At 26.6% G+C, this 72089-nt stretch overlaps 6 protein-coding genes across 7 annotated transcripts in view; 1 reads left to right on the forward strand and 5 right to left on the reverse strand.

Annotated features, from left to right (window-relative positions):
• Nucleotides 1-399: 399 nt before the first annotated feature.
• LOC145845189 (uncharacterized) lies at nucleotides 400-825 on the reverse strand. The gene has a single exon (XM_082952611.1). The coding sequence runs from the start codon at nucleotides 823-825 to the stop codon at nucleotides 400-402; it is 426 nt and encodes a 141-aa protein (XP_082808737.1).
• A 3940-nt stretch (nucleotides 826-4765) lies between these two features.
• Nucleotides 4766-5206, reverse strand: LOC145845190 (lipopolysaccharide-induced tumor necrosis factor-alpha factor homolog). The gene has a single exon (XM_082952612.1). It carries the CDS (start codon nucleotides 5204-5206, stop codon nucleotides 4766-4768), a length of 441 nt encoding a protein of 146 aa, XP_082808738.1.
• Nucleotides 5207-14584: 9378 nt separating this feature from the next.
• LOC145845191 (uncharacterized) lies at nucleotides 14585-15058 on the reverse strand. The gene has a single exon (XM_082952613.1). The coding sequence runs from the start codon at nucleotides 15056-15058 to the stop codon at nucleotides 14585-14587; it is 474 nt and encodes a 157-aa protein (XP_082808739.1).
• A 4873-nt stretch (nucleotides 15059-19931) lies between these two features.
• LOC145845192 (lipopolysaccharide-induced tumor necrosis factor-alpha factor homolog) lies at nucleotides 19932-20525 on the reverse strand. The gene is made up of 2 exons (XM_082952615.1): nucleotides 20364-20525; nucleotides 19932-20099 (listed from the first exon to the last, which is right to left on the reverse strand). Exons 1-2 carry the CDS (start codon nucleotides 20523-20525, stop codon nucleotides 19932-19934), a joined length of 330 nt encoding a protein of 109 aa, XP_082808741.1.
• A 10399-nt stretch (nucleotides 20526-30924) lies between these two features.
• LOC145844471 (asparagine synthetase [glutamine-hydrolyzing]-like) lies at nucleotides 30925-38293 on the forward strand. Its single transcript, XM_082951873.1, has 12 exons — nucleotides 30925-31127; nucleotides 31714-31782; nucleotides 32297-32380; nucleotides 32781-32931; nucleotides 33514-33702; nucleotides 33899-34000; nucleotides 34371-34498; nucleotides 34998-35124; nucleotides 36583-36724; nucleotides 37048-37195; nucleotides 37391-37543; nucleotides 37984-38293. The coding sequence occupies exons 1-12, from the start codon at nucleotides 30948-30950 to the stop codon at nucleotides 38215-38217; spliced, it is 1707 nt and encodes a 568-aa protein (XP_082807999.1). The 5' UTR covers nucleotides 30925-30947; the 3' UTR covers nucleotides 38218-38293.
• Nucleotides 38294-56169: 17876 nt separating this feature from the next.
• The window catches only part of LOC145844459 (kinesin-like protein KIF9), a 21085-nt gene continuing 5165 nt past the window's right edge, over nucleotides 56170-72089 (reverse strand). Inside the window, exons 5-22 of one of the 2 annotated variants that reach the window (XM_082951864.1) lie at nucleotides 71854-71983; nucleotides 71392-71502; nucleotides 70489-70610; nucleotides 70098-70190; nucleotides 67316-67453; nucleotides 66702-66776; nucleotides 66115-66237; nucleotides 65416-65505; nucleotides 64094-64279; nucleotides 62460-62656; nucleotides 61879-62154; nucleotides 61068-61179; nucleotides 60010-60106; nucleotides 59238-59328; nucleotides 58151-58239; nucleotides 57291-57397; nucleotides 56597-56683; nucleotides 56170-56341 (exon numbers count right to left, since the gene is read on the reverse strand). In XM_082951864.1, the coding sequence (XP_082807990.1) occupies nucleotides 56231-56341; nucleotides 56597-56683; nucleotides 57291-57397; nucleotides 58151-58239; nucleotides 59238-59328; nucleotides 60010-60106; nucleotides 61068-61179; nucleotides 61879-62154; nucleotides 62460-62656; nucleotides 64094-64279; nucleotides 65416-65505; nucleotides 66115-66237; nucleotides 66702-66776; nucleotides 67316-67453; nucleotides 70098-70190; nucleotides 70489-70610; nucleotides 71392-71502; nucleotides 71854-71983 (2235 nt within the window). In that variant the 3' untranslated portion in view covers nucleotides 56170-56230. Of the gene's footprint in view, nucleotides 56342-56596; nucleotides 56684-57290; nucleotides 57398-58150; nucleotides 58240-59237; nucleotides 59329-60009; nucleotides 60107-61067; nucleotides 61180-61878; nucleotides 62155-62459; nucleotides 62657-64093; nucleotides 64280-65415; nucleotides 65506-66114; nucleotides 66238-66701; nucleotides 66777-67315; nucleotides 67454-70097; nucleotides 70191-70488; nucleotides 70611-71391; nucleotides 71506-71853; nucleotides 71984-72089 lie in introns of both variants that reach the window. The other variant, XM_082951863.1, reaches the window with a different exon arrangement.

The following is a 72089-nucleotide window of genomic DNA, read 5'->3' on the forward strand; positions in this document are numbered from 1 at the left end:
TCGATATTTTTAATTTTAGCGAAAATAAATAAAAAGCTATAAACAAACCTGACTATGATTAAGTCAATGCTTTAAAACATAACTTGTAGTTTAATTACAACTTAAAACAATAAAAAAGTTTAACAAACAAATTTCAACTCATTTTTACCAGTAAAGAAAATTAATTTAATTTCTAAATTCTACATTCAAAAATTCAAAGATGAAAAATAAATTTACACTGCTTCAAAAATCAATCAAAGAAATTAAACTTCGTATTATTAATACGACTGGCTTTACTTTATACTATTGCAGAGTTAGAGCTTGACTTCAAAGAAAGTAATTTAAAAGAAAAATAAAGATGTTTCTGAATAAAACATTTATCATTTTGAATATCCAATTGAAGCCGCACAAACTTTAATATCAAAGCGAAGCTGCGCAGGTGCCAAGATGAGTTTTGCATTCCGGACACTTGTGCACGGCGTCTTTTGAAAAATCAGTAAAATATGGAATGAGGCAGAGGCAGAAAACACCTCCCCCCAAAAAGCATATCATGCCGCAGAACAAGTGGGTGTATAAACTCGTTTCCATGGAAACCTTCGTGGACACCGTCTTGTTGCACCTCTGGCAGTGCACCAAACAGGGGAATTTCGATTGTCGCGGCGTTACCGTGGTAACCAGGACTGGTTGTGGTTGCTGGGTAACGATGTGTGGTCCGGGTAAATTCGAACTGGGGTAACTGGTTGGGGGATGGTAGGTTGCGGGTTGTGTTGGCATGACGTTGCCCGGAAGGTTGGTTGCCATGGCTTCATTGTAATTTGGGGGCTTCACTAAATTTTCAGGTTCCATTACTTTTATTTTTCTGAAAAAATTATTTTACCGAATATTAAATAGTCAATACTTTTAACTTGTTCTAATTATGCTATTCTTTCTATAATAGTTTCATTTTTACTTAAATTTCTGTAGTTAAACTCTACTAAGATTAATATCTTCGAAACAAGTTTTATACTAAAATATAGAAACTATAAAGCACAAAAAACAAGCTTAAAAAATAAATTTAAAGAAATTACATTTCTTAGAACAACAAAAGCATGTATCAAAAAAACCTGTTGAAATTTTTACACAAGTTTAAAGTTATGTAAATTTATCCGAGCGAAAAGTTTTTTAAACGAAAAACTTAAATGAGAAAAGAAGTTATTGTTTTTATTATCGACTACCTTTTATTGCAGAACAATAGTTCATGAATAAATATTTAACAAAGAACAACTCAATAAGAAAAAGAAAAGAAAGTTAGTAGCGGGAAGCCTTACTGAGTAGCCTATTGTATCAAGAACAAATAAATAATTGTTACTTTAGTAACCAATAATGTATAAAACAATCAAACTTTTTATAAACTTACATGTTTTTCCAAAAAACACCATATTTTTGTTTTAAATGTTTTTGTTTTAAAATTGTTGTTAATTGAACATAAATACGTAAATACTTTCAAAAATTACAAACTTTCAAAGATTTAGTAACTTGTAACATTTTAATACTAACAAAAAAAACTAGTTGTAAAAAATTAAAGTTTAAAATATTTTTTTTGAGATATTAATTAGGTTGCGAATAATGAATTAAGGTTTTAAATTACATAATGAAAGTATTTGCAAGTACCATATATAAGTGTCATATTTTACCTTTTTGATTTTTAGAACTTACATAACTAAATTTAATATAAGTCTTTATGAAATTCACCATTTGTAGATTTGAAAAGTATTTCGTAAAATAAGTTTAAAATTTATAAAAGTAGGTAGTAACAAAAATTCAAAGTTGTGATACAAAAATTTAAACAACTTCTGCAGCACAGTTTAAAAGATAATCCATGCTTTTTTATTCTGTTGACTACAAATTTAGAAAAGCTTATGAGCTTTGAGTTGTCCCATTGTTACGATGTGTTTAAATTTCACCACGTACAATAAAAAGGGGTGTTAACTTTTCTATTGCGTTGGTCAAATGTTGTAAATTAAGTTTGTAACGTGCAACCGTTTTTAAACTACATTTCAGAGCTTTTAAGCAATGAGTAGTTGATTAGTTCAAACCTTAAAGAGAGGCAAACAAAGAACAGAAATCATAATTTAAATATCATATTTACTCCACGAAGATAATTAAAAAAAAATCAAGTTAAACAGTTAACTCTTATAATTTTTAGCTAAAAAAGAAACCTGAAAAGCTCAATGGCAGTATATAAACGACATAAAAGTTTAAAAGGTAGTTTGTACACATTTTACTATTAATTTAACCAAGTAGGTTATATTAATGGTAGTTATGTTTATGTATTAGATACGTGGTCTCGAGTAACTTACTAACTGGCTGCTATACTTACGAGTAGTAATTAATATGCTAACAGTAATAAGTTACAAAACTATTTCCTAAGTTATGATTAAAACAAACTTTGAATAGATGCAATTTACTTTATTTTAAATAATAATTCTTAGTTTTGAAGAAAGAGACTATTAAATCACGACACAAACAAAATCTATAAAAAGTATTAACAATCGTAAAGTCATATAAAATACTAACATCAACTCCGCAATGTAGACGTTTACTTATTTTCGAATCTAGTTAAAACGTCTCAAGTAATTAAAGCAACTAGTTACCGACTAAGCGCGTATTTGAAAGACAAACGCAAATATATACGCATTTAAATGAATAATAACTCCTAAAAATAATAAAAAAGGTTGTTTTTATTAAAAAGATGTTTGTTTTTTAATACTGGTAGCACGCTAAGAAAACTGTGATAAACAGTTTACAACATTCGCTTTTAAATAAATTTATCGCGTGAATACTGCTACATTAACACTAAAAATTGAATTTTTTTGATTTTTAAACTACATTTTCAATGAGGTTTGATGAACATATTAACAAAGTTAGAAAAATGCATAACGTATTATAAGTTTTTTAATTTCTTGCATTCAATAACTCAGAAAAGTCGTCTTGGTATTTAGCATTCAACTTTTTTATGTAGGGGTGGGCTACGTATGACTAAAAGGCCAGCCAACAGCAATCTCTCGACAGAAATGTATTTTTAGCTGAAATATTTTGTGCCTAACAAATTTTTTTTTTTTGTAAAGTTTATTTAGAAATGTGCTCTTAACTTGGTTTTCAGTACACAATACCGATTATAAAATTATTTTTGTTTAAGTTTAACATACATTACCTTAGTACAGTGTATATACCTAATTTTCTTTTATATTACATCAATCAACTATGATTTAAAAAAATAAGTTGGTAAAAAATCAAAAAACATTTTCGGATATAAAACTTAAAAATTTTCAGAAAAACGAAAATGTAAGTCATTTACAACCAAAAACGTCTACATACTGTGAAAAAAGTGGCAACAATTTTTAATATTTAATTTTTTGATTACACGATCGGTCGTCTTTTGTCTTTTTATCAAAAAAAAGTTTTTAACCAAAATTGTTTTGCTTTTCAAAACTGATTTGTTTAAATGTTTTGTTTTTGAAGATTTATGTACTTAGTAAAACTGATTTTACAAACTTCATAACAAATTGTAAAAAAGATCTTAAAAAATATCTGTAGAAGAACCACATAGTAATTATGTTTATTGTTTATTGAAAGACAAAAAAAACGCTTAAAAAGTTTGGTTTAAGGAACTGGGCTACGAAAAAACCTTTTGGTTATCGAGTCATACATAACGGATACAGTTTAATATCTAGTCTAGGACAAAGTACTTATAAGTAAAATAAATGTTTCATTATCTCTAAAACAAGCTAATTAAAAAAGTGTCGTACAAATTTTGAAATAATAATAGAAACTTTAATAACTCTTTAAAAATTCGATAAAACTCAAAATAAAAAAACAAATTTGCACAATACTTTTTTTATTCAACTGAAATATGTTTCTGTGTGTTTAACGAGTTAGTACACTTCAATGGAGTCCTGTAGAATAATGAATACTGCAATAAAAGAATTGAAGCTAAAGTAGGCGAGTATGTGTAATTACTAATGAAAGCATAATTACAAAAGATGAATAGTTAAAACTAGGTACAACATATGTTAAACAACCCGAATAAAATTGAAAACTCAAAATATCAATTTTATCTACATATTTTGCAAGTGGAACATTACTTAAAACAAACATCAAACATATGTACTTTATTGTAAATAAGTTATTTTAGTCTTATTAGTTTTATTTACTTGTTTTATATAACTACAACTTTTGTTTAGTTTTGGAACAAAATTCCAAGTTAAACTATATTAGAAATACTTAACTTTTTACTAGCTTATTTAAAGTATACATTTTAATCAATAACTTTTGTAAACATGCACATAGATAAAGCTTTATTTATACTAATTTTTTTAGTGTTTTAAAGAATCAATTTTTTAACCTCAAATTCAATTGTGTAGAAATAAACATTAAAAAATCTGAGTAAGACAAATTAAATAAGTTATTTGTAATTTATTCTTAAATAAAAAATTACCAAACAAAGTTTAACAAAAAATTGCAACTCCAGTTTACAGTAATGAAAAGTTTTTTTCTTTGAAATTTAAGCATGAATAATAAAATTAAGCTGCATTAAAATTCACTCAAAGAAATTAAACTCAGCATTGAAAGAGCGGCTGGCTTTACTTAATTTAAATACATTGTAGAGTTAGAATGTTATAAACATTTGCTTCTTAAACTCATTTACTTTCTAAAGTACTCAAGAGCAAAAATAAAAATGTTTGTAGTTTCTGAACAAAACAATCCGCAATTTGGATATCCGATTGAAGCCGCGCAAAGTTGAATATCAAAGCGAAGCTGCGCAGGTGCCAAGATGAGCTTTGCATTCCGGGCATTTGTGCACGGCGTCTTTTGAAAAGTCAGTTAAATATGGAATTATGCACAGGCAGCAGGAGCCTCCCCCTGCTAAGCAGATAATGCAGCAAAACAAATGGGTGTAGATGCTCTTTTCCATGGCAACTTCCGTGGATACAGTCTTGTTGCATCTCTGGCAGTGCACCAAGCAGGGGAATTTCGATTGTTGCGGCGTTACCGTGGCAACAAAAACTTGTTGTGGTTGCTGCGTAACGATGTGCGGTCCAGGTTGGTTCGAATGTGGGTTGTAGACCAATGGGTAACTGGTTGGGGGATGGTAGGTTGCGGGTTGGGTTGGCATGACGTTGCCCGGAAGGTTGGTTGCCATGGCTTCATTGTAATTTGGGGGCTTCCCTAAGTTTTCAGGTTCCATTATTTTTATTTTAATAAAAAAATATTTTAATTAATATTAATTAGTGAATACCTGTAAATTATTCTGATCATTCTAATCTTTATTTAATTTGTATTATTTTTATACTTAAATTCTGTAGTAAACTTTTTGAGTTTTACAAAAACTTGTCAAAAATAAAACATACAATTTATTATTTAAAAGAAAAATCAGATTAAGTACTTTTTAGCTTTATTTTTTATTACACAACTTCAACAAATTATACGTAAAAATATACAAACCCATCAGAAAAACCTGCTACAATTCTTATACATCTTAGATATAAAAGAAACCAATCCAAGCGTAAAGAACTTTGAATGAAAAGCTTTTTAAGAGAAGAAAGTTTATTGTTTTGATAGTCGATTACCTTTTTTCGCAGAACAACTATATACGGCCTACCAAGAGACATTCTTGAACCGCAATTTATATTTTAGATGAAAAAACAAAACTTGGGCTATAAAAGAATAAACTACTTGTTTGGAAATTTGCTTTTGATTTGACTTTAAGTACACGTTACTAATTATAAAACAAATTTTGTTACAGTTTAAGATACAAAACTATAGTATAGTGTATTTACCTCTTTATTTTTTTTTGTTCTCTTTACATAAATCAACTATGAGTTTTAAGAAACAAGTTAATAAAAGTTCAAAAAAAAAAATCTTCGAATATAAAACTGAAAAGTCTTCAAAAAGTGAAAAAAACTAGTCATTTGCAACCAAAAACGTCTACATCAAAGTACTTACTGTGAACAAAGATTTAGAACTTTTTTATCTGATTACATGGTCGTTGGCCTTGTCTTTTTATTAATTTAAAAGTTTTTAATAAAACTTGTTATGCTTGTTAAATCTAACTTGTTTAAACGTTTGATATTTTGTTCAAACAACTTAAACAAGCTCTACATTAGAAATAAAACTTAAAATGTCTATCAGAAAAACCAGTTATAATTCTTACACATTTTAGATATAAAAGAAATCAATCCAAGCGCAAAGCACTTTCAGTGAAAAACACAAAAGAAAGCAGGTATTGTTTTGATTATCGACTACCTTTTATTGCAAAACAAATATGGCTTAAAAAACTCTTTGAAAAAAGTTAATATAGTCCGAAAATAAAAAGAAAAGTCATTTTTTAGTAGCGGGAAGCCTTACTGTGTAATAATTTTGTATCAAGTGTACTAAACAAACTAATACAACTTTATTTACCAATAGTACAAAAATAATCTAGTTGATAAACTAGCATATTTTCCGAAAAAATATTTATTGTTATTGTTTTAGTTTATTTTTATTAACTAATTATAAATACGTAAGAATTTGATTATAAAATGTTAAAAATATTTTGTAGCGGGTATTGTTTTTAAACTTACAACTAAAAAATTAGCAAGCTCTGCTTGTTCTCAAAAAACAAGAAAAGAAAACTTATGTTTTTAAATAAGCTTTAACAACAAATTGAGTTTTTAAAATACCAAGCGAAATATAATGTTAAAAAATTTGTGTTGAGTAAACTTACATAAAAAATTAATTTAAGTTTCATATAATTCTGCTACTTACATTTAAAAATGTAACCTCTAATACAAAGCTTATCAATATTTAAGAAGAAAGTTATAAAAATTACGAACTTTAATGCAAAGGCTTAACAACTTGAAAAGCAAAAGTTCAAAAATAGACCATGTGTTTTAATTCTGTTGATTTCAAATTTAGAAAAGGTTATGATCTTTAAATATAACATTTGCTATTGTTTCAATGAATTTAAACTTTACCGCGTGTTATACCAACGGGTATTAAGCTTTCTATTGTGTTTAATAATTTTTGTAAAACGTAGTTGGTTATATTCAATTTTTTCAAAATGTTTTTAGAGGCTTTAAGCAACAATCAATTGATTAGTTGCAGAACTTAAACTAAACAAAGGAAAAAAGTTTGGTCTAAGGACCTGATGTATGAAGAGACCTTTTGGTAGCACTTGGATACAGTCTAATGTCTAGTCCATGACAAAGTAGTTTTGTGATAAAAAAAATATAAGTTTTTATTATTTTTAATTAAACCATTTAAAAAAGTTTCGTATAAAACTTGAAATCTTAAATGAAATTTCAATGCTTTTTTACCAAATATATTGATATAAATAAAACTCAAAATATCAATCCTACATACTTATAAAATATCAATTCATATACTTATATTGCAAGAGGAAAATTTAATGTAGTATTCATAAAAATATCAAATATATGTACAGTACACTACCGCTTAAGTACGCAAATTGAACCCGACCAAAAAGTGCGTACTTAGCACGGGTAGTGCGTACTTTTTGAAGACATAGTATAATTTGAAGTTTAGTTGTTTGTTTTCTTTCTTACAACTAGCAACCAAATAATTAAGCCAAATAAACAAGTCTTTTTATTTTGAATAACATTTAATACATAATACTTATCTGCAAAACTTTTTATTAGATTTTAAAATGATTTATTTTGTCTGTAAAAAGTTTCTACATAATTATACATACTATTAATATAGAAAGTCAATGTCAGTCAATGGTATAAAAAAGAATAATAAGCGATATTTTGTTTTGATAGAGGTAAAGTACCAAACTACATTGTGTTTACCAAACATTTTGAAAACATCAATGTGTGTACATTTAAATTAAGTTATGACTTAACTATGTTGTATTTGTAGGTTTTTTTAGCTTTGTCGTCTAGATTTATTTATTTAACCGCATTACAGCCCAAATATCATTATTCTTTTCACTTTTCTGCAACCACTACATAAGTATTTAGTTTTTTAACTTTTAATAACAGGACTGTCACAATTTCAGGCCACTTAGACTACTTAGGATTACTCACCCTAATTTAAAATTTGTGAAAGTCTTAGGCTAACTCAGCAGGTTGGCCATTCTACATTTCTTGATAAGTGCGTACTTAAGGCGTGATGCGTACCAAAAATAGTGCGTACTTAAGCGGTAGTCTACTGTACTAATATTGTAAGTAAAATGTTTTAGGTTTATTAGTTATTTTTATTTACTTGGTTATACAACTACAACTTTTGCTTAACTTTGGCATAAAATTCTACTAAACTTAAAAAGTATATCATTAAAGTTTAACTACATTGAAATATATTCATTCACTTGCTTATTAAAGTATACATTTTAACCAATAACTTAGGTAAACATTACATTTAGTTAAAACTTTATTTATATCAAGTTTTTTAACGTTTTAAGCAATCTGTTTTTTTTTAATTCAAAAGTTTAAAAATAAACAATAAATAAACATGAGTGAGACAGATATAAAAACTAACTTTTCATTTTATTTTATTCGTTACTTAAAACAACAGCAAAAAAAAACTTAACAAAAAAGGGGCAACTCTAGTTCACAAGTAAAGAATTAAACGTAAATAAAGTAAAGAAGAAGACGTTGATAAGTCTAACATGGATATAACAAATATTAATTTAAAAATTGTTCAAAGAAATTTAGATTTAAGATTATACACATGGTTGGGTCTACATACTTGTAAATTTGAATTAAATTTATCTCAAAATTATAGTTTAACAAAATTTGTTTTTACACAAATAAAAATGTAAGCACTTTCTGCACAATCAACAGTTTGAATATCAACGTAAAGCCGAGCAGGTGCCAAGGTGTACTTTGCACTGCGGGCATTTGTGCACGGCTTTCTTGGAAAAATCAGTACAATATGGGATGAGACAGAGGCAGCAGAAAAATCCCCCAAACAGGCAGAACAAGAAGGAAAACAAATGGGTCCAGGCGCTCGTTGACTTGGCAACCTTCGTGAGTACTGTGTTGTTACACCTATGACAGTTCACCAAACAGGGGAATTTTGTTTTTTCCGGCGTTGCCGAGGTAACCACGACTTGTGATGGTTGCTGGGTAATGACTTGTGGTGCGGGCAGGTTCGCCTGGGGACTGGGGTCGGATGGGTAATCTTGGGGTCTGGTTGGGGTGTGGTAAGCTGCGGGTGCTGTTGGTATGCGGGTCGGTCGTGAGCTCATTGTGGGTAATTCATGAACAGGGTGGTCCGGTAAGTTGGTTGCCATGGCTTCATTGTATTCCGGTAAGTTGGTTGCCATGGCTTCACTGTAGCTAGGTGGATTCTCAGAACATTCAGCATCCATTATTTATACTTTTGTGAAAATTAGTTTAGCGTAATATTAAACAATAAATACCTGTATCTTTTATACTTGTTGTTTTTTTAATCGATAGTTTTGTTAAAAAAAAAATATATTTTAATTTTTTAAATGTATTTTTTTCAAAGTCTTTAGTAAATTAAGCACAAAAATTTAACTTAAAATATTATCTTAACTTAAAAAGACTTAAAAAAACTTAACAAGTTTTACTTATTACAGAACTAAAAAAAAGTTAACCAGAAAAGCTTTTTAACAGTCTTGCACAGATTGAAAAGGAAATAACTTAATCGAAGCGACAAGTATTTTAAAATAAAAACTTAAAAAGAAAACAATTATTGTTTTGATAATCAAATACCTTTTATTGCAGAACAATTATTGCTTACGAAAATATTTAACAAACAATAACTTATTCTTACAAAAGTTGTATTATATTATTAGGAAGTCTTTGTGCGATAGTATCGTAACAAAAGTATTTGCTAAAAAAATAGTTACTTTAGTAACCGATTGTATTGAAATTGCAATCACATAAATAAACATGATTTTTCGAAAAGTGCCATATTTTTTTTTTTAGTTTGATCTGCTTAATCAAATACAAACAAACAAAAAAATTGAGTGTAAACTGCTGAAAGTATTGTGATTAGTAATGAAGTAATGAGTATTAGTTTTAAACTCTCAACCAATGGCAACACGTATTGTCAGGGGTAAAAAAAAACTACAAGTATTTAAAAAACCCCCTAGTAAGATGTTTTTTTTAAATTTATTTACCAAAATAAAAATACTACAATTACAACAAACCGTTTTTTAGAAAAAGTTTGTTAGGAAAATAATAATCTTAATACTTTTATGGGGTGGGTGTCACTTTTGCACGAGCGTCGCTTTTGCACGAGGGGACACTTTTGCACGGCGTCAATTTTGCACGCAGGGTCACTTTTGCACGAGGGGAAACTTTTGCACGGCGACTCTTTTGCACGACGGGTCACTATTGCACGAGGTGACACTTTTGCATGGCGTCACTTTTGCACGAGGAGACACTTTTGCTCGGCGACATTTTTTCACGGTGACAGTTTTTTACGGCAGCATTGTTGCACAACGTCACATTTTTACGATGAAATTTTGCACAGCGACATTTTGGCACGATGACTTTTTCGCACGGAAAATAAATTTTGCATGCAGGCTGACTAAAAGTTTTTTAGCTACTACCAAGTCTGTAACATAAAAAGAAACTGAAAACTAAAATTTTATAATATACCTTTACTAAAGGCAAAAAATTAAAGATCTAAAATCTTAAACAGTAAAAGTTAATGTTAGAAACAAACTAACGAAAAGATAAAATAAAATTATTTATAAAAGATTTATACCAGAGACAATAAAGTTAATTTATTTAGAAACTAGGATAAAGAATACTTTAAGTGTAAGTAAGTTGTTTTAGTTTGTTTTGAATTTTAATATGTTAATCAACAACTATGCCTTTTTATATATTTTACTATACGGTTACAAGTTTATTGTTCATATGATTAACCTAGGCATCAACACCTAGACCACTTAAACTGGAAGACACATAAAGAAAAAATAAAATAACACATATAGTTTATTTATTATAACTAAGATAAAAACATAATTTGATGTAAAATTTATAGGTTAACATAAAAAGAAAATTTTTAACCACAAACTTATATTTATTTACGCTTTGATGTAGAACGAACAACATCAAGTATTTAAATGCATTGACTAACAACAAAAACAAAAACCTAACGCTCCAAGGACATTTACGTTAGGCTCTCATTGGCTTATTTCATGATCATGGAATGCTGGTGTAAGCATCTCTTGATACTTTTGATGAACATAAGTTCAAACTTCGAAATGTTACTCTCACATTGGCTTATCATTATCATACAACATTATTGTAATGAAATAATCTAAGTTTAAATCATGAAAAATGCGCTATTTTATTGCTTTTTTTATTCTCACGATAAACTAAAAATAAAAATAAACATCAGGTAAAATCTTAAATACCTTTACACTTCATAAACTAACTAAATCTTTATTTTAACTTACAATTGTTTGAAATAAAAATAAATTTAAAATATAATTTTAACAGCTATATAAGGCTAATTATAAAATCGAGAGAAAATAAGTAAATACTCAAAATTCGTGTTTTAAAGCCTTACTAAATTAAGTTTATCTTTCTGTTTAAAAAGAAACAAAATTCAGATTATTTTCATTTAATGTATTCCAATTGTTTTAATTTAAAATTAAAAATGTGTATTCAACTAGTTTATTTAAATTAAGCTAATAGATATAAATTAATGAATTGTGGTACGTAATTAATTATTATATAGTTCTACGTAAAACTTCAAATAAAAACTGTAAATTAAAATTTCATTAAAAAACTACCACATTTTATTTATTTAAAACAACTTGCGTTAAAAAGCGAATATCACTTAAGTTAAAATTTCTTTTTTAATTTAAAAAAAGTCTCCGTGCAAAAGTGTCTCCTCGTGCAAAAGTGACCCTCCGTGCAAAAGAGTCGTCGTGCAAAGGTGACCCTCCGTGCAAAAGTGTCCCCTCGTGCAAAAGTGACACTCGTGCAAAATAGTCGCCGTGCAAAAGTGTCCCCTCGTGCTAAAGTGACGCTTGTGCAAAAGAGTCGCCGTGCAAAAGTGTCCCCTCGTGCAAAAGTGACCCTTCGTGCAAAAGTGACCCGTTCCCACTTTTAATTTTAGTTATAAGTAATTTTAGGAGGAGCATCTGCTCTAAGTTTAAACAAGTTCTAAGCTCTGTTATAAAAATTATAAGTTAAAAAGAAAAACTACTATACTTAATAATAAAGTTTTGAGAAAATAAATAAAAAGTTTAAAATACAGGTTAACAATGTTTGCAAACAAATTTGAAAACTTAGTGCTGCATCTTCGTTTAGTGTTTAAAACTTGTACTAAAATAGTTAAATAATTCTAAACGTCTACTACTTGTATTAAAATATATTCTGTAGTACAAAATGTAAAAAATATTTAGTTATAAAGTTATACAAATTACCAAATCGCAATGAAAAGGTTTAAATGACTTTTAGAGGAAAATGTCAAAAATAATCCAACTTTTTTAGTTTTGTATATATAAAAGGTTATGTGCTTTAAATTTAACTTGCTGCTTTGTTAAGATTAATTTAAACTTTACCAAATTTAAGAGATGTTAAAGTTTTAAATGCGTTGTTCAATCGATGTAAATTGTGGTTTGCGTTTTTTTATTTTCAACCATCATTTCATAGGCTGTAAGCAACGAATAGTTGATAAGTTGCAAATTAAAATTAAACAAAAAACAGAGACCCAAATGTTTGTACCTTATTTACAATACAAAGTGAATTAAACAATTATTTTTGGCTACAGTTTGTATAAAAATTATTTAAAACAACACTAAACACAAATATAAATTAAAAAATGAGCTTAAAGAACTCAAAGACAGTTAATTGGCAACATAATAGTTTTTAAGGTAGTTTATATACAAATTTTCTAATAACAATGAAAAAACAATTTAAAAACAATTATCTATTGTGTTGTTTAATCGTTGCAAATTTAGTTTGTAGCTTGCACTTTTTCAAATACCATTTAAGAGGCTTTAAGCAACAATCGTTTAAATATTTGCAAAACTTAATTAGACAAAGGGTAGAGACCGAAATATATTTTTTATATTCACTATACAAAGTGAACTAAACATTTATTTCCGGCTAGAAGTCATAAAATAATCGTTTTAAACATTTACAAACTTGATTTTAAGTTTAAAAACTTATTTGTAAAACTCAAAAGCAGTATACTGGCGACATAATAGTACAGAACGTAGTTTGAATACAATTTTACTGTTTACGGTAAAAAAAAACAATCTTACGTTTTTTAGAGGCTCCAACAAGAGGTTAAACAAGTCAGTAAAATGTATAACGTAACGCAAAAAAAAGAGTTTTTTGAAATTCACGTCTTAGAGTAGACGAAAAGTCTTGATATGTTAGCATTTAATGTTCTAAAGTAGGGGCGGAGACGCCTTTCTAGGGCCTTATCCGGCCTACCAACAGTAATCTCTGAACTGCAATGTATTTTGTAGCTGAAAAAACTTAACAAAAAAAAGTTTATTTTTCTTATACCATTTGTTTAGAAATGTGCTTCTCATTCAGTTTTACACGTTACTGCTTATAAAATTATTTTTTCAGTTTAAGATACAAAACTGTAGTATAGTGCCTATGCCTAACTATATTTATTTTATATCAATCAACAATGAGGTTTAAGAAATAGGTGGGTTCAAAATCAAAAACATTTTTTGATATAAAACTGAAGAACTTTAAAAAATCGAAAAAAGTAAGTCTTTTACAACAAAAAACATACACCATGAATGCAGTTTCATGTCTTGTCTATTATAAAGTATATATTAAATAAGTAAAATATATGTTTTTATTAATTCTAAACTAAACCGTTTAAAAAAGTATCGTTTAAACTTTGAAAATTCAATATCAGTTTTTATGAATTTTTGCAAAATCGATAAAAATACAAATAATAGTTTTATATACTTATATTGCATTTGCAAATTGCAACGTATTATTTAAAACAAACATCAAACATATGTATTATTACTGTAACTAAATATTTTATAATTTTTATATACCTGTTTTATATAAGTATAATTTTTGTTTAATTTTTGCACAAAATTCTTTTAAACTTAAAAAGTACTTTATTTAAGCTTAATTATTTTAGAAATATTTAATTATTTATTAGCTTATTAAAAGTGTAAATTTAAGCCCATAACTTTTGAAAAACTATACTTAGTTCGACCTTTTTTATATTAAAGTTTTTTAATATTTCAATTAAACGATTTTTTTAAGTTTAAACTCAAGTGTGTAGAAATAAACAAAGAATGAACCTGAGTATTTAAAAAATAACTTGAACTTTAGTCGTAACTAAAATCAAAGCTAATAAAATTTGAAAAAAAAGTTTCAACACCAGGTTACCAGTAAAGAAGTTAAAAAAAAGTAGGAAAGTTGAATATGAAAGATAAAAAGTACACTGCTTTAAGAATCACTTAAAAATTAAGCTAAGGATTAAAAAAAAAGGGTTGGCTTTTTTTAAGTAAATATATCGCGAAGTTAAAGTATGTAAAAAAAATTTCAAAGAAGTAGTTCAGAGGACAAATAAAAAGTAAGTAGTTTATGAAACGAGCAATCAACAGTTTGAATATCAAAGTAAAGCTGCGAAGGCTTGAATATCAACGTAAAAGGTGTACTTTGCACTGAGGGCGTTTGTGCACGGCTTTCTTGGAAAAATCAGTACAATACGGGATGAGGCAGAGGCAGCAGAAAAATCCCCCAAACAGGCAGAACAAGAAGGAAAACAAATGGGTCCAGGCGCTCGTTGACTTGGCAACCTTCGTGAGTACTGTGTTGTTGCACCTATGACATTTCACCAAACAGGGGAATTTTGTTTTTTCCGGCGTTGCCGAGGTAACCACGACCTGTGATGGTTGCTGGGTAATGACTTGTGGTGCGGGCAGGTTTGCCTGGGGACTGGGGTCGGATGGGTAATCTTGGGGTCTGGTTGGGGTGTGGTAAGCTGCGGGTGCTGTTGGTATGCGGGTCGGTCGTGAACTCATCGTAGGTAATCCAGGAAGAGGGTGGTCCGGTAAGTTGGTTGCCATGGCTTCACTGTAGCTAGGTGGCTTCTCTGAACATTCAGCATCCATTATTTATACTTTTCTGAAAATTAGTTTAGCGTAATAATAAACAATAAATACCTGTAAATCTTTTATTTATTTTTTTTTTCTTTAATCAATAGTTTTGTTAGAAAAGTATTAATTAAGTTTAAAACTTTAATAATGTGTTTTTTATAAAAACCTAATTTAATAAAGCACAAAAGTACACCAGAAAAACATGCTAAAACTCTTTCACATTTTGAAGATATAAGAACTAAGTAGAATCAAAAAGTAATTAAAAAAAAATACAAAAAAGAAAACAGTTATTGTTTTGATAATCAAATACCTTTTATTGCAGAACGATTATTGCTTACGAAAATATTCAACAAGCAATAAGTTTATCTTACAAAAGTTGTATTAAATTTGCTGATACTTTGTGTGATACTATTGTGACAAATGAATATGGTTTTAAAATAGTTACTTTAATAACCGATTATATTAAAAACTGCTATCACAAAAATAAACATGATTTTTCGAAAAGTACCATATTTTTTTTTTAGTTTGTTCTGGTTAATCAAATACAAATAAACAAATACTTGATAACAAACTAATGAAACTGTTTTGGGTGAATTAGTTTTTAACTTCCAACCGGTGGCGACGCGTGGTAGTATTGTTAAGGGTAAAAGAAAACACAAGTGTTTAAAAAAACCCTAGTAAAATATTTTTTTTTTAACTCGTTTATTAACATGAAAATACTACAATTATAACGAACCGTTTGTCAGAAAAAGTTTGTTTGGAGAATAATAATCTTAATATTTTTATGATAAGTAATTTTAGGAGGAGCATCTGCTCGAAGTTTAAACAAGTTCTAAGCTCTGTCGTATAAATTATAAATAAAAAAGAAAAACTACTATACTTAATAATAAAGTATTGAGAATATAAATAAAAAGTTTAAAATACAGAATGACAACGTTTGCAAACAAATTAAAAAATTTTGTGCTGTGTCTTCATTTAGTATTTAAAACTTATTCAAAAAAAGTTAAAAATTTTAAAAGTCTACTACTTGTATTTGAAACATATTCTATAACAAAAAGTTTAACAAATATTTAAATACAAAGTTATACAAATTACAAAATTGCAATGCTAAGGTTAAAATTACTTTTAGAGAAAAATGTAAAGAATTATACATTTTTTTAAATTTGGTTAATTTTGAATATATAAAAGATTATGAGCTTTAAACTTAACTTACTTCTTTATAACGATTGACTTAAACTTTACTAAAATTAAGAGATGTTAAAATTTTAAATATGTTGTTTAATCGTTGTAAATTTTAGTTTGCGTTTTTTAAAAATATAATTTCTTGTAAATTTTATATTATACAAAAAACAGAGACCAAATGTAAAAATTTTATTTGAAATACAAAGCGAATTAAACTTTTACTTTTTGCTAAAGTATATATACTAATCATTTAAAATAAAACTAGACACAAACAAAAAGTTAAAAAAGGAACCTGAAGAACTCAATGACCGTTTTTTTAGCAACAAAACAGTTTTAAAGATAGCTGATATACAACATTACATAATAACACAAACGTTTAAGTTCTGCTCTGTTTTATTACAAGGTTTCGGTGAGCGTGAGCCGACCTTGTCAAATAACAACAAAACAGTAAATAACATTTAGATAGTGGCAGTAAAGTTAATTTGAAACTCTTTACTGCCATTGTCTAAATGTTATTTACTGTTTTGTTGTTATTTGACAAGGTCGGCTCACGCTCACCGAAACCTTGTAATAAAACAGAGCAGTACTTAAACGTTTGTATTATTATATTTAGCTTTTTACAATGTGTAAATTGAGCATTCTTTTCGCAGTTAATATTAATAGCATGTACAAGTTTACAAAAAACAATAAAAGAAATAATTTAGAAACAACATTTTTTAATGAGCTTTGATTAACAGATTAGTTAAGTCAATAAAAACTGTATCTTATCATAAACAAGTTTCATCTCTCTTACGTCTTGGAACAGTCGTCTTGATATGTGTGAACTCAAGGTTCTAATGCGGGGGTGGGCAATGTACGACTCTAGTGGCCGTATCCGGCCGACCAACAGAAATTTTTGAACCGCAATTAAAATTTTAGGTGAAAAAAAAACTTGTGTTTATCAAAAAAAAAACAAATTTTTATATCATTTGTTTAGAAACTTGGTTTCCAGTACATGTTACTGTTTACTATTTTTTTGTCTAAGTTTAAGATTCAAAACTGTAGTATAAAGTATATGCCATATTTGTTTTCTTCTTCTATTCTATATCAAACAACTAATAATTTTAAGTAACAAGTTGGTAAAAAATAAAAAAAATATCTTCAGACGTAAAACTGAAAACTTTTCAGATTAACGAAAAAAAATAAGTCATTTACAACCAAAAAGGCCTACATAAAAGTATTTACTGTAAAAAATTAGAACCAAAGTTTTTTTTTTATTGCATGACTGTCTTTTTATCAAATTGTTTTAATAACTGACTACCTTTTTTTGGAGAACAATTATTGCTTTAAAAAATATTTAATAAACAATTATTTATTCTTAAAAAAGTTGTATTACATTATTTTGAATTCTTTGTGTGATAATTTTGTAAAAAAAAGCATATGCTTTACAAATAGTTATAGTAACCGAACATAACAAAAAATGCAAGTAGAAATATAAACATGTTTTATTAAAAGTTAGCTTTTTTGTTTAGTTTAATAAAATATAAACAAACAAATAGTTAAATATAAACTGATGAAAATAGGTTGCAAGGTGTATCATTTTCTAACTTACAAGAAAAGAATATTTCTAAGCTCTGTTGTATGAATTTAAAGTTAAGAAGAAAAACTACTTTAGTTAATTAATAAATTTTGAACAATGAGTTAAGGTTTTTAAATGCAGAATAAAAAATTGCAAGTAGTGTTCATTTTTTAACTGTTGTATCTTCATATATATTTTAAACTTACATCAACCAGTATTTATTTCGGTCATCATAAACAAAGTTGAGATGTTTTCGCGCTATCTATAATAAACAATGAACTTTACCACACGACCATTAAAAACAGCTTTTGAGACAACCTACGACCGGTCAAAGGACGAAACCGGTCGTAGATTGTCTCGGATGCTGTTGTTGTTGATTATGTAGTATATTTTCTTACTTATTTTAAACTTACATTAAAAAATAGTTTAAGTTATATAAAAGTCTACAATTTTAAACTTTGAACATATTCTGTAATACAAAGTTTAACGAAAACTTAGGTACAAAGTTATACAAATAACAATGTTTTAATTCAAAGGTTTAAGTAATTTAAAAGGCAAAGTTTTGAAGTAATGCAAGTTTTTAGTTTAGTCAGTTTAGAATTTTAAAAAGTTTATGATCTTTAAATTTAACTTGTGACATTGGTGAGATGAATTAAAACTTTACCACATAACTATAGAAAGGGGTGTTAAGTCTTCTATGTGTTGTTTAGTGGTTGTAAGTTATAGTGTGTAACATAAAAGTTTAGGCAAAACCAGTTAATAAGTTTCAAAATTTGAACTTAACAAAGATCAGAAACAAAAACTTTTCAAAGTGGTTTGATCTTTTATTATTTCTAAAATTTATGAAATCATCACTTGAAATAGTACTATTAAAATACAATTTTTAAATGAAGAACTTAACGGTTGTATATTGGCTACATAGTAGCATGTATACAGCTTTATTAGGCTTGTACAACAGATTGACTAAGTAAGTAAAAGATATAACTGATTATAGACAATTTTAAATTTTTCTGAATAGTACGTCTCAAACGAGTCGTTTTAATATGTTAGCATTCAAAGTTCTAATGTGGGGACAGAAACCTTTTTCTCGCGGAGTATTTTTTAGCTTTAATACAAAATTTGTGCTTGACATATAAAGTTGAGCTTTTTGTAACATACATTTTGAAATGCGCTATTAGATTGACTTTCAATAAGTACTAGTGCTTAAGTATTGTTTTTTACAGTTAATTTTTACAAAGTTACGCGACCACGAAGACTTTTTAAAACGATTCCGACAATACTGTTTCTGATAAGTTGCGGACCCCTATTTAAAGCTTATCATCTTCAATCATAAGATACTAAGTTTTGAGCCGAACTTTTTTGTTCAGTAAAATAAGTTTAGTAGAAATAACAAGTTTTGTTATAGAATTAAAGGAAATGACTAGGCTGAATTAATGAATATAATATATATCTGTTGTATTGTAATAAAAAATTTACAGTGAGTTGTACAATCTGTTTTTCTTTAAATTATTTTTCTACAGCGTTTTTTACTATAAAACTAACAAAAACCTTGAGAGAAATATTTAACCTAGTTTTAAATTCTTTTTCATTTCAAATAATTTTATTTCAGATTTTGAAGCATAAAAAACATATTTTTAGTTTTTCTAGGTTGTTTTACAAAGTTTGAAGTGCTTAAACAAACACATATCGTTTATTTTAAAAAGTTAATTAATAAAAGTCTTAAGCTACAAATACAATTTATAATGAAACAAAAATTTGAAAATTTTGAAGTTATAAGGAAATCATAATTAATTTCTTATATTTTCTTGGAAAGAAAAAGTTTTTATAGAAAAACTAATAACAGTTGACACAGATTAGTTCAAATTATTAAAGGTTATAATCTGTGTGCTATCAAACTTTTATTGTAAAAAACTGAAATTTTCTAATTTTCTAAAAAAATCTTCAAACAAAAGCACAACAAGATCAATTAAAATTTATTTAACTCTTAATAAGAAAATTGCCCCCATTTTAAGGTTGACGCGTACACGACAACATGTTTATTTTAATTAAAACTAACAATATCAAACCTTAAAAAGACAAAGCTCAACAAAAGTAAATAAAGTTTATTAAACACATATCATAAAGCTTAAATGAACCATGCCCCCCATTTCAAGGTTTGCAGGTGCCGAGGTGGTAGTCGCAATGAGGGCAGTTGTGCCTGGCGTCCTTGAACTTGTCACAGCAGTAGGGCACCAAACACAGGCAGCACGTGAACCCGACCAGGCAGCAGAAGATGCAGCTCCACTTTTTTGCATGACCCCCCGCCTCCATGGTTACCTTTATTATAATTTATATTTTTGTTTATTTTAGTATATTTTTTTATTTATTCACATATTTTTTTATTTGTTTATTTGTTTTTACTTGTTTTATTTTTGTTGTTTATATTGTTTGTTTTATCTAATTTATTTGGTTATCATTCAATCTGTTCTGTTTATCTTATATTTAATATTTATTTATAATAACTTCAGTCATAAAATTTTGTTTATTTGTTTTAATTATTTTTTGTATCTTTCTACATATTACTTTTTTTCGTCTTTTTACCTTGGAAGTGATCGTTTTGGCGCATGCTGGACACTGCGTGACGCAGGGGAGTTTTGTTTGGTCGGGTCGCATTTGGCACAGTGGCGCCGCTTGTGGTTGGATTGCCGGTTGCGACGTCATGGTTTCTTTGTAGGTCGGGAGGGGCGGCTGTGGTGTGTTCATTGTAAAATTGTCTGAAATTTAAAATTGATATAAAACATAAGCTTTATATTAAAATTTTATAAAAGATTTCGGTTATTTAACACTAGAGATGGCTAAAAGACATATAAAAAATCGTATTTGTCTATGACAAAAGCTCAAATATTATATATTAGTAGAGTGTTTTAAATAACTATGAAATAAAAATTGTAAGAACTTGTTTATGGTTTCTACAAGTCTATTTAAAAAAACAAATACTGTGTTTTAATAGTTATTATAAACGTAAAAACATATCATTTTGACTGTAAAAAGATCAAAATAGTTGTTTTACATAGTAGATTACTATACTACTTCTTTTCAAACACTTCTAGCTAGCTAATTTAAAGACTATATATTTTTGTACTTCAAAAGTTTAAGTTTACTTTAGTGTTGCCAATAACTGTGCTTATATAATATTACTATCAAAATAATTCTTCTATCACACAAACTATCAGTGTTGTAGCATTGGTACACTTAACTTATTAGTATTACCCATCATAATTAAATCCTACCTTATTTAATTATTTTCTAATAAATACTAATTTCTATTTAAGACTACTTTATATAATCAAACAAGACAGTTTGGAGTGATGAATCTATTATATAAAGAACCACAAAACAATACAAACAAAATATTGAAAATTTAAATTAATATGATAAAGACTTTAAAAACTGGAAGCTATCTAGATCTATTTCAAAAGACCTAAAATATAAACTAAAAATTAAATAAAACTTTTGGTAAACAATAAACTGTTAAATTATAAATCTGGCTCACATATCTAAGCAATTAAACACAAATTGAAATATTCACTATAGCACAAAACAATACTTACAATAAGCATTCACACAAAGTTGCTTCAAGCTGCACACCAAAACTAACTGACTCACTCTTACATGACACTGCCTGTCACGCCTTGACACCTAGTTGCATCAGTATTTAGTTTGAAACATTACATCAGATGATTCTCATTGGCTCGTGCAATGAAGCGTATCTAACTCAAAATACTCTCCAAAACAATGATAATGCAAGGAATTTTGCACTGTCATTACAGTGTTTCATTTATAAAGATTCAATAAATTTATATTCTAAACAAAACTACAACAGAAGATTTTTTGTATAAAGAATATAATCAAACAACTGGAAAAACTAGAAACATAGTTTAAACAACTATTGTATACTAATTTTTCAAACGTTATAAACAAGAAAATTATAACTTAATTATGTCAGCATTATATAAATATAAAATAAAAGCTTGTTTATATCCCGGAAGTTTGAAGTATAAAACGTCCTAATTTTTATACATTAATTGAATGTTCAATTTAGTGTTAAAAAATAACACTTATTGTTTTATTTATAATTAAAAAGAAAGAAACTGTTTTAAAAGATTAAAAGATTATAACTTTTATTAAATTAAAACGATAATAAACTAAATATTAATTAAAAGATTAAAATTAAAATTAAAAGATTAAATTAAAATTTAAAGATTAAAAGATTGAATTAAAATTAAAGATCAAAATATAATCTTTATATTAAAATTAAAAGATTATTAACTGTTTTAGCGATTTTATTAAGTAAATAAAATTTAACAAGAATTTATGTTTTGTCTTTGAATACAAAAAAAACACTATTCTTTAGGGATTATTTATAAAGCAAAAAATAATTACGTAAACACTACTATATTTCATTAAAATCTTTTTTTTTGGCACAAATTACTACAAAAAAAAAAAATTTCTTACAAAAATGTGCAAGTTCGTTACTGATTTTTAACTTGATTTTAGTTGGAAATATACTTAGCTCTTTACAGCTAACAAACTGAACAATATTTAGTTGTCAATATAAGTTAATTTTATTTACTTTAATATAATTTATTCACATTTTGTATACTTTGTTACTACAAATTGATTGCATTTATGTTGAAACATAAAAGTAAAAAACGTGTTACCCACATACCGTATAAACTTACACAACTATGTACCACTTTTATTGAATAAAAATGTAGCTTTTTAATTTAACTTTAAATTATTAAAACTTATATATTACTTACGTTTTCAAAAAACTTTAAAGTTAATGCTTTTATTAAATTTTTGGATCCGTAATTATGATAGTGCATAATAGTTTTTATTACAAAAAGTGTTTAACTTGAGCTGTTTTTATTAACATTTACTGAGTTAAAAACTAGGTTTTATTTTTCTTTAGAATGAGTTCAAAATTGAACTAATCTAAACTGAAATCTTTGATTTGTCTACTTTCTACTGCTGCAATTTTCAGTAAACGACACTTTGAAAGTTTTAGAAAAAAGTTTAAACATTTTATTTAAGTTTTGTGTCCAAAGCTGTGAGGCACACAATAAAAAAAGGAGCATTAAAAAATTAATAACATAATTGGGTTCAAATCTCTTATAGGTAGTACAAAAACATTAAGAAAATTGTTTATTTGGTTAAGAGCATCTATTAAATTAAATCTTAAAATAATAACAAGTTAGTTATCTAACGAATTAGATCTTGTACTTACAACATTCCATTTGTGTGGGCGTTAACCCATCAGGTTACGTAAAAAAAAACTACGTATGGGTGTTTGCATGCTACCACTTCATGTTTGAAATACATATAAACATTCCTGCAGGCTGCAAGTATAACATTTATCACAAGTTTGTATGAACTCAGTCTAGTCTCTTAAAACTTTTCAAAATTACCAGTTAGGAACTATTTCTTTAGTTTGAACCAAATGTTTCATTCATTAACCTAAAAAGGCTAACAAAATAATTTAAGTTCGAACATTTTTATTGAAGTTCCTGTAGTTCTAAAATAAAGGAAAGTTTTCAACAATAGACCAACCAAGGCTACTAATGTGTAAAATATCAAATAAAATTTTAGTTGTTAATGATTACTAACCGACAACACTTTGTTAAAAATTACCTTTAGCAGATATTATTTTCCTACTAATTAAGTGAAAAAAATCAAGCTTAGAAAATGTTTCAAGTCTCTTTTTGCATTTTGTATTTTTATAGTTAAGCTTATTAAAATTTACCATAACTTTTCTTTTATGCTTGTTTTTAATGTTCTGACCTTGTTATAGAAAACTTTATTAAATATTTAGAACCTTAGGAATGTTTATATAGGTAAAACTAATATATTAAAAGCATTTGTAACAAAGAGAACAGAATATTAGCATTTGACTATTTTTAAACAATAAAGACTAAAAAAAAAACAGTTTCTCACAGATTATATAGGAATTTGTTTTTCTTAAACCACTTTTTTCATCTACTTTATATTTATAAGTTTCAAAAGATGTGCCTAGTTAAGTAAAAGCTGTTTATGTTTCATTAATGTTTTTTTAAAACTTTAAACATTTTTAGGGTTGTTTATTGAACGACAAAAAAATCAAAAAGCTTGGTCTAAGGCCCTGGTGTAAAAAAAACCTTTCGGTTATGTTTAAAAAAATATTTTTAATAACTAATACTTCATTTTAGAAGCCCTTGTCATGAGATGGACCTTACCAGTAAAAAGTATGTTTTACTTATGCTCGAAATACATAAAGATATTTAACTTTTAAATTTTTAAAAAATAATCTTACACATCTCTTAAGTGTACCTATCCACAGCAACAGTAGGAATTTCTCCATACAGTTATACCGGCAAGTAGTTTTCGCATGCTTATTACATGACTTACCACGCGCAATGTTAAGAAGAGCATTTCCATGCACTTTATTACAACTTGGTTTTGTGATCGAACCATTTGTTCTTAAAAACCTGTTCTGGTTCGCTTCTTTCAAAACCCAGTTTCGAAGAGCAGGATCAGATCAGCAGCAATCTTCGGTCGCAGGCGCTTTTGAAAATGTTTGAATGGAAACCAAGCTGCTGTCCTCAGTAATTTCAGCGATGCATTTAAACTAAAGTCGGAAAGATTAAAAAATTAAATTGTCAAAGAGTTTTTCCTGAGTTGTGCACTTGCGCAAGTCAGGGTGCACAAAAACATCTTGACAAGATAAAAACTTGAAAAGACTTGGTTTATTTTTTACTTTGATAAATGCTTTTTTTTGATAAATTGTTATAATCTTTGTATGTTTTTCACCAAAAGAGACATCTTAAAATTATAAAGTTAGTAGTGTTTTTTAACAAGTACATAATTAGTATTAAAGTGTGCACAAGTTTTTGAAAAGTTTGCAAACCTTTTTTGTTGAAATTTAGGTACATTTGCTATTTTTTGCTATAAAAACAATTTAAAATAAGTTTTCATATAATACTTTTGCAATGTTTTCATAACTGTTTTATAAAATTCAAAATTTTAAAAGTTCGAAGCATAAAAGTTTAAGCATTTGTTAATTTAATGTGTAATTCAGATTCATGAAAATATGCTAATAGTTAAGAGTTTTCAACAAACCAAGAAGTCCGTTAACAAAATACTTAGAAACTACTTTAGTAATTTTAAACAAATCTGATGTTTTTTATATAGACTTTGAATTAAAGCATTGAACAATGTTGTATAAAAGTTAACTTCATTCATTTACAGTGATCAAGATATAACTGCTGTTATATATACTCGATTACTCTTTTGAGGAAGTTTTTAAACAGAAAGTAGTTTTTCATTTTTACATATTTAAGTTATTACAAGTTTTTTAATAAACTTAAAACATTAAACTTACAAGCTTTAGTAAAATTCCATAAAAAAAATAATTAGTTTAAAAAAAAAAAGATATAATTTTTTTTTAATGGAATTAAGATTGCATGACTAACATAAAAAGAGCCTTTTAAATGCTATAAATTTGATAGTAAATCTGTTTTCATTGGGCATATTTTGTTAAGTTACTACAAGTTTGTATATTAAACAATCCAAATATTGTTTTTACCGTAGCTGTTTTTTTTTGGACTTTATTCCCTTACATGTAGAGTTACGTAAAGAAAAAACATGACCGTTTCATTTCAACTGCATGTAAAAGGTGTTGTCCACTTGTAAATTCAAATTAATTGAAAATTATAACACGTCCAAACACTGGTAAAAAAACAAAAAGTTAACAAGTTTGTTCAGGCCAAGTTTAAGTGCTGTGCTTTGCTAACTAAAATATCTGCAGTTACGTAAAGTTTAATAAGTATACATTAACTAACATGTGTATATATAAGATTAGTGTGCTAACCAGAGATGTTAAAATGCTAAAAGTTACTATGGTAATTCAGCAATGAAGTGTTTTATTTTTGGTTTGTTTTAAGTTAGTAATTTCACGCTTGAGTAAACAAAGCAGAGCTTTTTAACATGTCTGGTGCTAACATTGACTGTTAGATGATAAAATTTACTGTACTTATACGTATATGTATGACACTGTATTAGTATATCTATAACGGGGTAGGACTTTTTATGGGTAGTTTTAAATATTGGGTACTTTTAATTGCAGCAATTTTGCAATAAAAAGTACCCAATATTTTGATGATGTCATTAACTTTACTTTGGGTACTTTTGAAGCTTAAACTTTCTTAACAAAATAAAACTGCTTTCCAGGCCTATGATAAATTCACTTTGTTTATTTTTCTAAATACGAAAATTACTATATCTGAAATAAAACAATAGAAGGTAACTTAATATTTCCCTATGTTAACAAAATTATAGAAAAAAAATTTTAAGCCTTGATATTTTTTGTGTAAGTTACAATTTTAAATTCAAGCACAAATTAAGCTATTTATATATTAAATTTTTCTTTTATAGTTTATTGATGGCTTTAAGTTATTATATTTTATCAAAATTTAATTATTTTACATGTAGAAGTAGTTTAAAAATTACATATTTTTAGGTGATTTTGTTTTTACTACCAAATTTTTTCATTTTTTTTTATTTCTCAAGTTCAAGGTTTTTCCAGTTTTTGTTTAGACTGTCAAGTTCCTGGATTCCAGATGTGTTTGTAACCCTGCTCAAATTTTAAGGAAGTATTCCTTTCAATATTTATTAATTAAAAGAAAAAAGTAAAAAAGATGACACTAAAAACCTACTGTACTCTCCTATTTTAATGTTACATATCAAAAGTTTGTTTTGGTATAAAAAATTTGTATAAAGCTTGCTTGTAGTTTAGATTAAAATTTATATAGTGACATCAACTTGTAATAAAAGTGATCTACACCCTTCCTGTACCCAAGGTGACTCCTAAAGTTTTTTTGAAATTTTATTAAATTTTTCTAAATTTAATATATTTTTTTAAATGCAAGTCTTAATTACTGTTCTAAAAAAAAAGTGATCAGAATTTCAAGTTATTCTAGGATTTTATACAACATTCCAAGATTTCCATAAGCATCTAGGTTTGATGGCCACCCTGTTAGCTTTATTTCAAACTAAAAAAAGGTAGCTTTTGTAGAAGTACATAACTAATGTACAACTAGTTCAAATTTTTCTATGACTGAAATTCATCAATAAACTATAAAAAAAAAATTTAATAAGTCAATAGCTTATTTTGTGCTTAAATTTAAAATTGTAAATTACACAAAAAATATCAAGGTTTAAAGTTATTTTTCTATAGATTTGTTAAGATAGAGAAATATTTGGTTACCTTCTATTGTTTTATTTCAGATATAGTTATTTTTATATTTAGAAAAATAAACAAAGTGAATTTGTCATAGGCCTGGACAGCAGTTTTGTTTTATTAAGAAAGTTTAAGCTTCAAAAGTACCCAAAGTAAAGTTAATGACATCATCAAAATATTGGGTACTTTTTATTACAAAATTGCAGCAATTAAAAGTACCCAATAATTAAAACTACCCATAAAAAGTCCTACCGTCTATAACGTAGCGAAAACTGTAAGTAATAGTCTTTTACTAAGCAAATAGGTAATTAGTATACGTACAAAGTGGGTATAAAAAGTTTAGAAAGTCAAAAAATCTAAAAAGTTAAGATCTTTAATGTAAACATATCTCATTGGTTAAGTTTATTATTTAATGAGAAATATATGGTGTTGATTAGTTATTATTTAAGACTAAATTATATTGAAAAAAAAGATAAGAACAAGTAATTTTTGTTTCTTTGCTTTTCTGAACTTGCTGTTAATATAGTTACAACTGTAATAAACATTCTCTAAATAATATTTTAATTGCTTGATATAAAAACGTTGTTTTTGACTATTGGTATACTAAATGCTTTTGATCTCTCAGTTGGTTGCTTATATAGGTATTTGTTTTAGTAAAAACTAATTACAAAAGAAACAAATCATTGTACATAAGGAACACACAGTTAGATACTGAAAAGTTATTAAACTACACTAGTTTATTTAAATTTTTACATTATTTTTTATTGTGAACAATTGATGTTAGCTTTAATTACTAAATATTAGTTTATAAAAAATATTTTTGATTAAAAAAAAAGTGTTTTTGTTAGGATCAGTCATAAATCGAACAGCACAAAAAATTGCTTACAGCGGGCGTTTCGCTCTAAAGATTTTCAATAAACATTTTGTGAAGTACTACTTTTCTAAATGTATAATTTGTGTGAAACTTTTTTTTGTAGCAATTTGCAGTCCTTTAATTAAAAAGTAACACAAAGTATTAGTTGAACAAATCCTTTTAAACACTTCAAGTTTTTGTGAAAAAGTACTAATAGCTTTTTATATTTTATATTTAATTAAAATACACTCATATGCTTAATGTTAATGGTTTTATATATGTATAGTATTAAGTATTAAAGTCAATAAAAAACCTTGGTAATAAAATTAAGTGATAATAAACAATAAGTTTCTTTTATTTAACTTTTTAGTATGATATTCAATATGCTTTTAAGATAAAAATGGCTAAAATTTATTAACGTTAATTGAATGTTGAAATAGTTAATTAAAGCAGGTCAGCTAATTAACCCTTTAATTGAAAAAAATCCTTGATGTTTCTATTGTAAAGATACTAATAAAAATAATTTTAGACAATTATATATAGAACTTTAATACACAAATTTGTATGAAACAAAAAAATATGCAGTTTTCCTTTCTATTTTTATATCATAAATGTTTAAAATATTTTATCATTTAAAATTAACTTACATAAAATTTACTTAGTTTAGCATAAATTTTCTCTGAGAAAACATAAAACTTTTAAATGTCAGCTTTAATGCTATGTAGCGTATACGTGACCTGGCTACGCATTGTAATGTTCCTTTTTCTATAATGTGTTTAGCAACTTGCATTTGCATCTTTTGTTACTATTGCAGCTTTAAATGTTAGTTTTGAGCCGAATTAGTGACACGGAAAGATAATTTTAGTATATCTATACTCTTTACAGTATGCTGTGTGTGGCTGACTGATGAAAAATTTATCTTTCTAAAATAGAAATTGTTGTACTTAAATTTTCATGTTTTTGTAGTAGTACTCTATACTTGAAAGTAACTACTTATATACAAGTTTTTATTATCAGCTCAAAGAATATCAACAGTGATGGAAAGTTAGTTATATAACATGCTGGTTTATACACAATGGTTTTTGAATATTTATTATCCATTAAGCCACAAAACCAATAGTCATAAACAATTTTTCATTATACTTTCTTACTTTTAAACGTTATATTAAATAGTGTCTAATACTAAAATTTTTTATATTAGTTAGTTTACAAGTTATTAATTTTTAGTATAGTTTTTTTTTGCGATAAAATAAACTAACAACATGAAATTACATGAGTAAGGGCTAGTGAATTATAAAACTTTAAGCCAGTGATAATTGGTTGAAAAAAGGTTATAACTTTTCAATTTTTTTCCTTAAAAATAAAGGCAACTTATAGCACAGCCGGCAAAGCACATTTCCAAACGAGAGAATTGGTACGAGAGAATTGAAAAAAAAAAAACTAAAAATTCACAACGAATCGACAAAATGATTATGTATTGCATCAGCTTCGGCGAATATTTATAACCGGCTTTTACTTCTGTTGTTAGTTTAAAAAGGGGAGTAGCAAAAGGACTTTGCCCAGGCTGAACAGTCTGTTCTGTACAATGAAGCCATCACAGCAAATAAGTTTTGAAGGAAAAGTTATTTGTTCCATTACTTTTTTTGTTAAACAAAGATAAGTTGATTCCAGTAAGTATGTGTGTAGGTGTTATAATTTTCAAGCAGCATTTGTTATAAGATTAACATTACAAGAGTTTTACAAGTATCTAAATCATTGTTTCTACTTTGAAAAAGGTTGAGCATTGTTAAAAAAATTGTTAACGGAAGTGCGAGACTTTAAGTTTAATAAAGTTTTGATGATATAAAATTTAGCTGTAAATAAACATTGAAGTAAGCTTTAAAATAAACAAAAATAAAAAGCAAACAAATAGACTCACTTTTTATTTTACAAATTAGAATTAAAATATTCATTAAGTATCGTTTAAAACTAGAATTCGATTTGTTATGAACTGTTTAAAATCTATCTAAAGTACTTTCAATGTGTATCATAGAGCAAACTTTTTTTGTAATTTCATATCGACTTGAAAATTTAATATAGTTGTTTAAAAAGGCATTAGTGGTTTGTGGAAAGAAATAGAGGCCTGGCAAGTTTTTGATATGAAATATCACCATGATATTATAAAGTTGCGAAATTTCAAAATAAAGTTGTTTTCATTGGAAGTGCTAAAACAACGGATTAAAATGTGAAAAGCATGTGACGTAACAATAAATAAACCGAGCTAACCTTTTGTTAAATTTATAAAAATATAATACGGAAAGAAGTTTAAAATATGAAATTGTTTTTATTTGTTAGTTTATAAACTTCATCTATAAATTAAAACGTATTTTTAGAAGTTATGACAGGTTAAAGTAGTTTTTTTTTTTTTCTTACTTTTTTACATTTCAAAAACTTTTTTTCCTCAAAGTCATAAAGTATAAAAAGTTCGAAAACAGTTAGTACTTATATTATATAGATAAAAAGTTTATTGCTATAATTTTGTTTTCAAGTAAGCAAAAAAATTGATTAACTTAATTAAAAACATAAAACTTTGAAATATAACATTAATTTTATATACTGAGCTTCGTTTTTGGTTAAACATGGCATGATTTTTTGTTTCTTGCAGCAAAAAAAAAGTTACGTAGACTTATAAATAACTAAAAAGAGTCTTTTTAACATATTATATATGTTTCTTTTGCTTTTTATTTATTGTTGGCTCCATTGCAATTCAAATTATGCATACAAACAGGGCTGTTAAACAGACTATTCTCATTAACTTTTCTTAAGTTTCAAGGCTCAGTTTTTTATAGAAGTTAAAATTTAGTAGATTATCAATTAAAAGAAATAACAACAACACATTAGTTCTTTGTTTTTGTAGTGTATTTATAAAACCAACGATAGTAACCACAACTTTATGTATAAAATTATTTTAACTAATAGTTTAGTATTAAAAACAAACTTTAACAATTACCTGATTCAAAACTATTTATCATCAACAATTTTCCAGCAGAGAATTAACAAAAATTAACAAACAAAAATGTGTGGAATCTGGGCGCTTTTCGGTTACGACAGCCACGACGTGGAGCTGTACAAGTCCGCCATGTCCATCTCGTGCAGGGGTCCTGACCAGTTCATCTTGCAGAATATCGATCGGAGGCCGGAGGTGCTGTTGGGCTTCCATCGGCTGACAATCAACGGGGAAATGACGGGCATGCAGGTTCGTTGAATTTAAAGACAAATATTTCTTGAATACACTCTTGTTCGTTTTAATGTTAAGCTAATTGCTTTCTTACGGTTTTTTTTTTGAGTATAAAAGGGTTTAATTTAAAGTTAATTTTATTGAGATTTTAATAAAATTCATTAAACCAGCCGGGTAAAAACGAATGGCGTAGCGGGATGCAATTTTTTTAAAAAAATTAATTTAAAGTTTTTTTTTATCAAACTAACAACAACATACAACACACTGCTCAATTTTTGTGCGAAGTTGTTATATAAAGTTATTAATTGTTACTTTTTTCGTTCGGATGTCTTTCAACAAATATTATTAGCAATTAAATCAGATTTAATTACATCTAGTTTTTTAAGCATATTGGTTTTCTCAAGTTAGTAAAAATAAGATAAATGCGTAGAAAAAAAAAAGTCTCACAATTCGTTGTTTTTGATTTGATTGGAATTTAAAATAACATTTATTCAACTAAACATAATAAAATTTTAAGTATTAATTTTGTTTATTTTTAATTTTTATCAATTGATTTAAATTTATATCTAAATTCTAGCCATTCTATTTATTGTATTTTTTACAGCCAATGAGATTATCACAATACCCTCATCTGTTTCTCCTTGCCAACTCAGAGATCTACAACTACGAAAAAGTATGTTTAAATAAAATGAACTGTTTTTCTACTTACTAAAAAAATTATTACAGCTGATTTCTTTATATATGTCCTGTTTTTTTACAATTTTATAACATTTGAAACTGTTTTATGTTTCAATAAAATTGGATTAAAATACTTTAAGTTTGCATATTTGACTCATTATATTATTTTGTTTTACTTGAAACTTTTCAGTAACACTTCCAACTAATTAAGTTTTACAGTCGTAAAAACATTATTATGAAAACAAGCATTTTAAACTTAAATATTTTACATACAAAGTTACACAATTTTAAGGCTCAATTATGCTATATCTAAAACGTTTTACAGCTTCTTTTCATGTTAGACGTATAAAAAAGTAAGAATTACAAGTTTAAAAATGACATTTATTCAACATATGTAATTTTATTAATTAAAACTAAGTTTTATGTAAGATATAAAATACAGCAACACACCTTTTAACTTTCTCAAAAAAATTGTTTCAATAAATAATAGTTTTAATAAAAATAAACAGCTAAAGAAAGATCATGACTTCAAATTTGAAACTACTTGTGACTGTGAAATTATTCTTCATTTGTACAACAAATTTGGAGCAGAAGTAAGTTATTTTTAAGTCATTAAGACATTAAGTACTTGAAACTTTGAAAAACAGTATTTTGTATTAGTCGTTTTAAACTTCGACATTCAAAAGATGACTGTACTTTTTCACAACAAGTGGTAAAATTTGATTACCTTAAAAATAATCAAAATATAGTTATTTATGCTTGCTTATAATGATTTGTATAGTTGTTCAACAATGTAACGTTCGGGTAAATTTTATACTAATCAATTATTTTCGGTATTTCAACTTTAATATATGATAATAGTTTGACTCTTTATAATCCAGTGATAAGTTTTTCATAAAAAAAAGGAAACGCAGTTAAGCATTTTATTGAAAATTTCCACTTATAAAAAAATCCATTCCAAGCTAAAACGCAAGAAAACTAACACATTGTCAGGAAATGCCGAAATATTTGGACGGTGTGTTTGGCTTGTGCGTTGTGGACACGCTCAGGAACCAGATCACCATCGCCAGGGACACTTACGGGGTGAGGCCCTTGTTCTGCAGTGAAGTGGACGGGAAGCTGGGAATTTGCTCCGAAGCAAAAGGTTCGCAGAAATGTTTTCACATTGATAGCTATTTAATTTGTTTTTAAAATTTAATTGAGATAACCGTAGTGAGCGTGAAATAGCCTTGAAGGAAGGATTTTTATTTCAAGTATTTATGCTCCAAAGCAAAAGGTGTAAGTTTGTAATACTTTTTTTTCATTAAATAGCCTTTTACAGTTATGAAAGCGCAAGTTTGTTTTTAAAAATTGTCGCAAATCGATTGTAAAAAGCTTGAAGTCATGAGGAAAAAAGTAAAAAATTTTGCAGAAAAAATATTTTTTAAGGCTAAAGACATTTTTTAATTACTTTCGCTTTCCAAGTTAGCATTGGTTTGCTTCAAACTTTGTGAAAATAACCTAAATTAAATTAAATTTAGTTGGGTAGCTATTTTATGTTTTATAAACTACTAACACAGTATACACAAGTTATACTAGTAATTTTTAATGTACTTTTACTTTACTTTGATAAAGATTATACGACATAACTTTTTTTAAACTTTATTAAGTAAACAGTGTTTCGCTCAACAAGCTCATCAGTACTTAAACTAAATTCTAAAATCAAAAAAAAAACTTATTTTTTTAGGCCTGAGTCCCATTTTGAAGAGGGACGGTAAAGACTTGACTGGCTCCATCAAGGCCTACCTGCCCGGACACGTATCAGTTTACAGTTTCGAAAAAGGGAAAAAACCCGCGCTGGTGAGCCAAAGCAAGTTCCACGATTTCGTGGAAAACCCCGCGCACTTCAACAAGAAAGAGCTTCAGCTTTACGGAGGTTATTATTTGTTTAAATAATGATTTATGGCCACACTGTTAAACTTAACCAAGTATTTTTATGGCGTTTAAATTTTTTTTTTACAAAACTTTAAACACTTTTGCAAAGTCTTTGAAGTAAACTTGTGCAAAATTTGCTTAAGAATTAAAACACATCAAAAATATAAAGGAGTTTTGAGGTTGTGTTTTTGTTTCAGAACACGAAAGATCGGTCGTGCTGAGCAACATCAACAGTCTTTTCACCGAGGCAGTTGAAAAGAGGCTCATGTCCGGCAGAAGAGTGGGCAGTCTGCTGTCAGGTACAAATTTATTTTGTTAGAAACTTTAATTCGAATTTATCATAGACTTATTTGAATAATTTTTTTTGAACACTATTTATCTGTCAGGTGTAGATTTAATTTATAAAAATTTTGCTTAGAACAACTGACTAAAAATTAATTGTGACCCAAAAAAGTAAAGTTAAATCTATAAAAAAATCATAAATTAGAATCTATAAAGAATAAATTTAGTTGTATTTTATGAGTATTTTTTTTCGATCATCCTTTGCAGATGTATTAAAAGTAGAAACCAGAACAATTTTTTATAAATCACACTTCAGAATATTCAATTTAAACTAGTTATTATTAATGGCGTTTTAACATTTTTTAGAATTTTCAATTTAAAATACAGGTGGATTGGATTCCTCACTGGTGGCAGCTTTAACCGCTAGGGGGCTTAAGAAGAAGGGAGTGGAGTGGCCCGTTCAGACATTTTCTATTGGTTTGGAGGAAAGTCCCGATGTGCTGGCAGCAAGAAAAGTATTTTATTTGTATTTTAAATATTTTAAAACATTTACGTAATATTTTTTTTTTTATGATAACCACTGCAGATTTACTTCAAACGTACGAAAGCTAATTAGATATAACAGTTTTAACTGAATTTTAGAAGTTTGAGACTAATGCACACAAGTATGATAGAAATAAATCACAGCGTGTGTAACTTTTTTTATTTATTTTTTGCACATTAATACAAAAAATAACTTAAAGCAAAACGTTTTAACTTTTACGACACTGTTTTACGCCTGTTTTTTTTTAATTATGAGGTTCGTTTCTAGACGTTATCTGATGAAGCTTTAAGTTTAAATGTATTGAAAACTTTAAAGACATGAAAAACAATATTTCAGACAAGTTTTAGTAATTTCATATTAACGCATTTGCGTCTTACAAAGAACCGACTGTAGCATTACAAGTTGCCAACTCATAAAACGACACATTATTTTTTAAACAAACACTTTACTCAACGTATATTTTCCACCAGGTGGCGCGGCACATAGGTAGCGAGCATTTCGAGGTGAGCTTCACCCCCGAGGAGGGATTCGAAGCGGTCGTGCACACGATCAGGGCTTGCGAGACTTTCGATGTGACCACCATCCGGGCTTCCACTCGTTAGTGTTGATTTTTTATTTTTAAATGAATTTAAGTATTTCAAATGCAAATTGCTTTCTTTGAGCTTAGAATTTAAGGATATTTTTGCCATAAAAATCAGCTCGTGAGTGAAAGCTTTAAGGTTCAAAATGAGTTTAACTGAAGTTTAAAATATGAATTACGCACTGTTGAATACAAAGTTTTTAATACTTTGAAGCAACAACATCTACTTGTGAGTGTGAAAACTTTCAAGCTTTATTTTATTTTAACTGTGTTGAACTTAAGGTTTAAAATAAATAATGCCCTGTTTGACCTTAACGTTTTGATGTAATTGCAGCGTTTTTTTTCACGTGAATATTGCTTCAGCTAAAGTTCATAGAAATACGCGTTTTAAATATGGTCTGTTCGACCTTATTGTTTTGTAAATTCAGTTGTAACCACAAGTATCAAACTAGTTAGTAGAATTGAAAGAATAGTTTTGAGCTGAAGACAAGCATTTAAGTGTACTTTTGAAATTAACATTCGCTGTTTTGTGCAGAATTAGAGCTTCTCATTGTATAAACTTTTGAAAAGTTTGAGACGAAGCCTATGCACATTATGTTTCTTTAAACGTTTAAAAGTTTACATTAACCTTTTCAAACTTATAATTTATTAAAATTGCCAACTTTTGAATTTTAGCCATATTTTCTTTAACAATAAGCTTAAAAACTTATTACTAGTCGTGTGTTTTATTAGTCAATACTATTATGATGTCAAACACAAATAAATTCATTTAAATTATTCATGCTGAGTTTCATGATTTACAATAAATTTCGTTTGCCTACGTAGCTTGTACGTGGTTGAAAATATACTTTAGTAAGTGTTGTTTAACTTTGCATAAATTGTTAAACTTTAAGAAAATTTAAATAAGTTTTAGTGTTTTTTCAAAAATTAATTACTTTTTAGTTAAAAAACAAAATAAATTTATGCATTTTTTACTAATGAAACTTGTTACTTTATAGCTTATTTTCAAAAAAATATTTTATCAAATTATTTAGGTTTAAAAACGCATTACACAACTGTTAAAAACAGTCAACAGTTTATAAACCATACAACAAATGCCATTTTTTCACTCAGTTTATATTTTATAAAGATTACAAAATATATATATATGTATATATATAGATATATAGCTAAATACATTTTTGCTGCGAAACACCTATAAAACATATATTCAATCCATTTGTTTATCAAACTTTTTGGAATTTATTTAAAAAATTTACCTTCTTGTTATTTAAACAGCAATAAACTGTTACTATCAATATTTTTCTTTACATCAATTCATCTTCCTATTATTTCAACAGCAATAAACTGTTACTATCAATATTTTTCCAACAATATTGCACCTTCTTACTATAATAATTTTCTACAAGAAATGCGCCTCCTTAACAGCAGTGTTTTCACAACAACTTACCATCTTATTAATAATAACTTTACAGCCATGTACCTGCTGGCCAAGTACATCAACACACACACGGAAACGGTGGTGATCATGTCCGGGGAGGGGGCGGACGAACTGGCCCAGGGCTACATCTACTTCCACAAGGCCCCGTCGCCACAAGAGGCCGACAAAGAGAGCAAGTGCGTTTCAATTTTTTTGCGGACAGGGATTTTTTGAGTTGTTTTTTAAAGCTGCTTCTTAAGGTTTAAAAAAGAGTTAACTGTTTATATACAGACATAATGTATTTTGAAAACCATCTGATAAAGTTTATGGCATTTTAGACGAAGCTTTTTCTTAGTTTTATCCTAATACTAGCATAAAAAGTATTCACAATCGTTAAGAAGAATACAGAACTATTTTAAAGCAAAATGACAAAGTGGTTCAGCTTAAGAAAATTTTCGACGTCAACCTTTCTATATGTGAACAATAAACTTGTTCAATTTATTCAAACGTTTTTTTACAGACGCCTTTTGGGGGACTTGTACTTGTTTGATGTTTTAAGGACGGACAGGTCAACTGCGGCCCACGGACTAGAGGTCAGGGCACCTTTCTTGGACCACGCCTTCACCTCCTACTACTTGTCCCTTCCGCCAAAGATGAGACAACCTAAAGTAATGTTTTTTTTTAAATAGATTGAAAGGACTTAATGTTGTTAAACTATTTAAATTATAGTATCTTATAATTGAAAGAAAAAGACAACTTAACCTTATTTTTTGTTTTGGTCCTAGTAAGTGCATATAAAAAAAAAACTTTTGAAAAAGTTTTTGATATGTTTAAACTATTTTTTCTGTAACTATTTTTTATAGGATGGGGTGGAAAAACATTTACTGAGATCTGCTTTTGAAGGAGATTTGATTCCGAGCGAGATTTTGTGGAGGCCCAAGGAGGCTTTCTCCGACGGTGTTTCTTCTAAAAAGAAGTCTTGGTTTGAAATTCTTCAGGGATACATCAACGAAAGAGTAAGTCAATATAAAGTTTCAGTTTCGAGTACATTACTAGAAATAGTCTACAGCAATAGCTACGCTAAAAATTAGATTGAAAAGTCTTTGTATATTGTTTGTAAAAAAATATATGACTTGAAACTTCTTTTCTGTGTAAACCATTTATCATACTAAAAACTTTAAACTTTTTTTTAACACAATCTTGAGATTTTATCGCAACTTTAAACTTTAAACATATATTTTTTTACATTAAACTTCCCACAGGTGACGGAGCAAACTCTTTTCGATATAAATTATTGATCAGACTAAAAGTTAAGAAACTAAAAATTATGATTTTTCATTCATGTTGGCTTAAGCACTGACAAAAAACATAATTAACCAGCTTAACCAACTTGTTTTATTTTTTATTGATTTTAAAAAGTACGCGCGGAACTTCACTCCCAAACTTTTCCCTACAGGTCACGGACGAGATGATGTCCGCGGCCGCCAAAAAGTTCCCCTTCCGCCCTCCGATGACCAAGGAGGCCTACTTCTACCGGGACACGTTCGAGTCCATGTACAGCCCGAACATGTCCCACCTCATCCCGTACCAGTGGATGCCAAAGTGGGTGGACGCCGGAAACGACCCGAGCGCGCGCGTTCTGACCGGTTTGTACAAGAACGACGAGAAGGTGCAGAAAAACGGTCACTAGGGGGTGTTTGTCCGCCTTTTTTTCGGATGTTCTTTGTTACTTGAGTCGAGTTTCCATTCGAATTATCACATATGATGTTTACTTGTTTTTTTTTCTGTTTCAGATTTTTTTCATCATTTTAGCCAAATTTGCAATAGCATATATAAAAGTTTTTTGAGTTTTATTTCTTAAATCTGTAAAAGACTTTTTCAAAATCAAAATGAATTGTTTAGATGAATTTTAAACTTTTGAAATTTTTCCTGTTGTTAAAATTTGTAGTTCAAATTAATCAAAAAGTTTAAAAATTCCTTAGAGTTTTTCTGTACTTTCAAAACTGTTTTTTTTTTTAATATCGCTTATAACGCAATAAAAGTGTAATTTATACAAACAGTATGTATTTATGTTTGATTTGGAACTTTAAAAACATACGAGGCTTTTTTGACAATAGAACGTGGAATTGATATACACTTTGGGTTTTCGCATAATCACATAAAGTTTATAAAAGATTCAAAACTATTTACATATATACGAATTAATCATAAAAAAACATAAGACTATAATTTATTATTTAGTTTCAAGTCTGCAAGCGAATAAGTGGTTAGAAAAGCCACGATTTAGATTAATTTGTAAAACCAGTAAGTAAAAAAACTTTTTCTGAAAAGTACCTTGTATGTTAGGTTTTTTTATTCTTTAAAAGTTAATATAAGATTTTTCTTCACTTCAATTATTTTTAGTAGTTTTTCCACAAAAAAAAAACAAAATAAAAAGAAAAACTTCAAAGTTTTTTAATTTGATAAGTTTGACCTTCAAAAAAATCTACTTAATTTTTAAGTAAGAAGAATATTTTATTTTTAAAACCTGCTAGAATTATTATCTATGTATATTAAAAAAATTAAAGGATGAACAAAGCTTAAATATAAGTTTTTTTTTGTTCTATATTATATTATATAAACATTTTAAATAATTTACTCAGTTATACATTGTTGGGAACTTTTATTTTCTCTGATAAAAATAAAAACGTTTCAAATGAAAATAAACTGTAAAAACTTAGTTTGATAAAAAAGGTACAAAACAATTTTTCAAACTTTTCATCATCATTCATTCCCTACTAATTATTCCTGTGTTTAATCGTTTTATTATGTCATTAGTTAAAAATTGTTAGCTCTGAAATTTTATATATTTTTATCTAATAAAAAATTGAGTTAAACAAAAACTTACTTTAGTATTTTAGATATATATTTTAAAATTATAACGACTTTATAGTCAACAACTCAAAATTGATCGTCAGTTAAAAAAATTAATTTTTCTTTATTGTAGAAAAACTAGCCATATCCTAGTTTGAAAACTATATAGATATAGTTTTTATGACGTTTTCAATACTAAAATGTATACTAGATATTACATTTCAAATAGTTTTTTAAGCTGAAAATTGCCATATTATGTGCTGCAGAAGCGATTATCTACAAATTTGTTGGCATTTTAAAATTATCTTGACCAGATAATGGACCGTGATAAAGTATTGAAAATTTATTTCCAAACACCCATACTTAATTCTCTGTGTATATAAGCAAGTTTGAGTACTTTAACTGCTGTTTTATTTTACAAACTTTAAAAAAAAATTCAATTTTTTAACATTTCATGTTTTTCGTTAAATACCATTTCACTTACGTAAAAACGTTAGTTTTACTGTAAGAGAGTACTTATTGCAAGTTTCGTTTTGCAGAATTGTAAATAGCTTTAGAATTTTAATTTTTTAATAAAACCTGTATTTATGTAATAACAGAGAATTTTTTTTTAATATAATTAAACACCTTAATTTTGTAAAGCTGTGCAAGAATTTCATGTTTGTTTTTTACAAAAAATTTAGAAAGTGCTTTTATAAAATACTTTAGTTTTTAGACTTCTTTTAAAATTTGAAATATTTAACATAATAACATATTAAAACTTTATGTAGATCAAAAAAGAACTAATCTTTTTTTGAAAAAAGTTTATACTTAATTACTACTTATTTGATGCATACGCTTAGTTTTTAGAAAATCAGTTTACAATTTGGTTAAAAACTATTTAACAAAACATCTTTTCAAACAAAAAATACTTACCTTGAACAAAATATTTCATATAAAGATATATAAAAAAATATTTAAGTTCAACAAAACTAATGACAAAAGAATTAACTAAAACTATAACAGTATTTTAAATCCCTAAAGAGTGCTTGTTTATTGTAAAAACAGTTATACTTAAGTCCCAGGTGAAATGAAAAAAACCTCGATAGTAAACATTTTAAAATTTTAAATAAACTTTTAATTAATTATGAAGATTCCACCACCGTATGTTTTATTTTAATTAGTTTGATATTAAAGCTAAATTAAGCAGTATAATATAGCTTCATGCTTTGAATAAATACCTATTTGAAAACAAATTGTTTTAATAACTATCTTATAGATTCGCTCTGTTTCAGATTTAAAGAAAATAATAACTGTTTTCTTTTTGTTACTTAATTAAAAACAAGAACTCTGTGGTTAAACTTGTTGGTGCTTATTTTTAAAAGTAAAATTTCTTATTTTACCAACCGGAAAATTTATTCAAAAAAACCTTTAACTCATTTTTTTGCAGAAATAGTTTTTGTTCAACAAAAGTTTATAACAATTTTAAATGATACTACTAACCTTTTATGCTTGATATAAGTTTAATATACAATGTACTATTAAGTTACTAACTTGATTTAGAAAAAATTAATGTATTAATCTGACTTAAAATTAATGACATGCAGTTAAAAATCAGCTATTTATTAAAATAACTGTTTACTTGTCGAAACTGAATTGTGAAACAAAACTAAAGTACTATTTATATTTTTGCTTAGCTTGTTAATGTAATTGAACAAAAAAGACTTTAAAAACAAGTTTACTGATTTATATATCAAAAACACTTAAATTGGTTGCCTTTAAACTAACAGGTTTAGATAAGGCTTAGTTAATTAAAGAAAAAACTGTTTTAATAAAACTTTCGACTGTAGACTCAGGTAGATATTTTTTGGTATTTCAATGGCATACTCAAAGTTTAAAATTAGACTTGAATCGTATGGAATACCAAAACTGAAAACTAACTTTTGCCGATATATTTAACAATAAGCTACTTTGCTATCAAAATACTAATAAGTAGCAAACTTTAATGCTGCTAATTATATTTCTGGTTGTTAAATTAAATCCAAGTAAATAAATAAAAGTAATAAATTGATTTTTATGCTTAAAGATTACATTTTAATTTTAATTAACTCTTTATTATAGTTTAGGGTTACCCAATACCTCCATTTAGGTTGTATTATTTGCTTCAAACGACTTTAAGTTGTATATTTTAAATGAATTTCTATCAACGTTAATTAAGCTTTTATTTGCTTCAAACAACCTTAAATTATTATTTATGTTACTCTTAATTCTTAGAAATCAGAAATATATGAGAGTGTGCTAACCTTGACAGAGAAAAGTTTATAAATTTTCACAACTGTAATTTTCTAATGAATAAGTGTATCAACTTAATAAAAATCTTTTAGTTGTTTCGTTTATTAAATGCAAAAATTTTACCGGATATTGTAACTAAAATTTTTTTACCTTATGCTTATACTATAGAGTCAGTTGCAAACTAATTATTTAAATAAAAAATTTTAATACTTTTTTAAGTTTTGGAATTCATTTTTTTATTTTAAATAATTTTGGTTTAATATTAATCTTTAGAAGTTTTAAAATTTTGTGTTAGGAATTAAACTGTTTTTATTACAATAAATAAGTTAAAGATGCAAACTTTAAGAAACTTCATGAATTTATGTAAACACATAATTCATATATTCAAGTATTTTGATAGTTTATGCATATTAAACAAGCCAAAAACTTAACAAACTTTTCTAATGTACGCTTGATAAACATTGCTATGATATTTATTTGCAAATGAAAACAACATTTTGATAAATTTTGTAAAACAATACATTCGTGAAACATTGATTTGTTCAAAAAATAACTGCTTTTTGTTGTTTGTTTTATCGGAAAAAACATCGAAACAAGTAGTTAAGAAACTAGTGATATTTAAAAAATTTATAAGAGTTTAAAGAAACACAAATATAAAACATCTACGTTGGAGTTTAAATCTTAACAATTCTATTACTTTTATAACAGTTTAATTTACCCTGAAGCTAAATTGAGTTCTTTAAAAATTTCTTAGTATAAAAAATGTTTTTACAAAATAATTTAAAAAGTAAAGTAGTATTAAACTTAAAACTTCGGTTAAGTTTTCGTCGTAAAAATGGTTATTAATAATATGAAATCAACCAGAAGAGTTTCATAACTGCTTTTATATTTTCAGATATCATATATTTATGGTAAAAATAAAAGGACAAACTTATCATGCTAATCGGCCAAAAACTTACCGAAACAACTTTCATCGTTATAATAGTATCTAGGCTCAATCCTTATCCGTTTTCAAAATTTATCTTCTTGTTAGGGCTTTCCTAACTGCTTGTTTGAATTAAAAGGACTAAACATTGTTACTACAATAAACGGTATAAAATTGAATTTAGTTTGTTTTAAAACTTTAAACTTCTGAAAATTTACGAAAAAGCCTTTAGCTAAAAACATTAACTTTAGTAGCTTTTTCTATTAGCCTTCAGATAGTTAAATTTAGTGTATTTCTAAAACTAATCAAAACTTTATTACTTACTTTAGTTTATTAATATAGTTAAAATATGTTTTAATTTATTAAATATTATACATAAGTACTTAAATTTACTTAAAAGTACTTTAAACATGTGACATCTTTACAAAACATAACAGTTAAGTAGATTAGTTCTGTATTAGAAAGTAAAAGTTTTATTGTTATTAACTAAATAAATCACTGTATTAAAACAATGCTACTACTAAACATTGCATCAGCAATTTTATTTCTCTTTGTACCATGTGATGCCTGTTATACTTAAAAAGAAAATTTTCAAGAAGTTAAGCAAGCTAAATTTTTTATTATTTTTCAAAGCTAAATTACTTTGTTTTATCTAGCAGTTTTAGTTGTATAAGTAATCAACATGTTTAATCTAAAGCCGCAACTTAACAAGTCTATACTTACTTTAAATATAATGCAATAAGTAATTTTATAGCTATTTGTTAGATTTCATTTTTGTCAGACATTATATATTACAAAATATTTGTGTTTTTTGATTTTTTGGATAATTGTTCGGGATATAAATTTTTGACAGATGTTTGTATTTTACTATATGGTAAAAAAAACGTTGTTTTAAACTTATAAAAGTTTAATTACTTTAGTTTGGTTTTCTTTATTTAATTTGTTTGTTAGGTTGTTTTTAGTTTAAATAGTTTATCTTAAAGTTTTTCAACTTTAGCTTAGCATAAACTTTTAAGTATCTTTAAAAACAACCATAGCAGATTTTTTTTTTTTTTTTTGTAACAACAAAGTTTTAAAACTTATTTGTTTTGAAAGATTCGAACTATTTATTAAAATTTAGATTTTTATAACAATTTATGAATCAAAAATTATATTGTAGTTTAAATATATAAAAGTACTTAAATTTGATGTACTAACTTTACTTTAAAAGTAAAAATAGATTAAAACTGTAAGTATGCTTATTGAACCTTATTTAAAGCCATAGGGTATACAACATTTTTTTACTAAAATATAGACTCTTAAATGAAACATTTTTATACAAATTAAAAGTCTGTTTTACTTTTAATAAAGTGTAAAAATATCAATTTGAATTTTAGATTAATTTATTATTTAAAAAAGTTTTCAATACAAATCTATGGATATTAAACTTTTTCATAAATAATGTCCTTTAAACTTTGACAACTGATATTTCACAATTTTTTTTTCTTTAGAAATTTTTAAATTTGTAAGTAATTTTTCTTGAAAATTTGGAAAATAAATTGCTATAAAATAAAATTTGGGAAATTAAAGTAAATGTAAACAGTTAGTCTGTTTATGAGAAATTAAAGGGAGTATAAGTAAAAAAAAAAGTTATTGGTTTAAACTGATTTTCAAGATAAAAAGTGTTTGTTTTGTATTAAATACAAATGAAGGAAATATGTATAGTGATATTATTAAAATTATTGTTTCGTAATATCAGAAATAACCGCTTCATAATGTTATAAAAACAATTTTTAACTTTCAAAATTAAATTCCACGAAAAGAAATATCAACAACACTAATTTAATGTACTCTATAAAATGTAAATGTAATCTAGTTATGACCAACAAAAGTGTATATAATTAGTTCTAATTATGTAGTAAAAACTCTTAGTTTATAACTTTAAAGCAAGTAATACCAAAAAGTTATTTGTCAAGAAAACAATTAATTGTTTTTATGTTAAAGTAATGGCCGTCTAAATTTGATAATCTAAAAAAACTAGAGGTAAGTTAAATCTCAAATTTCCTCTATAGTACTACCTTAGATCTAAATTACATTTTGAATAAATTATCTAGCCGAGTAAAACATTTTACTATAGAATTATAACTAAAAAATGGCAAAAAAATTTAAGTAAAAGTTATGATTATCACAACATTACTAATAACAAACAAACAAACATTTGTGCACTAAATAAGTAAAACTTATCAATAGAAGTTAAAAATAAAATATTTTAATTTAGGTAGTAAGAAGGTAACCAAATATTTGGCTTATTTTACGTCTGAGAAAAAGTAAATTATCTTTTTGACTAGCACGTACTATTATTAAGGTGTGTTTAAAAATCTTTAGTTCTTTTTTTAATATGCGTAAAACATTTAGAAAACTTTATAGTCATTTTAAGATTATCTAAAAACATAAAATGTAACCAATGGATAAATAAAGTTTTAGTTTTATGAATTAGACAAAACTCAATTCAAAGTAATAAAGCTTTTTTATAAAAATAATGTTAGAATTTTGTATAATTTTTTAGTATTTTTGTAACTACAACTTTTGTAAGTTTAATTTATATGTTTTAGTTGTGTAAAACTATTGAAAATGTTGTACAAAAAACTCTAAACTACTCCATCACTATACTAGCATAAAGCAGTTTAGTGTAAAACTTTAAAATTAAATTTTTTAAACAAAATTTTAAATAATCTTACTTACAATCCTTAAATTAAATATCACAAAGGTTTAACACTGAATAAAAAACTATAAAACGAATATTTCTATAAAAAATACAAATGTTTGAGATTAGTTATAAGCTATTAACAAAACTATGGTTTTTGTAAAATAATATAAGCTAAATTGAATTTGCAGTCGTTTCGAAACTCAATTAGTTTTTAATTTAGGGGTTTACCCATTTGTTTATGTGAATAGAATAGCACAAACAACAATGTTACCACAATAACCATAAAAAGTTGATGAATGTTTTGGAACTTTTGGAAGCAAGAGCTTTGAAAAATTCAAGTTAGGTTAAAAATTACTAATTATGTCTCAATTCTCAACTAATTTTATCTTTTTTGAAGTAAAATTTTATGTCAACACTCATATTTTTAAGATAGTTTGTTGTGACAATATAAAACTTTTATAAAGACTGTAAAGTATATGTTATTTTAAACATATGATAAACTCCACACTGTATAACAGTTTATTCGATTGATTTTCTATTCATAAATAAAGTTTCATTATTAGTAACATCACTGAACATTGCACCAAAATGCTTTGTGTTTATAGTATCAGATTACTACTTTAAAACACCAGAGTAGAGAGAATGTTTGAAGGTAGTAACTAAGCAAAACTTTAAATTCTCATTTAGTTTAAAGCTAATACAGTTTACTAGCATTTGAAACTAGCATAAATATAAAATTAATTTATTTAAAGTGTTAAAATAAAGTTCTAATTTATTCTTTTTTTCTTTAAAAGCATTGAATTTATGTACAATAAGTAAGTCTGTTCTTATGTTAGCTATGAAATGTAAAAAAAGAAATTATATACATCTAAAAGTCATTAAAGAATGTAAATTTCAAAAGTGTAACTAGTTTTTTTAAATTTTGTCTTTTGCAATGAAAGAAATAGTTCATCACAGTAAAAAAATCACAAGTTTGTTTTAAAATTTACTTATATAGTTATAGTTTTCATTTTATAACACATAGCAGTATTTGTGTTTGTTGCATAAATAGGTTTAGTTGGTAAGTGTTTTTATTATAACAGAAAATAATGATATTTTAAATATAATAGACTCATGTGTGCAATACATAAACTATTGCAATATTCTAATTCTAGTATAAAAGCTGGTTTTCAATATTTCAATAATTTTGTAGTTTATTGAGTAATCTAAATAAATACTTTAAGTTTGTTTTTTATTACTTTTTAAAGAAATAAAAAATATCTGTATTTTATAATTAAAAAAAAATAAATCTAATCTCATTATTGTGCAACTGCTATAAATATTTTTAGAGTTGTTGTAAAATGATGAAAAACAATAAAATTAGTTTGCCTGATTTTTTTGTTTTTTTTTAAATACCTATGTACTTGTAACTTATTACTTTCCATCATAAAAGTATTATATAAACTAATTGAAAAAATCGAGAGAGCCAATTACCATATTATACTTCAAATTTAAAAATCAATAAAAAACTACTACTAGCTTAGCTATTGATATTAAAAAATAAGACTGAAAAAAATATTTGCTCCCCTTCCCTATTGTTATAATTGTTGATAAGAAATGTATTGAAGACCATTGTATTACACTTTTAATTTTTTCAAAAAGACCAATAATAGTTTTTAAGAGTTAAAGCAAGTTTCTTTGTTTAAGGTTTAGTAATTGATAGATGCTTGAAATAATTTTTATAACATATTTTTTTTTGTACAATCTACATGTATTATCTAAGTACAGTAAAATAAGTGTTTTTGTAGAATACAGATATTATACTATTTAGTCATTAAAAACTTATTATTACCTTTTTTATCTATAATAACTCAACTTTTTATTTAAGCTAACCATTTATTATATAATCTAATAAAACTCTATAATATATTAATTATGTATAATTTTGAATTTATTTAATCAGTATCCATAATTTTTTTGTCAAGTTGCTGTAACCTAATTTAACAAAAGTTCGGACAAAAAAACTTGAGATTCCAAATGATTTCTATTTAATGAATCCAGTAATAAAATAAAAAAAGTTTACTTGAAGCTCCCCTGCTCTGGCAAGCTAAACAGCAGGTGGTCATCTAAAAGCATATAGGTCACTTATAAGCAATGTGAAAAAATTAAAACAATGTGGTAGATATTTTAAGTTATATAATAAACACTTTAAGTTTTGAATACATTAACAAGTTATTTTTCTATCAGACAAATTTAAGGCCATAAGGGTACAATTTTTTCTTACAAAAATTAACATTTGTCTTGTTTGAAAATAATTTGAAAGCATGTACTCTAAGATATTTATTATAGAAAAAAAAATTCAACAAAATTTCAAAGTATAATCAGTTTTGTATTTTTTTGGATACAAAGTATGAAAGATAAATTTTTTCTTTGCAAATTTTCTTGGAATTTTTAAAAGTTCACTAAAAATGTGTTTGTTTTACATTTATAAAGTAAATACTTTCCAAATTACAAACAGCTTTTAGAAAACAAAAATAAGAAAATAAGTAGTTATGACAAAAACACTTTTTGAAAAAGAGGTATTTAGAATAAATAAAAATACATGTTTTCTATAAGTTACTCAAAAATTTAGATAAAGGAAGTTGAAAAAATAATTCTTTAAAAATTAAAAGAGTATATACTTTTATAGAAGTAGAGGTAACTCAGGATAACTTGGGCTAGTTTGAAAGGTTTTAAATAACTTCAGCTATTTTTTATGATTATAATTTTTTTTGAGCTATGTTGTTATATTTAATTTTTTCATTGTTTTGGTGATTTAACTTGTTTAATATTTTGTTTTTTTAAGTTTTGACACATGTAAGTTTTTTATTCCAATTTTCTTACAAATTCAGACGCACTGGGCTGATAAGGTGGTCAAGCAATAGCTGACTATACAAGTATAATTTAAAAGAACAAAAATAAAACCAAGTGTTATACATAATTGGATAGAACCGTGTTTCTTGTTTTTTAAAACTGATTTTATGTCTTATTTGTTGAAAGTTTTTAGAAGTTATGTAAGTTCTAATGCAACAAGTGTTTGCTTTTTTCATCTCAAAAATAACTGGAGATTCTTCACCATTTTTTTCAGAAAATAACTTAAAAATTTACAACATTTATTTTTCTAAAGTATTGTAAAATACAGAGGTTGACAAGCATTTATTTGCAGTTGTAGTTTCAGGTTGTACTCTTTATAGCAGACTCAAATTATCTAGTGTAAGTTTTGAATTTCCCAGAAATTTGACTGTGTTTTTTTTTATCTTTACTTTCTTCAAATGCCCAGTTTGCCACCCTTGGTATAGTTCAAGTTTTTAGCTGCAATTTTCTTACGTGTAGCCATGATTCCAAAAATAGATTCTACGCAAATTGAAGAAAGTTTCATGTAGGCATTTTTTGGTTTTCTGTACTTTTTTATCATTTTTTTGTAATTTTTAAGTTTTTTGAGAAAATCAAGAAGTGCCTCTGTAAAACTTTTTTTAAATAGTTTTAAAACGCGTAGAATGTGTTTTTGTAATGACTGCTACATGTACAAAAATTTGCAGCTAAAAACTTGAAGGTTGAACTTATAAGGCTCCATACAACTCACATAGGGGTGCACCACGGTGGTAAAAGCTAGGAGCTTATACTTTTTGTGTTGTTTTTTATGTAATTCCCCACTCTGAAATATTTTCTTTTTTTGAGGCCAACAGATGCACCCTAACCATAAATATTCTCTAAAATTGCCTTTTTATGCCCAGAGTTATTGTAAAAAAAAGTGATTTTAAAAACCAAAAAAAATATATAAATAAAAATTTTTTAAGTTTAAAAAAAAGAAAGTTTTTATAGTAGAAAATGAAATATATCCAACAAAATATATAAAAAGAATACAGTAGTTTAGGTGCTTTTGTGTAGTTGTTGCAAAACATTTCAGACAAGTTTTAAACAGAAAGTTAACATTTTTTTCCAGCATATAAACTCACATAACTTCTGAAATGTTTGAAGCAGAAAATGAACAAAATCAGTTTTGTAAATAAGAAACGCAATTCCATTCAACAAAGTATAATTCTGATTAAAATTTTCCAATCACTAAAAAAGTCAATTACTGCTTGCCACCCACTGTTTCAGGTTGACTCAAGCTAGCTTCATGCACCTAAGATTAGTTTTTGCTCACTCAGCCGGCTTTTATGCCTCATAGAGTGTCAACCTATGAAATAGTTTATTATGCCTTTTAGTTTGCAATTTTCATAAAGATCCTGTTAAACTCTAATTTTGATTACTTATATCTTAGCAATCACTTGAAAATTTAAAAATGGTAGGAAAAAAATAGTAGCTTAGTTATTAATTTAAATAATAAAACTGACTTAAAAACAGTTATTTAACCCCACTATTGCCTCAATACAAAACACCAAAAAGAACTTGTAATTTGTTTGTATTTTAAGTTGCTTAATTTAAAGTTATTTTCTCTTGAAAATAAAAAAATATATTGAACCAGACTGTTGATATTTATTAGTTTCAAATATGTAGAAAGTAGCAAATCAATAAGTTATAGTGATAAAAAGTACAAGACAAAAACAATTCTTGCATGAAATATTGTTTTATTCTACTAAGTATGTAAACTTATGCTCAGTGAAATAATTATAATGACCATTTAACTGATTCCTGTTAACATTTTCATTTTACTTCTTACCACACTGTGTTTAAGCATATGTAGTTTGTTTTTAAATAAACGTTGCAAACACGTGTACTGTACAGTGTACATTAAACACATTGTACGATATAATGTATTTCTAGTTATGTAATACTTTGTTAACTAAGCAGTTTTTATTAAATTTTAGTAATTCAAGCTAAATTCAGTATGACATTATTTTTAGATTTTTTACCGTTTTTTAGTAAAAATTATAAAATGTTATAAGTTTGACTTGTATAATGAATTAACAACACGTGAGTTTAAATACGGTTATTCTTCATCTTTACAAAACAAATTTTGTTGTATTGGATTAGCTAAAGTTTAATGATAATTTTTATATGATAAGTTCTACTCAATTAAATTTTTTGCAAAGAAAAATGAAATTTCATATATTTATTCTGTACATATGTTTTTGAAATAATATTTTTAAATATTTATTTTTTTTTTACTTTTTAATTAAGCCTTTACTAAGAAAAAAGTATGTTTCTTGAAATTTTTGTATAAATTGTTCGAAAAAAGATAAGATATCACATTAAGCTATAAAAAAGATAAAAGAACATGTGTACTTTGTATTTGAAATTTTATCTTTTTGTTATAATTTTTAAAGCATTTGTTTGCTACACTGTGTATTAAAGTTGTCTAAAGTTTTAAACATAAGAAAAAGTTTTTTATTATTTTATGTTAAATTACTTGAAACTTTAGTGTTTTTGATATACATATTATTCCTTTTCAATTTTCTATGCAGCTGTGGTGTCATGACATTTTTGCTTTTGTTCAAGTTAAAGAAAACATTAGGTTATTTTAGGTAATAAAAGTAGCTTTGTCTGAATTATTTATTAGAAAATAGCGATAGAAAGTTATTAATAATTATGTTGCCAAGTTATTTTTGACCTTAGAACTTATACTTGACAAAAAGTCAAGCTGAAAAAGTAATTCTAAAGGGTAAACTAGTAATTTTATAATTTAATACTTAATATTCTAGATCGTCTAGCTTCAAATTTTCTTATATAAATTAAAATAAATAAACATTTATTAAAAAGGTTTGAATATTTTTGTGAAAAAAAATAAATGGTTGCTTTTTGGTCAGTAAGTTTTTTTTTAAACAGTTTAAGTGTTTTAAATACAAATTTAATCAGTTAAATTAAACAAAAGCTTTAAAATCTTTGTATTTACAAATATGTTTTAACTATTTCTATGAACAGTTTCTTATGTTTGTATAACTTTAAGGAAACAGAACACCGTTAAATAAAAAAAAGAGGTTTTTACTAAGTGGGATTAAAACTTGTGTTACATACTTAACATTTGAACTTCTTAACCTTTCTTGTTCATTTTTACATCATTTTAAATGTTAAGCTGAAAAAATATTTCTTTTAGTTGTATAATTTTTTTTTTAAGAAAAAAGTTGGCAGTGTTTTTATTATGTTTTTTTTTTGCTTTACCTACAAAGTTTTAATTGGTTGTACAACTGTTCAATTGATATTTAAGGTTTTTATAATATTGCTTTAGTTGTTATTTTTATTTTATAAGGAACTACTTAAACACTTTAAGATAATAAAATTTCTCAATATTCATTTAATACTTAACATAATAATTGACTAAATTGTATTGTAATATATAAATTAGAGGATTAAAAAAGAGAACTATTTTTATATACTTCAATAATTTTTGATGGCAGTTTGTAACATACTTTTTTTTTAGTACTTAATAAACTTGTAGCAAATTTACATTATTCAATAGCGTTTGTTTGTATTTAAAATTTTTTTTCTTGTTTAGTAAATTTTTACGCTTTTTATGTAGTATTTTTAGAACTAAGCGGTTTTTCAAGATAAATTGTTTTGAAATTTATGATAAAAGTTAAAGCACAATTTGAAAAAAGTTTTTAAAATAAAATTTTCCTGAAATAAAAGTTACTAAACAATCAAAGTATACTAATTTGAAATAAAATATTGCATAAAAAAGCACTATAACAGAAAAAATTTGTAGACAATAAACTTAATTAAAAAAAAAACATTGTTTTAAAACACTGTTCTAAACGAAACATCATTTTTTAAACTTCGCATTTAGCCTATAAACACGCTCTCAGCTTAAAACGAAAAAATAAAAGAAATTCTCCTGTGTTGCAATTAACAGCACTATTTAAAAGCTTTCTGTCGATTTCATTGTTTTCAGAACAACAACGCACAGCACAAGTATGCGACTTTAAGAACTGATAAGTTTTTTATTTTATAGTGATTTGCTACTTAAGTTTTTCATTTGCTCATTGCTCAAGGAGTTTTGTTTTTAACGAGTTTGATTTTATACTTTTGATGTTTAATTGATGTTAATAGTAGCAGTTTGAAAAGTAATTTGTTAACAGTTTGATTTGATAAGAATTAAGTTTTGGACTATTGTATTTTTTTTTTTGAATTTATTATAAATAAAGTTTGTTTTAGCATTACTAAACAACTTATGTTGAAAAAGTTTTCAACAGATATTTTAATTAGTTTTAATGCGTTTGATTTCGATAGTATAAATTCTTGTTTTTAAGTTGAAGTCTTCTATTCTAATGCTTACATAACATCTGATAGTGCTGTAATTTAAAGTATTAGCAGTTTTGTAGTAGCTAGTGAACTAAAAGGTTATGTTAGCTTTAAAGAATTAGTTTTTATACTATTAGAAATGTTTTTGTTTAATCTTTTGTTAAAGGTAGCTAAAACAGATAAATAAGTAAACTATTTTGAATAGTGTTTATTAGTTATTTTATTACTTAAAAGTTGTTTATTCTTTTATTGGCATCAAAAATGATTTTTAACTAAATAGCATTTTTCAAATGTTAGAAAATTTTATGAAACAAAATTTTCAACTTATAAAATGTTGTTACTTTTTATTAGACAATATAGCTCATTTATTTGCAAAAACTTAATAAGTTTGTTTTTTCTCTGCCAATTTTTTATGCTCAAGTAAATAAAATTCCAATTTTTTACCAACTTGTTGTCTGTCATTATACTTGTGTGGTTTTTATTTCCCAAATGGTTTTGAGGTTTTACATCAATTAAACTGTTTCATTACTATCAAACATCGATTTGAGTTTTTATAACTTTCAAGTAAAGTTTTGTTATAGTTTGTATATCTGTTTAAAAAGAAAGTTTGTCTATATAGCACTTACAGATAAGCAATTAAAAATGTTTTGTTTGTTTGTAGTTTTTAAAATCTTATATTTGTTTATTTATAGTTTGTTTTGTTTTTATTAATGGGTTAATTAAACAAAAGATATAAAAAAGTCATTTTGTAAGTTTAATTTTTTTAGCTGTTATTTAAAATGTTGGTTAAAATTAGATTTTTAATTAGAATGAATTTTTGTAAGTAATATTTAGTTGTTTTGGTTTGAAAATTGAAATATGTATAACTGAGTTCACTTTTTTAGCCACTAATCATTAGAAGTAAAATATTTTAACATCAATCAAAGTTAAATTAGCAATCTTATTTTAATTAAATTTTGTAAACAACTGAGAAAAAAGTTTAACTTATATTTATTTTTGTTTATGCCTTTTGTATGATGAGTTTCCAGTAAATTTTGATTAATATTATACTTATGCATTATGTTGCATTTCATAAAGTGTTATTTTTAAATATGATTTATGGTGTCAAGTAATAAATTACTGTTGTTTAAGATATTTTTCTCGTGCTAATAACTTAAAATTTAGTGATTATTTTTGTAAAGAATACCTATTCGTATTTTACAGTTGCTAGTAGAAATATTTTTATTCTTAAGTTCTGCATAAAATTTTGTTTATATTTATGCTTGCAAGTTAAAATGAAATAGTGATAGATAAAAACAACAGATTAGTTATTTATAGAGTATAAAAAAGTAAATAATTTCATTTGTTGTTCTACTAAACAGCTATAAAAATTTATTCCGGACAATTTAAGGTCTATATGTTTGCATTGAAAATATTTCACTAAAATAACTATACTTTAAAAAATGTCATATAAGATCAATATAATTTTTTGTAAAAAAAAAGCACTTAATGCTATTTTCAATTTAATTGGTCAATTATAGCATCGTATATAAATAATATGTTGTTTGTATTTTTCTTTTAAGAGTTTTTCAAATTTGATTGATCCATTAGTTAGTTATAAACTGCATTTTATGTTTAAAATAATTATATACTGCATAATTTATTCTACAATGACTTCATGTAAGATACAATAATGTTTTTTTTTTTTCATTATTTAAATACCTTTACTAATAAGTTTTACGAGTAAGTATTATTAAGAAATTAAATTAACTGAGTGTTCTGTATTATTATTAATTATTCTACAAAATATTTATCATATATGAAAAGGAGAAACTTTAGCTCATTTCTATTGCAAAAACCAAACTATGATCCTAACAATTTTTTCAGCCCACATAAATAAGCATGAGCAAGGAAGCGAGTTACACGATGGACAAGCGGAACATGGAAAAACTGAGCTGCAGCGTCGTGAACGTTCCTGAAGTGGAGGACAAACTGAGAAAGCTCTACCTCAAGACAGCCACCAGGGAAAAGCACCTTTCCAAAGCGAGGCCCAGGAAGGTGTCCTTTTCAGACGCCAGCGAAAGGAACGCGAGCGACGCAGAGAGCGTAGGGAGCAGCTACTATGAAGAAGAAGCGTGTGAACAGGAAGAAGAAGTACTTTCAGAGGGTCACTGCAGGTCCAAGCACTCCAAAGGCTCTCTTAGCAGACGTTCAGATCGAGAAGTAGCTTCCAATGACGATGCCAGGTCGAGGCGTTTTAAGGCCAAAAAAATCTCCGAGCCAGAGCAAGAATTAGTGTTTGCTCCTGAACAACTTTGCCCGTCTAAAAGCAGCTCGAAAGGCGGGAATAATTCTGAACCGAACGACTACTGCGAATCTCAAAGACACTCTAAAGGCTCCAGGAGCAGAAAAGTCTCCGAAAAATCTTGCAGGAGCTTCGAGTCCAGCTCCCTTAACGTCCCGTCCATCTCCTCCGAAAAAAGCTCCAACCATTCGAGCGTCTACGAATCTGAAAGTCCGAGAACGCAGACGAAGAACGTGCGCGGTTCAAAAAGCCTTGGAAATGGTAACCGCGATCAAGTTAATAAGTCAAGCCCAAAACACATGTACAAGAGCAAGTCAAACGTCGAGCATTACTACAGAAACGGGAAACCAGCAAACTTGCTGCGCAGAGAAACTGACGCGAACTTCGTCCGCAGGGACGAGAGACCCGGAACGTCACGGACGTCAGCGAGGGGCAAGCCCTCTAGCGGCGGCAGCAGCGAGACGTTGGCCACCCGAACGAGCCGCAGGCCGAGGATCAACAGCCGCGGGGACGGGAGCGAAGTCTCAAGCCTCAACCACATTTTGAACGGGATGCCGATCTACGAGAGGACCTTTTTGAACTTTTCGCTGTTAAAGGAAACTTTCCAGACGAAGTTAGACAAGAAACAGCTTGAAGCCTTCAAAATTTGGTTCAAGTGCGTGGAGTACCAGTTCATGAGCGGCAAGAGGCAGATTGAAAAGAAGAACAGCATAGTGAAAAAGTTCTGCAAGAAGGACGACATTTTCAAGATGGGGCTCGCGGACAGGAACATGGCGGTGCACCAGGGGATTGAGACGGTGAAGCAGCACGCCTTCGTGCCTTTCATGGGGAAGTTCGTGGACTTTGTCGGCTCCAACGCGTACAGGAACTTAAGCAAGCATTTTTACAAGTGAGTTTGGAAAAAGTAAACTTTTTGTTGATCAATTATGTTTTGAACTGAGGAGTTCTTTGAGCATTCCTAGCGTTTTTATAACTGCATTTCATTGTGAGAACTCAAGCTTGTTGATTTGTGTTTTTGTTCGAAAATTTTTTAGTACAATTCTCAATCTTTCCCTAGAGCATATTGAAGTTTATTTTGAATATATCATATATAAGTAGTAAATGAATAGTACATATTTTTGTACAAAATGAGTGCATTAACGGAGTTTACACGTATTATATTTATAATAAAATACATGACTTAAACTTATATTTTATTTATGAACTTTTATTTTGTGCTTGATTTTATTGATATGATAATTTTTTGTTAATTGTATGATAAATATTTTTTTAAATACTGCGACAAAGCTTAAAGAAAATAACTTGATAGAATTTGTTCGGTTTTTTTACTTGGATTTTTTTAAAACTACTGCAGTATTACTAAGTATTTTCTACTAAATAAAAAGTCTATGATTCACAGTGCTTTATTCATAAATAAAATACATCTTATAAAGACAAAATACACACACATATCTGCAATACAATTGGCTTGACAAATTAAATCACTAGTAAGTAGACATTTCGTTGGGGGGTCGGTTTTTCACGGTGACCCGGGGAATCCCAATGGGCATGTTTTTGGCGGGCTGCGCTTGCCTGTACGTCCTTTCTAACATTTTCTGTGGAAATTATAACTTGTTGTAAAAAATAAGCTCCTTTCGTGAACACAATAACAATATTTAAAATAACATGGGTCTTTGAACAACTTTTGCTAGTCAAGTTATTAAATGCATAACTTAAAATGTAAATAATGTTACATACAAAATTTTACCAATATATATTTATTTTTTAATTAAAAAATATACTGATATGTATTTATAAATATTTAATACTTAATATTTTAAATTTTTTTCTTATGCTTGTTTTCAACTTACTCTTCTCTTAGTGCGCAGTTTGGCCTGGTTAAATATAGCTGCTTGTTTGCTTTCGGAAGAATCTTGTTGAATCTGCTCGAATCTTTCCTAAAAATATTTATAATTTTTTTAGTGGGTAATTTATTTTACTTGTTGCTAACAAAAACCTGAACAAATTCAACTGTTTTTAAACGTACAGTTTTATGAGCATGAGTTTTATGTGAGCTCTTAAAATTTTTGAAATAAATCTAGTGTTAGATGTCAATGAATTAAATCTTTATATTTTACTCCAAAGAAATACATAGTGCTTAAGACTTTACTTCATAATCGTTAAGCTGGTAAACTTTTCAATTATACAAATTATTGTAAGCTCTGTTAATTTATTACACAATCATTTTTATCAATCGTTAAGCGTTATTATATTTAAGATAGTACATAATGCTAAAATTTTCTATAACATAATTAACTATCATATAGATAATTTTATCTATGCCTTTTCATTTTATTGAAAGTGATTGTATAATGAATTGAAAGCGTTATAACACCTTTAACAGCACCAGTACACAATTGCTTTGATTCTGAATCACACGCTATTTAATTCATATTTTTAAGTCAAAAGTTCATAGACAACCTATTGATATAATCATATAAGTAAACTACACACAAATAATAAATAAACAAAGTAGTTAATTAAATAAGAATAAATAAAACAAACATTTTCGTCGACGACGTACAGTTCGGCGGGGGCGGTGAAAGTGTTAGGTGCGTTTCCGGTTATTTCCCCATCCTGAAGAAACATCTCGTTGTACCAATTGTCGAACTCTGTATAGAAAGTAACTCAACTTTATTGTTGGGTGGTGGAGTAACAGTCAAATGTAATTTTACTGCAGATCGAAGAAAAGTTTTAATTGTAAAAGTTGTAAATCAACTTTGACCACAAATGGGAAAATTAATTAACTTTTGTATGAACTTTAATCTCGTGCTAACGTTTATAAACAATGCAATTTGCAATGCTTTGTTTTATTTTGAAGGTTATAAAAGGTATCAATCAAGAAAGCTGAAACACTGTATTTAGTAACTCGTGAGCAAAGTTCTACTTAATCTAAACTTTATTGCTGTTGAATTGATTAAAACTTGAAAGATAAGAAAAACTTATGTAAGTTTTGATAAGGCCATAAAGTTTCATAAAAGTCACATGACAAAGCTTATATTTTTATTTAGAAAATCATTTGAACTTATAACATCAAAGTAATTTTACAATTTATTTATGAAACCTTATTATCCATAACATTTTGTCTAAATTTTATGGATAATAAGGTTTCATAAATAAACTGTGAAATTACTTTGATGTCATAAGATCAAATATTGTTTAGATTGACAAAAAGTATTTTATTGTTCATTATAATACTATATATGCACAAGTAAAGTTTTCAAAATACAGTTGTAAAAAGACCAGAAGGTAAAACTTAAGTATTGTTATAACTTCTTAGAAACTTATTTTGTAAATAAACTTAATATAAATGTAATGTATACACATAAAGTAAAATTTCTTATAAGCTTTTTAATAATATTCACCTCTTACTAATCTTTCTCTGCATTGTTTAACTAGTTTATCGCAATATTCAACTTCTGCCTTGGCGTTCTTCAAACCGTTGAAATCTTTCCTGCGAAAACACATTAAAAAGTCGTTTAGATAAAAACCACCTGTTAAAAGAATAAAGACAAAGTGTGAGATAAACCAGCGAAGAGTGAAAATTTGTTTTATTTTGGTGAAAGTTGTGTTTTTTGTGAAAATTCAGTGCTGTTCGCGGTTTAACGAGCCGCTAAGTTTGATTTGTTTACGAAACGCAATAAAAATAATGATTTGTCGAAAACGTTGCACAACAATGCTGTTGAATTTATTTTTTAAAAGTTCTGTTTAGTGTTTTTTTTCTGATTTTAACATATTTTTTAATCAAAGTTTAATGTGGTGTAATATATTGTTGACTATAAGAAAATCATTTTATGACGTTGTAAATTTATTTAAATAATTAAATTATAAACTGTTTAATAAATTTAATTTATCAAGTTGTGTAAATTAAAACTAATGAAGTATAAAAAATACTTAAAAATATAACTTACTGCTTTTAAAACGCAAACGAGTTTATAGATTGTAAAACTTTATTTTCATACATATTATAACCTGAATAAAATTTTGTTTAAACACATAGCTATAAAACTTTACGTTTAAAATAGCTTCATTGTATTTTTTAAAATAAATGATTTAATTATCAAAAAGTATATGTTGACAGAACCTAGAAAATTTAAATAAATAAATATTTGTTAAAACTTTGGCATTGATATATAATTTTAAATAGTGTCTTTGTTTAAAAATTAAATATGTGTTAATCGAATTAAAGCGTGAACTCTTTTTGACAGCGTTTTAAGTTGTAGTAAATACTGTTATATTTAATCCTGTAAGTTTGTATTATAAATACATGTTACATTGTACAACAGTTTTGAAGCGTTAGATAGTCTTAGATCAACTGAAAAATTTATTTTATTGTTTATTTGTATACGCTAAAATTATAAGTAAAAAGCCTTTACAAACCCTATATGGACATATAAATTTACAAATAACAACGTTAAACTGTTATTGCTATGAATTTTTAATATTTCAAACCTGTAAGCTTTCTTGAGCTCATTCAGCTGACTAATCAGTTCATATTCCTCCTCGTCTATTACCATTTCACCATCTTCGTTCACAAATTCCCCTAAAATGAAAGTATAAGTTGATATCACACGTGACTGTTCCATAACTTTTGTTTTTTAATGAAGAGTGATTTTCAGCAAAAAAAGTGGAACGTTTAATAAGCATAAGATTCAGCTAATAAAACTGGCAAATTTTTTTTGTCAATTAAAAAAATAGAAGTTTAAGTAATATAATTAGCTATGCTTATAAAGTTTCTGCGAAAGTTTTTTTTTCTGTTTTACAAATTATTTTTTAAACATCATTAGCGGAAGCTTGTTTAACAACAAAATATACGTTTTACAACTAAAAATAAAAATAGTTTATGGTTCTCACACTTGTATTATACACATTGAAATCTAAAAAGATATTTGTTGTTAATTAATTAAGAAGCTTTAAGTACAAATAATACAGTGAGTCATTTTTTTCATATGTTAAAATAATTATAGTAATTTTTTTTTAATCAATTTAAGTAAAAAACTATTGCGCTCAACTTATATATTTGAAAAATAAACTTGTGTAATTACAGTAGAAAAGGAGTTAGTACTAAATGTTATCAGCTGAGTTAAATTTATCTAATGATAGCTAAATTTGAGCTGGCGTAAAGTTATTTAAAAATTTTTGTGTATACAATCACGTTTACCTTTATTAAAAAAATTGTATTTAGTTTAGAATTAAATTAAATAAACTCATAAATAAAGTGAACCTTGTTCGAATCGGTCTTGCCTCTTTCTGTCAAGAGCGATTTTGGCGCCATCTATCATGTGTTTGCTCGTGTTTACTGCGTGGGCTAGGTCTCTCACCTACATATATTTAAAATTATTGAGTGGGAAAATACCATATAAGTCAAAGCTTAACTTTTCAAAAATTTAAAGAAAGGACAAGGTTTGGTTTTTGTTTATTCAGCAGTCAAAAAACTTAATTGACCATTTGATTTATCAAGTGGAAGATATTATATGTTCAAAACTTTTAACAAATAAAAATAATCTTTCTAGTAAAAAGTTAAGTTTTTAGACCCAAAATAAAATAACTTCGATGGAATTTTTTTTAAGCTGTAGTTATGAAATCTTAAAAGTTACAAGTAAAATATGCCGACTTAAAAATTATGTAAACAAAAAAACGTTAAAACATGTGTATCATTTTATATTGAATAACACAAAAAACATGTAAGTGCGTTTAAAAACCACAAAATTTTTACGTGTAAGCCAACAGCGGTTTGAGTAATTTTTATAAACGTAAAACTTTTTAACAGAAGAAATAAATCTTTACATATAAGGTAAGCTTTTTTATTTATTTTGTGTTTATGCAATTTTAAGTTTAAAATAGTAAGTTACACAAGTTTACAATAATTTCTACAAAAAAAGAGTTAAATTTTTCTATTTAAAAAGTTTAAATTTAATAGGTTTGATTTTTTAAAGAAAAATTACTTATAAAATTATATATTAATTTTATATATAAAAACACCAAAAAAATTCAGGGTTTTAAAGCTAGAAAAAATTAAAATTTCTGTAACCATTATAAATCCTAATTTTTCAATGACTAACATTAGTTTCATGTACCTTGTAGATTTTTTTTAAATCTAAATACAAAGTATTTTGATAACAACTTTAATACATTTATTCTCCTGATTTTAATTACTTCTTAACTTACGTTTCTCCTTCAAAAACCACTTTCAAACAAACGTCAAACTACTAGGTCATACCAAATATCTGAAATATTTTGCGATTTGGCGTTTCTACACATGTATCAAAACAGGAAAATTACCTCTCTCTTTTTGCTCTGGAGGATGGTTTTGTTCTCGTTCAATATCCTCGCAATCTCCTGACCCCTCTCCTTCTTGAACTCCTCGTACGCCTCCCCTCTGTTCGGAGGAGTTCTGTGAAAATAATAATTTGCTTAGTGTAACTTTATATGAACAAGTTTTCAATAAGGTTCAGCTATACTTTAAGAAATCACTGCTTTGTGTATTAGACTGTCAGTAAAAGTTTGATGACAAATTACTTTTTTTGGTTTAGATTAGACACTTTAAAGTTTATTTTTAAAATAAACAAGATAACACACACCTGACGTTTGAACGACTTACAATTAAGTTTTTTTTTTGTTTGAAAGAAGGAATATTTTTAGCGGTAAAAGTGTCCAAGTAAAAACAACGAAATATTCTTTCGGTATAAACATTTTGAACTTGTTTTAAAAATAAACTTTAAAGTGTCTAATCTAAACCAAAAAAAGTAATTTGTCATCAAGTTTTTACTGACAGTCTAACACACAAAGTTTTAAAGCAGTGATTTCTTAAAATATAGCAGAACCTTATTGAAAACTTCTTTATAAAACTTTATTAAACTAAAAATTAGTTATCTTAGGTGTTTTAAGACTTGTCTAAGAAAAAATCAATTTATAGAATTTGCAAACAAACTTGTTAGTCGGCTTAACAAAACCAATCTTTCACAAATTAAAATATCTTAAAATTTTCAAGTTAAACAATAAAGGTTAATTTTATAAAACGAACTGATTTCATACTTTTACTTGGCATCTATCTAGAACAGCTAGAATTTATTTTCTCAACTTAGGTAATTACCCGGGTCTGCTCATCTTGTTGTTGACGTCGATCTCGATGCTCTCGTTGGACGCCAAGCTACCCTGTTCTTTGGCGCCACCTTGCGGCTGTTCCTTCACCATCTGCGCCCCCAAGAACATTTCCCTGGGGTCGGCGCTGCCCCTCTTGCCCCCGCCACCTTGCGGCTGGTTTTCCAGGATGGTCTCGCGCCGGTTCTTCAGCTGGTTGGCCTGGGGCGTGCCGCTCATGTCGGTCACGGACGCCGTCGAGCCCGCGTTCTGCGGCTTGCTGTTGCCCCTGGTGGTGAGAAAACAATCACGTGTTAGTGTTTGTTTGAAAAGAAATCGGAAAAACTTGCAATGCTTCTAAAATTAGAGCTGATTTGAAAATTCGTGTGAGGTGTTTGATTTAATTTTCTAAAGTTTAGTTTCAGCATGCAAAAACAGTATTGCTGGTATAAGTTATGAAATAAAATCAATCGTCAATGTTAAAGAAATTATTTTTGAAAAAAAATTGTTTGAAAACTACTATAGTTTTGATTTAATTTAAATCATCCATAGGTAAAAATTTACAAGTACTTTAAAGCACTTATTTTTTCTAACGTTTTCCTCTTCTCGCTCTTACGGTCCTTGTTCTTCTTGTTGGACTGCTCTCTACCGACACCTTGCTTCTTGGTGGTGTTGCCGCCCGCGTTGCTGCCCCTCATCACGCCATCTGGCGACTGGTTCCCGCCAAACTGGTTCAGGTTTCCCCCGTCGGAGTTGGACGTGTCGTAGTCCTCCAAACTTATTCCCAGTTGCTGTTGTTTGAAAAAAAAAGTATTAAAATTTGTTTTATTAATAAAAACTTGTAAGTGTAAAATTTTCTGAACTAAAAACTTGGTTATTTCAACAGATTGATAAATAAAAAAAGTTTTTAAATTTTGAAAAGTTAACGAATGTGAGTAGAAATATTTTTGAGTAAAAAAAAGATGAAAATAGGTAAATACTGTATAATTTGATTGAATACATATTAATTCTTTTTAAAATCTAATCAAGTTTTACTAGTTTTATACAACTTTATGAATTTTATTTCTAAATAATATTTCAAAGTGTACAGATTGAGTTTGCAGAAAACTTTATTTTCTATACAATTTATTTTAACTTTTTAAAAAGTTTAAAAATCACAACTCTTAATTTGAAAATTTTTTAATGATGCTATTTATCTTAATTACTAGCAAATACTAAGCAATAAATAAACCAAGTGTTTGTTATTAACTTTTTTAAAGTAAATCACTTGCTTTTTAAATGTCATTATACAATAGTAAAAAAAGCACTAGAATATTACTTAAACAGTAAAACAAAGTACATACAGACAAACCTTTTTTTTAACATGGATATTACTTATGTAATTACTTATGATTTCTTCTTCATTTAAATAAAATCATTTAGTAAATAAGTTTTTAACAAAAATAATAACAACACAAACGTATCCATACATTTTTCATTCAAATAAAACTAAATCAGTCATAAATTTGTGGTGCACATCGTTTTAAAGCTATAAATAGAACATAATAAGTAGAAGCAAAAGTAAAAGACAAACATTTTTAAGCAAAATAAACTGTGATTTTAATTATAAAGTAAAATATTATCAATTTAATAAAAGTGGAAATTAAAATAAAAATCCTTAATTGTATTGCACAGACTAATTTAGAATAAGTAATAATTAAAGTTTTCAAGTTTCTGCAGTATTGCAATGTGCACTAAATTAATAAAAGGTAAACCGAGTAAATAGTAAAAAATATAAAACAATAATAATAACTTTTGACAAACAAATACTTTTTGCCGCAGCATCTGAGCTTGATTTACTCTATAAAGATAATTTTAGTTAACTTCAAATTAGTTCACCTACAAAAAAAAAGAATTAGTTCTTTTATTGCCAGTTTAAATGTTGTTAATACCATTGTAAACAATTTTTTTTTTTCAAGTTATACTTAAGTTTTTACAATATAGAACTACTTGCATTTATAAACAATCACAAATTAATTTTCTCCGATATCAGAATAGTGAATTTCAATTTAGTTTATTTACATAAAAAATAGTTCCAGTTAGTTTTTAAAATCAGTATGAATTCCAGTAATAATAAATTTGAAAAAACACGGTTGGAAAAGTTAAAGCTTAACTCGAACAAAACAAAATTACCTGTGGTTACAAACGACCACAAAAAGTTTTTAGTGTCACAAACATTATTTTCCAACCTTCTGAAGAGTCTGAATGGTGTCGGTGTCCGACCTGTCAATCAGGAAGTACTGGTTCCTGATGGACGCCATCAGGTCCTTCTCGATGTCGGACGCCACCTTCCTGAACTGCCTGAATATCTGCTGCAGGTGTCGCATGCTCTGAACGTCCACGTCCGACGCCTTGCCGTCCAGAAAGTTGCGCACCTGAGAAGAAAAAAATTAAAATTAGAATACATTATGATGTATTTACATGTTGCTATACTGAAAAAATAAGTTAGGAACAAACAAACTTTGTAAAAAACAGTTTAATTTATAACTAATTTCAAAGTTTTTTTTTTTATTACAGTAAAGTTCTTAAGTATTTCGAAAAAAGTATTTAAGCGAGAAAACAAAAACAAGTGGCAGAACTTTTAGTGCCTTGAAAAAATAAAAACAAAAAAATAGTTAAGAACTTTACTGTAATAAAAAAAAACTTTAAAGTTAGTTATAATTTAAACTGTTTTTTACAAAGTTTGTTTGTTCCTAACTTAATTTTTCAGTATAGCAACATGTAACATTTAAGGATTTAAATTACATAGTTACTAGGACTATGAACACATGTTTTAAAATTTACTTTGTTCATTAACAAAATGAAATGAAGTGAATTAAAAATATTTAATTACATTACGTTGCTTTTTATATAACTAAAAAAACTAAAAGAATAAATAAAAAAACTTTGAGACTTTTTTGTACACAATTTCTTTACAAAATTTCTGGACCTGCTAAAGAATTTTGAGCTTTTTTTAGATTTATTTTAATCATAGTACAGTTTTGATCATATTAAATACAATAAAACAGAACATTACAGTTATCTTTTGGCTAATTAAAAATTATTATTACGTACTTTAATCCTTAACGTAATCCATAAACTTCTGAATCAAAATTTATGATTTTTGTTAAGTAATAAATTATAAATGATACTTTTAAAAAACGTAACTTTTTTTAAATTTATTTTTTAAATCTATCAAATGAAACACCTAAAACTAAATTTATACATGAAGAACGAGTTTTAAAAAGTTAAGCAAATAACTAATAGACTTCAAAAAAATAAAAAGTATTTTGTAACGTAATTGATAAAAAAATACTATTTAACAGTTTAAAAACTTTAAACTAAAGAGCAACCTTCTTTTAGAAAGTGTTTTAGAACTTTAAAAGCTTGAAAGTAAAATAGCATCTATCAATTTTAAAGTTGTAATAAGTACAAACACAATCTTCAGTTGTCTGTGAAAAACTACTGAATAACTTTTTAACTTTAATACAATAAAAATACAATACACATTGAAATGAATGTTTCTTACTACCTGTGTTTTTATATCTACAATTTGGTGTTCAGATAACGGTTCATATTCCGAACTATTTCGATTCACTATGGAGTCATGCATACTTAATTCCTGTTAGAAATATTTAAAAAAATTAAAACTGAGCAAATAAAAGAAAATCATAAAATATCATGAGTGTTTGTTTAGTCGCTATCAAGATGTAAAAAGCACACTTAGATTTAACTTGTCGAACATAAATCTTTGAAGATAAAAATACACAAAATCAAGTACAGACTTGTTTTTTTGATATCTTTCATACATGCAAATTACACAGTATTTTTGTTTGTCTTAGAAGTTAACCAAAATCAAGATGATGAATTTTATTTTCTATCTAATTAAAGATGGAGTTTTAGAAAAATAGCTTAGTTTAAAGTAAGTGTTAGTTAGTTAGATTAGACAGCAAAACTTACTAAGAAAAATAACAGAAAACAACTATTTAAAGAAACAAATTCGTATGATACTATATAGTATTTTGTTTTTCTGTTTAAATCTTAATTCAAAGCATTTATGAAAAATAAACATATAACATTGTAATTAATAAGTTGAAAATTAATGTAAAAATTACAAAATTATTAATAAAAGTAAAAATTTTAATAACCAAAAAATTGAAAACACAAATAAACAAACAGGTTATATAACTATCGTCTAAAAAATAAAAACCATATATACAAACAAACGAACCAGTTTGAGCGCTTTAACTTGTTCTGAAAGTTCGTTAACTTGTGCTAACGGGTCACACAATTCGTTTGGTTGCGCTTCAACTGGTATCCGCATCATGCGCGCCCCAAAACGTAATGTGGCTATCTGTTAGTTTAAAAAAAAAATTTGAAATATTATCGAATACTTGAAAATAGCATATAAATAACTAAATAAAAAAATTAATTAAGAAAAATTAATTAACAACAAATATTATAAAATTACAAAATGCTTTTTATGAACTAAGTTATATTTCCTAACTAAAAATAACACGACTTTTTTTTTTCTAATATTGTTAAGTTTTATAAGGCAATGTAAAAATTTAACCTGCTTTTTAGTTTGCTTTTTAAGTTCAAGTAAACACTTAAAACTTTTAAATGGCAAACAAGTAGTGTATACAAATGAATATTTACATAGTATTGAGCATAGTTATCTTACATCTAAATACATAACTTTAATTCAAACTTTAACTTTGTCATAGCATAATGAAAAAAACGATATATTTCAAATAAAAACTATTAGAAGTTATGTATGAAGTGGCAAATGTAGTTAAACAAATTATTAAAACAAACAGTTTCATCCAAGTAGTCCTCATCGGGGTAGACATTACAAATCAGCACGGTCGGACACTTTCCTCCCAGTGAATCCTTTATAGTGTTTGATTTAATTAGAATACTAGTGCGAAATAAATTTTAAAGATAATAATAACTTTTTATAAACAACTTTATAAAATCTAAGGTTTACTTTTCAAAAACAACATTAATTTCAATTTATTGCTAATCAGAGCACTATAGAAGTTAAACTGAATACAAAACAGTTACAAAGGTTATACTATTTTATAAAAGAACAAAATGACAGCTATATTATCATGTAACTTATGATTATGCTTATTTGCTTTTTATAGAAGCGTTTTCAAAACTATTAAACACTTAAAGAAATTGGTAATTATAAGCATTGTACAACTTATATATAAAGTAGAGTTCAAATTTTGCTCAAATAAAAAATAATTTATTTACAAAACAAATTATTAAAGAATGGGAAAAAATGTTTCATTATAAAATTAAAAACTTAAAACATAAGCACCACCAAATAACAAGCTGTACATATTAAGGCAAAATTTCTTATTACTTAATCAGTTTATTATCAATATTACTGACTGTTAAATTTATTTAACAAACATCCAAACCTTTAGGGCGTGAGTGAGTTTGGTCTGCCTGAACGGGACGTGCGTCCTGAACTTCTCAGCCATGGCGGCCACTGTCTGTTCCAAGTAGGACAGGGACTTGTTGATGTACAACGCCTCTACCTTCGTCTGACCCACTGACTGTTAAGATAAAAAATATTTTTAACACGACGTAAAAACATTAGACATAATAAAAGTTTATTCAAACGAAAAAAAAGACCAATTTTTTAACTTTTCTTTAGTTATTTTCATCTTTAAAACTCTTCTTAAAATTAAAGGTAACCAAGGTATGTTAAATAAACTTGTGCGCTAGTTGTTGGTAATTATTAGTTTGAAAAATAAATATCTATAAAGTTTTTGTCTTGAATTTAACTTAATTTATTGTTTGTAAGTGTAGAAATCTTAACTAATAATTTATTAGCTATTTGTAGAAAACAAAGGTAAAATGTTTTTAATAAGATTTTTCTGCTTGTTTTAAATACAGGGTTGCCACTGGTTTTTTTGGAATGTCTTCCAGGTTTTCTGAATTTGTTGAAGGCTTTATTAAGTACACTTTTTTGGGACAATATTTAGTTTAAAGTTAAGTTTTAGGTTAAAAACTGTTTTAAGTAGTATAACAACACTGAAATGATACTGTAAATCTACTTTAGATAAGTTTGTCAAGAAAAAAAATTAATGATGACAATTTTTTTAATCTATATGATAGATTTATCGTGTCAAATCAAAATTTTACTACTTAACAATGAAAAATTATTCAAAATTCCAGGTTTTTTAGAGATACTTTCAAAATTTCAGTTTTTTTTAACCTAAATTGTCTGATTCTAGCCTTTTCTAGAATTTCAGGTTTTGTGGCAACCCTGTAAATAGACATTTCAACAATTTGGTGATTATTATGTTTAAAACTAAGTAAACTTATTGCATTTTTTAAATTTACATTTTTTTATTTTAGGTAATAAAAAACTAAAATCAAAGCATCCTTGCTACATATACACTGTTATAACTGAAAACATTAACTAAATATTCTTAAAACATCATACTTCGATTTAAATTTTGTATGTTTAAAACAAAACTTTGAATTAAAATAAAAGACTTGAAATAAAAAATTCATACTTTAAATATATTTTTTAATTTTTTTTGTACACTTTTATTAATTTGTGTCTATCTAATAAAACAAAAAAATACTACTTTACAGTTTATAACTAAAACCTTAATAAAAGTTAGCTGGGGCTGAAAAAAAAAATTGCAAATTAAAAAAAAAAACTATTACTATAAACCTAAAAAATATCTTAATAACTAAATTTACCCATGTATCTCCTTGTTTTTGTTTTCGTAGGAATTCCTGTAATTTTATTTATTAAAAAAAAAATGTTTATACTCTTATTACTAAAAACTTTTCAAAATGAATCTAAAACTTATGAAAACTTTCTATAATAAAACCTCTAGTATATATGTAGCAAGAAACTTTTACAAACAAAAAAAAACTACTTTACTAAATGTAACTTACATTCTTGCAACTTAAAAATAGTCTGTTCAAAAATTTAAAATAACACCTTAAAAATAGAACTTTTAAACGTTTTTTTGAAACATAAACAACTGTTCTACTTAAATACTTGTACTTATTACAACAAATTTATAACTCTTTTTTTTATGTCGAATATAAAAGAACAATAAAAAAAATGGTAACAAAGACTTGTTCTGTTTAGTTTTTTATCTCAAACTTTTGTAAAAAATAATATTTTCAAACTAAAACCTTTTCTTTAACATTATGTGTTTGAAAACTAAGTTTTAAGAATATTTGGCTCACTTCAGTGTAAAAACTTTCAAAAAAGTAAACAATTTTTATATACACAAAAAAGTATTAGCTACAACACTTTGATTTTAATATCTTATTAACAGTTTTTACCTAAAAGTATATATACCTTAAACAGAACCTATAAATGATTTAAACATAAACTTATAAATTTTTAAACTAAACTCTAACTAAAATACTTTTAAACATGTAATAAACAAAACAAACTGAATTGATCAATAAGTTTTAAGTATGGTTTAGTAATTTTATTGTTTTAACATCATGGAAAAGAAAGTAAACTAAAAAAATTAAGATGGTATAATTCTAATAAAAAGCTAAGAACAAAATTAAAAAATATTTTTCAAGTTTCTGCTATCTAATTTATGATTGAAGGTACTTTGGAGTAATATATGTTATTACTAAAAAATTATAAACATTATAAAAAAAATAGTTGTAGCTTCAAATGTTTATTCAACCTAAATAGAACTGTATCTCTCGGTAAACATTGTCATATTTACTATATTTTCAACAACCGAAAGGTTTTTACGTGCACCAGGTCCTAAGACCAATTGTTTTTACTTTTTTTGTTGTTCAATAAACTAACATTCATTGTAAAGCAACTATTCTTAATACATTTAAGCTGCAATTGAACAATAAAAAACCCACAAGTTACAAAGCATCAACAAAACAAAAAAAGAAGCAAGAAGCTTAGACAGTTGTCGTGTTAAATTTTCATTCTATAACTACAACAGAAGGTCACCCCCGTATTCTAAATACTAATCTTTATAAGTTCTTTGTCAAATATACTTTTTGTTTTTAATATAAATTTCACATTTAGTTTAAAACTTCTGTTCAAGTTATCATTTTCTAATATTTTCCCTAACAACAAGCTAATTGAAATACTGCACAAGAATCTTTTTTTAAAATTTTATCTTTCGTTTCATTAATATTTAAATCAAAGTATCTTTTAAATGTGGATTATGCAAACAAACTTACGTGTGTTTTGTTCAGCCTTTCAGAACCAGCCAGGTCGACCAAGTTAAACTTGCTGCTGATATATTTGGCGTTCGATTCGGATCTTGACCGCGACTTTAAGTAAAGATATGTACAAATAAAACAATTTAAAAAATTATCATCTGCTATGTTAACCAGAAAAGTTAAAACTGTGCAAAATTATATTTAATCTATTTAATAAGTTGAAGCACGTACATTAAGATATAAATTTTTTATTTATACAATCGTATATGAGCTATATATGAGAGTCACCCAAAATTATAAATTCTTACAACAACATTAAAAAATACGTTTAAATATCTCAGGCTTTTATTTATCAAGAGTTGACTGAAACGTGATTATGTAAAACTTATTTCAACAACTCATCGAATACCTCAATATGCACGGTGAATATGCAGTGGGATCTTGAGGAGTTTTTGTTGAGAGAGTGAGCCGCAATGCTCCTGTTCGTTTCTCCCTCGAAAAACAAGTTCAAGCAGTCTCCTTCGCACTTCGCTGTTGAATGTATGATGGTGATTTATTTACTTTGAAAGACACTTGATAGTAAAGATTTTTTATCTTAATAAAGTTATAACTGATATAAGTGGTTATAATGTTTTTTTTTATCTCAACATTTTTCCTATGTACAAAAATAAATATAACTTTAAGGTGTCTTCTTATACTTCGAAAATAAGTACTTTTTGTAAGTTTTATTTGCTCAATTGCTATAAGTAACTATTTACAAAAGCTTTAAAGTGATAATCTAAAGTTCTTGTACAATACTCTAAAATAAAGCACATTATAATCGTAGACTTAAAGCTTTTTATAATTAGTTTCTATTAAAAAGTTTCGTTAATTTTCAAAGTTATTTATAATGTTTGTTATAGATGTTGCACAATTAGATATTGATATAAAAATTAATTCTTAATTATGAATATAGTTCAACACTTAGAAAAAATCTATTTAACTTTATATTAGTAACAATGGATAAAAAATCAAGTACAATTTTAAGCATTTTGGAATACTTAACCAGTGGTTCCCAATCTTTACAAAATCTGTGCACAGTAGATTGTTTCATATAAAATCTATGCACACCTAGTACTCATTAAACTCTAAAAATATCTGAGACTTTTTACTGTTTAAAGTTTTAAAATTAAAACCCTAGGCCAAACTACCTACACACAAACTCAACATTGTTAAAGTCCAAGGATAACTATATAACTCACTAAAAAGGACTAGTAATAGTGCTTAAGCTTTCAAAAATTGAAGCAACCTTATTATAACGTAGTTTACGTACCTGTATGACGCGACAATCCCTTGATAAACACGTGACCGTCTACGTCATCGATGAAGGTCAAATTTCCCCCTTTTGCTGTGTCGTTATTGCGCAGTATGTACTTCTTGTTGTCTGCTTGTGTGAATGTAAAATTTAGTTCAAATTTTGTTGAATGTTGTAATTAGTTACTTGAAATATTTTTCCAAAATTATACATATTTTATATTTACTTTATATTAAATAAGATGATGTTTTTGAACTGATATAGTTATATGTTAGTCTTAAAGCTACATCTAAACATTTTGAAATTTTCACCTTAAATTAAAAATAAAACTGATATTTATTCACATAAAATCTTTTTAATCACAAAAACTAAAACATTTAAAACATACATCCAATACCAGTGTCGATAATTTCAAACAAAAAGTCGTAATTTATAAAGATGTCATTATAAAGTCGTAATTTTAAACAATGAAAAGCTAACAGGGAATTTCGTTGAACTCTGCGTCGGGTAGAGTAGCAAGCAAGTCGTATGCTGATTCATTGTATATTTCCATGTAGGATATTTGTATTTTGTACGATCTGTCAGAATGTTCCTCTACTTGTTTGAATATCTATCAAAAATTATAACTCATTATTGAACTGTTCAAAAGTTATTCACTTTTATTAATGCTTTCAATTGAGATCCGAAAGAAACAAGTCCATTGGAGTATAACAATA

Source organism: Thalia democratica, chromosome 9 (genome assembly GCF_965202585.1).
Source record: "Thalia democratica chromosome 9, ktThaDemo2.hap1.1, whole genome shotgun sequence".
Taxonomy (NCBI): domain Eukaryota; kingdom Metazoa; phylum Chordata; class Thaliacea; order Salpida; family Salpidae; genus Thalia; species Thalia democratica.

Bases quoted from the DNA above. Each gene is read 5' to 3' on its own strand.
- LOC145845189 (XM_082952611.1), bottom strand. From the start codon at position 825: ATGGAACCTGAAAATTTAGTGAAGCCCCCAAATTACAATGAAGCCATG.
- LOC145845190 (XM_082952612.1), bottom strand. From the start codon at position 5,206: ATGGAACCTGAAAACTTAGGGAAGCCCCCAAATTACAATGAAGCCATG.
- LOC145845191 (XM_082952613.1), bottom strand. From the start codon at position 15,058: ATGGATGCTGAATGTTCAGAGAAGCCACCTAGCTACAGTGAAGCCATG.
- LOC145845192 (XM_082952615.1), bottom strand. From the start codon at position 20,525: ATGAACACACCACAGCCGCCCCTCCCGACCTACAAAGAAACCATGACG. The intron at 20,100-20,363 runs GTAAAAAGACGA...ATTATAATAAAG, and splicing joins CCAAAACGATCACTTCCAAG to GTAACCATGGAGGCGGGGGG.
- LOC145844471 (XM_082951873.1), top strand. From the start codon at position 30,948: ATGTGTGGAATCTGGGCGCTTTTCGGTTACGACAGCCACGACGTGGAG. The intron at 36,725-37,047 runs GTGCGTTTCAAT...GTTTTTTTACAG, and splicing joins GAGGCCGACAAAGAGAGCAA to ACGCCTTTTGGGGGACTTGT. The intron at 37,196-37,390 runs GTAATGTTTTTT...TATTTTTTATAG, and splicing joins CAAAGATGAGACAACCTAAA to GATGGGGTGGAAAAACATTT.